The sequence below is a fragment of the Asparagus officinalis genome, chromosome 3 (genome assembly GCF_001876935.1).
Source record: "Asparagus officinalis chromosome 3, Aspof.V1, whole genome shotgun sequence".
Taxonomy (NCBI): domain Eukaryota; kingdom Viridiplantae; phylum Streptophyta; class Magnoliopsida; order Asparagales; family Asparagaceae; genus Asparagus; species Asparagus officinalis.
The window spans coordinates 15634977-15703396 of record NC_033796.1 but is presented as its reverse complement, the minus strand read 5'-3'; the positions used below and the strand labels follow the sequence as shown (position 1 = coordinate 15703396).

Sequence of the window (68420 nt, the reverse complement as noted above, 5' to 3'; positions counted from 1 at the left end):
AAACATTAGCGACGGTTTTGTAGTCGCTAAATATCCATATAGCAACGGAAAACATGCACGAAAAAAAACCGATTTAAATTTTTTTATAAATATTCCGTTCCGTCGCTAAAAGTTTTATATTATTTTATTAAAAAATAATACCGACGACTTGGTCGTCGCTAATATTCCGTCGCTAAAATTTAGCGACGGAAATTCCGTCGCTAAAACCTCAATTAGGGACCCTGAATGTAGCGTCGATATTTTAGCGACGGAATTTGTTTTATTCCGTCGCTAAAACCTTTAGCGACGGAAAATGGACTTTTAGCGACGGAAAATTCCGTCGCTAAAAGTTGAAAATCCAGCAGTGGGAAATGGGATAAATAGAGCAAATTAATTAATGCCTTTTTTTATTTTGTGATATGGGCAATATATAATTACATCGATAAACCAGAAAATGAGGAAAATTAATCTTTTTTTAGTTTTCACCTTCTTTTTATATTTCTATAGCAAGAGGTATAGGTAAATGGCAAATAAAACTGTGGGGAAGAGTTAAGTCGATGGATAATTTTGGGCCGAACGAGGAACACCCCATGAATTTTTCTGTTTATATATATGCTTGTTTTTAGGGCTTTTTTAAAAGCCGAATTACACTAAACTCCCAAGAACTTCCAGTGTATTGGAATAAACCTCAAATAACTTTCAAAATGGCACTAAATCTCCAATAACTTATGTAGAAAACTCCCAATATCAGTTTTGGGTAAAATACACTAAATCCCCAATAACGTTCAATATGCATTTTCTGTTGTTTTGCAGCCAAATAACTTATGTAGAAACCAGCCGATATCAGTTGGGTAAATTACACTAAATCCAGATAACTTTCAATATGTCTTTTATGTTGTTTTGCAGCCGATAATGTATGGGGTTATCTGCAGAATGTGGACTATTAATAATGGGATTTCTGCAAATGCCAAAAGTTTTGGAGGTTTAACGCAAATTTGAAAAGTAATGGGACATTGCTGCAAACGATGAAACTTGTTTTGGCGTTTGATGTAACTTACCCTTTTTAAAATTTCCATAAATAACATAGAGATTTTTTGGCCATGGCAAACAATATCCTTAAGTGATGTTGTCGGCTCATGTACGTCTTTTCAAGGAAATTTCATAAACACAAAATTCTATACTGAAGAATATGTTTCAATTTTTAATGAATATATTTGATATTTAAACGAGTCAATAAAAGCATTAACCGGCGGGAAGTAAGACAAACTGGATAATTCATTAAAAGAGGTGCAAAAACATCAAAATAATCAATTACCCTATCTTCAAGATAATTAAAGGATTGTTAACTAGGAGCATTGGCTAAAAAGATCCTTGAATCTATTCCTCTATAATAATGGATAATAATACAAGAATTACTATTCATACCACAGTAAAATACTACAACAGTTTATTATATCATTATTACTGTAGCATTTCCAAAGAAAAATTACTATAGCATAGACGAGATACTATAGCATTATTAAAAATTTTATTTTAAAATATATGACTATAATAGAGATGGAATACTGTAACATTTTAAAAAATATTAATATAATATTTAAAAATATTACTATAGCATTTAAAAAATATAATACAGCAATTAAAAACACAATTGTTGTGACAATTAAAAAAATGGAAGGCGCACACTAGTTAAATGGAATATCAACATTGTTGGGAAAGAAAGTGGGACCCAACAGACGAGTAAAGCCAGGAAAACGAAAGCATGGTCCACGCCAACCAGAGACAATAAAAGCTGGCTCGTGGGGCCCAGACAACCGACGGCACCGAGAAGGGGCCGAAATAAATGCCACCTCGCCTCCATTAATGGGCCTTAACTCGATTGCTTGAGTTAATTTCGCTCGTCTGTTACTTTATTGCACGGGTACTGATTGAGCGGGGCCCACTCTAATCTGCATGTCTCAGCTTGGAAAGTTTGTAGGGACGACTGGGTCTTGGGGTGCGGTTTCATTTTCAGGTGAAGTAGCAAAGGGGTACTACGAAGAGATTGGGGTTGCTGTTATGACGAAATTAGCCCTATTGTTATGCAACATTTTCACTAGTACCAAAATGGCCTACTCGTATGAACTGTCATTTTTTTACAATTTATTTTACGTTCCTGTTTGGTCACATCCATAATGTCAACACGTAGAGGAAATAATGAAGATATATTATTTTGAATATTTAGTTAGATTCAGAATTTTTTTTGTATTTAAGAGTTTGTTTATATTTCTTAATGAATGAGAAAGAACACAATATTGGATAAATATTCTATTATCTAAGTTACATATACATTTTTTAAAAGACAAAGAGTATGACTAAACGATGCTCAACAATAAACATTAAGTTAAAAACCATTAGTTCCAATCCAAATAAATAAAAATTATACCTAGAAAATTTATGTCCATCCCTAGTCTTTACCAGAAACATAAAAAAGTCACTAAGATTCATTTGAGGAAGTAATTATAATTAGTTATGGGAAAAACCTAACTGCATTATAATATCTAAAAATTTTGCAGTTTTTAACTTTAAAACCCATATGTTCAGATTTGCACAAATACCCTAAAATTTGACTAATTTTAAGTTTATGCCTTGTGTTATAGCATATTAAAAATTCTGTTTAAACTTTGATGTTTTCCTTAAAAATAACTTAAAATAGGGTTAATATACAAAAACCACATTTTATTTTCAACATATACGTAAATCACCTTCAAAGTACGCTTTGTTTTGATTAATACTTTCCAGTCAAATTTTTACTAAAAATTTTAAAAGCAAATTTTAAAAATGCACGTTTAAGATACACGACTTGTGTCCTAACAAGACCTAAATATTTACAAAGTGAGTTATATTACTTAAATGTGAGTTTTTAAGGGTATTATTGAATTTTTAGCATAAATCTTAACTGGGAGTTGATTGATTAGAACAAAAGTCCACTTTAAAGACAATTTATGTATAAGTAAAAGGGAAAAATGTTTCAAGGCCCCAAAACCAAAAATCGGATGTGGGCAGCCCCCCTGTATTTTTTTTTTTGTGTGACAAACCCCCCAAAACCCAAATTAATACTGAATCAGCCCTTTTTTCATTTCCAAGACAACTTTAAGAGAAAAGTTCAGGCGTTCAGACCAAAATACCCTTTTGTACCCGTTCCCCCCTTCAGCCTGGCCGCCTTCTCTCTCTCTCTCTCTCTTCTCTCTCTCTGTATCTTCTTCACCGCAAACCTCCATTAGCTTTCGAACCCATTTTCAAAACCCTAGTTTCACTCAAGCGGCTAGGAAATCTAATTGGAAAATGCCCCAAAGAAATTTAAGTAAAATGGCGAAGAACCGTAAGCGTAGCAAGTCTGAAGTGGACAACAAACAAACGGAACAGGACGTTCGTCACCGGCGTCGGTCGGCACGATTGGCGCAGCAGGAAATTCCAAAGTTATCCGCCTCCGCCTCTGCCTTGATATCGCCCGCCGGCAATTCTGCTCCGACATCCTCTGAGGATGAGGAGAGTAACGAGGCGACGGAAACCCTATTGAGCATGAAAAGTCTGGATATTCGCGAAAGCAAGAGGAGACGCTCGCTGGAGGATGTGTCCATCTCAAAGAAGAAGTAAGTTCCCAAGCAATTGAGGGTTTTTGAATTTAATTAGTTTAAATGAGTGATTTTGATTTTAATTGAGGTTTATGGGATCTTTTTTTGAATAAAATGGTGGTGAGAGACTGGTTATTGTAGTGTAGAACCAGTTTCGTAATTTTGGAGTAAGATCTGAACAATACGAAGTGTTATCAGTTTGGAACAAATGCATGTAAATAATTCTCATTTGTTGATAGCTAGTTGCAATGCATGTCAATAAATCTTGGTTGTTGTTAACGTTTATGCATAAGTGTCAAGTATTAGCTATTCATGTTAATAAAACGAAATTTTGACTCAGATAATGCCTTTACGGTTAATTGTTACCTACTTTGGAGTTGAACGACTTGTTAAGAGTAAATAGTTGTTTATGCAGGAAAGCTACAGCCGAAGGTGATATACGGCCTAGTGCCTGTCTTGGATCATATTGTACTTTCATGCAAAGACTTCAACCAAAACTGAAGCAGTGGCATTGGGATGCCTACAAGGGCAGTAACTTTGAGCACTATGTATTCTTCGGACCTCCAGCACGTGATCGACGGGCACTAGAGCATGTGCTCAGCCATTATGTTGGCGAAACTGATGAATTCTCTTTTTCTGATCCCATAAGCGGGACTATATTTTCAGTCCAATTTGATGAAGAGTGGGTGCAAACTCACACGGGCTTCCCTATTGATGGGGAATTGATCTACGGGAATAGACACCCGCACAACCGGCTTTGGAGGGAATATTTTGAAGAGAAGAAAGAAATGCTAAAGGCAAAGTCAAAGGAGAAGGCCAAGGACACACAAGAAGCTGGTAGCATGAGGAGATATGTTGAGGAGTTACTGGAAACACTGGTTGAGTCTTCTGAAAATAAGGACATTGAGGATTTTGTGCTGCTTCAGATCTTGTACCAGTGTGCAATGATTTGGTGCCCCAACAGCTCACAAGGCATTCCAAGACAGTTGTTTCAATATGTAGATAGTATTGAGAGAGTGAAGAACATTGCGTGGGGTAAAATTATTTTTGATGAGACGAAGAGAGGCATTCAAATTGCCGTTGAAGGGTTGAGGAAGCCAGGGGTTACATACGTACCTGGATGCATGCCGCTCATCCCTGTAAGTTGCATGACCAACTGGTCTGACATTTGTTTTAGTTAACATTAGTCTTGGTAACAGGCATTAGAAAACATGTACAATATTAAATGTTTACAGAATATGGTTAAAATTAACATGTTAACATGAACTTTAACATATAAAAATTAAAGTTAACATCAATAGGTGAAAGTTAACATGTTATCATGAACTTTAACATATAATTATTAAAGTTAACATTAATAGGTGAAAGTTAACATGTACCCATTAATGTTAACATGTTTTGGTGAAAGGTAGCTATTTAGAGTGTAGTTGAAGAATGAGTTCTGAAAGTTAACTATTTTGATATTCGTTCCTTCGATTCTGACAGCTATGGTACTATGAGATGACTGGCATTAAAAAACCAGCCCTAAACTTGAGATGGAAGCCTCCGATGACCAATTGGGTAAGGATTGGAGGGACTGCTGGATCGTTGAGGATGGAGACAATTGTCTCTAAGGCCAAGAAAGCAAGCATTAAAATCATGGAGAGACCAATTACGACCAGCATTGAATGGGGTGAAAAATACCCTCAAGGTGAAAAATACCCTCAACGGGAGCCTAGCAGGAAGAAGATTGAAATCGCTCGCTTTGGGAAAAAAAGAAGCCCAATTGTCTCATATAGGAGTAAGGTTATGGAGCAAACTAGGGTGAGAAAGAAGAATGAGGAAGAAAAGGTAAAGGATGGGAAGCAAGATAAGGTGAAGGGCAGGACAAGGAGCTCATCCGTAGGTTACGTAAGCATCAATGACTCTTTACACATTCTTGCATATTACCAATTGAGTTAAATTTTCTATCTTTATCATTAGTTAATTTTCCATGTACTCATTGTTTCATGTTAACATGTTTTGGGTAAGAAAATTACATTGTGGATTATCATAACTATTTTTTTAATATTGTGGATACATATGGGTAATGGGTATATGGTTTACTTTTCAGATTTTGGCCCAGCATATTAGAGATGCTTTTGAGAGTGAAGATGAAATAGAGAAGTTGACAACCGAAGATCAAATTCAGTTTTGGCGGAATACGGCCAAAATTAATTGGAAACTGCTCCACACTGTCAAGCGTAGTAAGCGCCTTCAATGGGAGGAATGCTCTAAGGAGATACATAGGCTGAACAAGAAATTGGAGGGTTATGAAGGGACCGCTGACTTGATTGACCCCGAAGACCTGAAGAAGAATGTGAAGGGGATTATGTCACAGAAAGAGGGGCATACAGGGTCTGCACAAAAGAAAATAAGGAGGAGTATTGATTCTGAGGACAGGGGTGATGATGGAATTTGCTTCGATTATGACGAGGTAACCAATATTGGCAAGGAAGCAGAGAAGGAGTTAGAGAAAGGTGAATGGCAAGAGATGGAGGATGATAATTTGGAGAAAGCTGTAGAGAGTGAGGAGGATAAGAAAGAGGAAGCGACTGTGGATGAGAAGAAAGAGGAAGAGCGAGAGCAGGAGAAGAATGAGGAAGAGGAAGAGGAAGAGGAGAAAGTGGAAGAGGAAAAACATCAGAAGAAAGATGAAGAAATAGTGGTGGAGAACAGAGAGGGAGAATGTGCTGAGGAGAAGAAAGATGAAGAAAGGATGGAAGAGGAAGAGGAAAAAGGAAAGAAGAAAGATGAAGAAAAAGTGGAGGAGAACAGAGAGGGAGAATGTGCTGAGGAGAAGAAAGATGAAGAAAGGATGGGAGAGGAAGAGGAAAAAGGAGGATGAGAAGAAAGAGGAAGAGCGAGAGCAGGAGAAGAATGAGGAAGAGGAAGAGGAAGAGGAAGAGGAGGAGGAGAAAGTGGAAGAGGAAAAAGGAAAGAAGAAAGATGAAGAAAAAGTGGTGGAAAACAGAGAGGGAGAATGTGCTGAGGAGAAGAAAGATGAAGAAAGGATGGAGGATGGAAAACAGGTGCAAGTTTATCAGAAGAGAATGAAGAGATTAGCGTCAAAGGGGACTAGGGGACCAAGTACCAGAAGGCGGACGCGCTCACAACTAGTCCGCACCCCTTTCACTCAAGAAAAGAAGAAGGAAGTTCATCAAGAGATAATTAACATATCACACCACAAGGAGGAAGAGAGGGAAAAAATCAGGTTCTATTGTAAGCCTGATGAATGCACTTGGGATTTTTTGGGGAAGAGGAAAATCAAGAAGAAGGAGGAGGCTCTTTTGAAGTTGCTGAACGAGGATATTCCTAACATTGATGATTTTAGCATACGTTTGATTGATAGTAAAGGAACCTTCGTTCACAACTTTAGAGTACCTCAACACGTATTATCAAAGCTCACACCAGATGAGAACAGAAGGATCTCTGAGTTTTGCAATCAAAAAGCCCATCAGTAAGTTTGTCATTCTGAATAACGTATGCTAGGACATGTTAGCTTTCATTGTTACGTGTTAACATTTCTAGGTTTATGTTAATTATTACCCATTTATGCTAACGTTTGCTATAAAATGTTAGCTTTCATCGTTACGTGTTAACGTTTCCATATTTATGTTAACTTATACCCATTTATGCTAACCTTTGCTAAATCATGTTAATATTTCCATATTTTTCTATAGTAAGTGGTTGAACGAGGTTTGGATCTTATTGTTATGTTTCAGGTCACACGTTATTGTTAACACATTCAACAGTAGTGTCGATTCATTGGAACTTCTTAATCTTCTACGTGGCGGCCGTATCGATGACCATGCAAGTTTGATATGTTAATCTCTTACGCATTTTATGAGATGACTGGGTGCTGGGTAATTTAATTTGTATCTGCTCCATGGTAAATTTACAGGTGATGGAAGCTCTTGTGGATAGGCTCGTCACATATCTAGAGAGGCCAGATGTGGAGTCCATGGGCAACCAATATGGGGTTGTATCGACTTTCTTCTGCGTAAGCACCCAATTCAATCTCCTACCATTTTTATCTCATGTTTACAATTGGCTTATCATAATTTTTTGGCAATACAGCATAGTCTTTATGCAGTCACCCCAGATTTTCCACATCTATACACCTCTTTCATACAAAAGCATGTTGCCGCAACTCACTCTGAGTTTATCAACTCGTCAAGAGTTATTTCAAAACTTGCCACGCAAGTTCTCCACAGCGTCAAATCGTGAGAAGATGACATCGTTCCAGTGAAGAAGGACGGTCGGATCGTCAACGGAGAGCAAGTTCGACGCGAGCATTCGAGGGAGGCATCTCATCGCCACCGTGAAGAACCCAGTTTTAAACAAAGGGGAAAACCAAATTCGTTTTCCTCTCTTTTGTAATCGGAATCCAAATTGTTATCGATTATTGAGAGAATACAAGTCAAATTTTCTTTCATTGTCTTTTTGCTACAAATTTCCAACAAACACGTATAACTGAGATAAATAATCACTTTCAGTAAACGATAACGTAAAAGTCTAACAATTAACCACTTTTAGTAGAAGTTAACGTATAACTCTGATACATCACCCCTTTCAGTTGGGAAATTAACATAAATGTCACTAAAATTGACTACTTTTAGTGAAAGTTGACACATAATATTTAACCACTTACAGCAAAAGCATAACAAACTGAAGTTCATAATATTTAACCACTTACAGCAAAAGCATAACAAACTGAAGTTTCTTCAGTTGATTTTCATCTTACAAATCACAATGTTGAAGAAAATTAGTACCATATAAAAACAACATAGGAAGAATGAGCAAAGTTTCCATTTTTCGACTTCACGGTTCGATTGCTTCAGTGCTTTCTTCAATTTCTTTGTTTTGGTCGCTATCTCATCTTCAACGGGGACTTCTGGACAAAATGGAATAATCTTACTGGACATTGCATTCTCTTGGTGAGCCCAAGCAAAAAACTTGCATTGCCTATTTGGGAAATTTGCACATCCCCAGAAGTATCTTCCTTTATTCTTCCCACTTTTGCACTGCCTCATGGGTGTTGGAATTTGACAGAAACAACATACCTCTTCTTGTGACTGAGATATCTCTGATGTTCTCATCTCACACTCTCAAACTGGTAACGTTTGGAAGATAGAACATACATTTAAATTTAGCTTTGCTTTGGGCACATTATATATTGCATAAGGAACAATAAACTAGCTGTTGTAATATAGCTGTTAGCACAATATGACTTTCAGTTAGCCGTTAGAACTGTGAATGAGATGTTGGACATTTGGCCAATTTAAACTCAAAATCTTTTATTAAAATCTAAGATGAACAAGCACAAATCTGAAAACATCTTTCAGCCTTGCTTTTAGATATTACTAGCATGAACAAAATGATTAGCCGATCATTATCACAGATTACAAAAGTCCACCACTATACACTTAACCACTTAAAAACAAGCTTTGCTGTCTTATACAAAAGTATTGATGTAAGAAGCAGAAACACACTAGTCAGCAGATGGGCTCGTTACAGGTTGCTCGATTGTAACCAACAACTTTGCACCGAGAACATTTGACTGGCCGTTTGTAAATGGTTCTGTTGTTTATGCGTCTTGTTTTATTTCTTCCCCTCCTCTTAGTGGTAATTGGTGGCAAAATCTGTATTTCATCCCTGGACACACTCCGCTTCTCATAATCTGGGATGGGATATAATATTTCGTCGTAGCTCTTCTTAAACGCTTCTACGGACATGAACCAATCACAATATTGATATACGTCTCTTTTCATATAAATAATGACTTCACAAGCATGCACACAAGGAATACGGGTTACGTCCCAAGCTCGGCAATTGCACGTCCTCTTCTCTAAATCAACGTGAGTAGTTCTATGTGACTGCACTTCGAATATATCATCTCTTGATTGTTTAATCTCTAAAGTACGTCATCTTTCCATATTTTCTCTAACAATCTGCTCAGCTTTAGGGCACAAATAGCTTGTCCACTTATCAGCCATAATCCGTCTATTGTTCAGGCGACTCATAATTTGTTTTCGGATATGCTCTACCATTTGCAGGATACATAACAATCGAGCTTCACGTATCCAGTTGTTAAAGGATTCTGCAACATTAGAGGTTACATGACCATATCTGCAAAGCACAAAATAATTAATAGTATGATGGGCATCCAATATGTAATAAAATTAACACGTAACAACAAAACTTAACCTTTACTGCTCAAAGTTAACATAAAAACATCAGTGTTAACATATATTGCTGAAAGTTAACATATATCAGACAAAGTAAACCTATAGAAAGAAAAATTCACATATATGTAGAATAGTTAACATCAACTGCAAAACGTCATAATCTAAGATGAATGCATTACCTGATGCCAGGGAAGAATGCATTCGCCCAATTCTCTGGCGAATAACAGAGTACAATCTCATATGCGACTGGAGCCATCTCATAAATTTCCTTCATGTAGTCGTTCCATTCCGCTATAGTGTATTTATAGCAAGCAGATTGGAGCAAACTCCCCAAAACTTGTGTGTCCTTTGCTTTCAATCCCAAATCCTTTAGCTTTGTTCTAAAATTTTCAACTAGGTGCAGAACACATCGTGAGTGGATTGCTTCAGGGAAATATTCTCTCACGGCTTCTCGAATCCCCTTGTCGGCATCAGAAATAATTACCAATTGGTGGGGAGGATTGTACGGGTCTAACCTTTCATACAGTATGGACCACAAGCCTTGAAGGAACCATCTCCAATTATCAACATTTTCCTGATCACATATACAATACGCAAGCGGAAATATCCCTTGGTCTCCGTCGTATGCTATGGCGCTCAGGAGCATGCCTTTGTATCTGTCTTTCAAAAAGGTCCCATCCAAAAATAATAGGGGTCTACACCCATTTAAGAAACCAACGATGCAAGCGGCATAACATATAAACAGTCTTTTGAACCTTCCTTCATTCTGGTCAATGCATATGTAGCTTCCTGGATTCGTTTCCTTCACCTTTTGCTCATACCTGTACAACAATGTAGCTTCTGCTCAAGCATATATAATACATTGGAACATTAGGATAATATATTAACATAAAAGCTCACAAGTTTTCATAAAACATAACATTCCACAATGACAGTTGGAACATATCAATGAAAACTAACATGAAACATCTAAGGATAAGATATTGCATGATAAATCAACAACTAACAATTGTACTATAAGCGGCTATGATAAAAATTTGTACACTTAATAAAATAACTGTAAAATTTACCATCTTAATTGATCATAAGCCTCATAACTATCACCATACATATCCTCCTGCGCTCTTTCTTTGCCCCACCATATCTTACTGTATTCAAGTCTCAATCCATATCGAGTGAGGAACTCCTTTTGCACATCAATTGGTCGGATTTGAGGTCGCGCCTTTAATACCGGTCGCAATTGGGCTGCTATGAATTTACGAGATGCCCGTGATTGCCCTGAATTGTTAGCATGTTGTCCACAACTGTGTTCATTCACAAACCTTTTGATTTCAATTCTTTTACCATACTTAACAGGAGATGCAAAGAGCATCCAAGGGCATCCATATGTCTCCTTATATCGACAACATACTCGGATACGTTTGGGTTCGTTCTTTACAAATTCATAGTCAAATTTTTTCGCCATGGAATAGTACTGCAAAGCTAGTCTCAATTCGTTTACAGTCTCAAATTGTTGCCCCTTTTCAGTTAATGTTGTGTGCCACCATTGAGGAATGCTGGAAGTGTTGTTGAGAATATCATCAGCTCTCATTACAACCTCACCAGACGGGAAATCATTTTGGATTCTCTCTGAATTGGATGCATTTCCTGGAGGAGGACGACTATATTCTACATTCAAAGAGGCATCACTACTGCATAAATTAATCAACCAGTGAGATATCATGCACAATATGTTATATTATCTTCTGATAATTTAAGTTAACAGCAGTAGGACCAAAGGTAACATAGTACAACAAAAGTTAACTAACTGGGTGTAAAATTAACCATTTTCCGTAAACCTTAACATAGTACAACAAAAGTTAACTAACTGGGTGTAAAATTAACCATGTTCCCACGACAATTAACATGTTCATGTAAATGTTAACATATCTCTTGGAAAATTAACCTATTAGATGAAGAGTTAACATCTAACCATCAGAGATGACAACTATTTTTTCCCAAGTTAGCATCGAAACCTGAAATCACAATTGGCTTATCATCACACATAGACCTGTTCCTGACAGAGTTCATTGTTTACTTACAAATCAATAATAACTTACATTGAGGGATTTGATGCCCATAAGGGATGGTTGAAAGTTGAAGAAAAAAATAACAATGTTTACATCACACAAAACCCAATGTTATAAAGAGTTCATTAATTACTTACATTTCCCTAATCTGATTTTTCCTTGAAGTGGAACACTCTACATTAACAGCAGCTTGCATGTGAATCTCCGTACAACCAATATTTCGATTGTGCTCCAACATGCACTTCAAATCATCATCGTTGTCAACTGAAAAACTGAGGTTGGGGTGCCTCTCAGATTTAAATATAAAGGATAAAGCTTCTTTAGGTACTTTCAATCTTTCAGACACATCAAATTGGAGTTCATAAAAGCTTGTTGTCGAACTAAGCTTCACGAATATGGCATTCTCGCCTAAAAACACCATGCAAATCAAGTCATTGGCGGCCATTAGGGGTGGTTGAAAGTTATGAGGACAGTTATGAAGGCAATTATGAGGAGTGGAGGAGTAATTGAGGGGATTTCAGGTGCAAAAGGGTTGTTGACAGTTGAAGAAAAGAACCCTAATTTCATTAATGAGAGAGTGAGAGATAGTTTACCAATTTATAACAAAGGATGAGAAGCAGACCTTAAAATGGCGGGAGCCCGCGCTTTTCCCCCGCTTTCCCCCGTCGCTTCGACATAAATGCGTTGGACGAGAGATCAGGGAAGAAGAGAACCCATTCAGCCGGTTTCCAGTGAGAGGGATGAGGGCATTTTAGGGAGGTAACAACAAAATACAGCCACTAAATGAATACGTATGGGCTTTTGGGTCTGGGCCACAATTTTCACATTTTTTTGGGGCTGAAGGCTAAGCCAGATAATTGGTGGGGCTGGGCCACATCCAATTTTTTTTGGGGGGGCCTTGAAACATTTTTTCCAATAAACAAATATTGTTATATATATATAATACTTCAGGATATTAAAGTAACCCTTTTTATTTAAAATTAGGATATTAATTTTTAATGTCTGTTACACGCACATTTATACTTGCAATAATGCTAATTTATAGAAACAAATCATAGTCATAGATACTATTAAAAGAGAATCGTGTATACCATAGATACTCTTAAAAGAGAATCGTGTATATATCTTTGTAATATGAGGTGTAGCTCAATATCAACCAAATTAATAAAAGAAAAACAGAAAAATCCTTGTAACAACGCTTGGCTAAGAGATCATACCACATTGTTTGTATACGAAGAAATCCTTTCATAAATATGCCCATTAACTTCATTTTGAAGTACAACTAAAAATCATTGTAGTTATACTACATGCAAAATTTTCGTAATCCCTCACATGTCTCATGCTATTTTTAGAAAAGAAATTTAAATTAGTCTATTAAATTGACTAGTTTTTGATAATGAACAAATTATTCCTAAATAATCGGTTTATTCATATTTATATTCATTTTAAATCTTTCAATTAAGTTAATAAATATAAAAATAAATAACATTCATATGGTTAATTCATATGGTTGGGATGTTCATTTTTCCATCTCCCCTCTCTTCTTTAGCTGCAAACCCCAAACCATGTGTTAAAAATATATTACCACTATCAATCTGTTAAAAACAGTTCCTTATAATTAAATGTAAGTAGGAACTACTTAGATTTGAAGCAAGTAGATTTTTTTTCCTTTTTCCTTCGCTGTGAAGATGAACATAATATTCATGAGAGGAAATAGCTTCAAATCCGTTACTCCCGCCAATCAACCAATAGAACCGAAGCAACACATAGTAAGTACTCCCTCCACATTTTTCCATCCGGGCTTGGGACCGGCATTGGCAGTGTTAAGCACAACTACTACATATTAGAACCCATATACATTTTACTACTTCAGAACAATCAAAAACATGGCATCAAACATATGTAACGACACTATCACAACATCGCTCTATGCTGGCAAAATTTCAACCACACGAGATAAAGTAATTACAACTTTAGAACAATATAAAACATTGACATCTAACATGAATGACGACCCTATCACAACATAGCTCTATGCTGGCAAAATTTCAACCACACGAGATGTAGTAATTACCAAAATGTTCCCAAAAAGTGCCCAAGCTTGGATCAGAACGCCTCGTACCTTGCGGGGCACTCAATATTCATATTCATACTTATCAAACATCCAATCCACCATAAGAGGAAATGAACACAAAAACTACCTTATGGCTTAGTAAAAGGAAAGTGATTCATATAGCCATAAAATAGCTTGTACAGACACAATGGCGAAAAACACTACCACATGCGCGAAGGAAAAAAACAATATCATTTCACTTATACATCTCATGAAGACCTATACAATCCACTATAAGAGGAAATGAACACAAAAGCTTCCTTATGGATATAGTAAAAGGAAAGTGATTCATACAGCCATATAACAGCTGTCGCGCCATCAAATAGCTCGTACATACACAATGGCAAAAAACACTGCCACATGCGCGAAGGAAAACATCAATATCATTTCACTTATACATAGACCTGTACATGGTGTGAGAATCTACGAGTGCATGTATTCCCACACTTTCGTCCAGATAGATGCATGCATGGAAACCCATAATCGCATTCAAATAGAACAACACAATAACTAACAAATACATCTACAACCGCGGGCAAAAAAACACACTGCCACATGGGCGATAAACGCACACTAATAGGATGCACGTAAAGTGAAACAATTAAGACAGGCAGATATTGCACGAGTAATAATAAGCAAAGGGGTGTGTGTGTGTCTTCTTTTTTTTTGTTTTGTCTTGTTTTGTTTTGTTTTAGGGTGTTTTCGCAGAGAGGGGGCGGAACATCCAATCCACCATAAGAGGAAATGAACACAAAAACTACCTTATGGCTTAGTAAAAGGAAAGTGATTCATATAGCCATAAAATAGCTTGTACAGACACAATGGCGAAAAACACTACCACATGCGCGAAGGAAAAAAACAATATCATTTCACTTATACATCTCATGAAGACCTATACAATCCACTATAAGAGGAAATGAACACAAAAGCTTCCTTATGGATATAGTAAAAGGAAAGTGATTCATACAGCCATATAACAGCTGTCGCGCCATCAAATAGCTCGTACATACACAATGGCAAAAAACACTGCCACATGCGCGAAGGAAAACATCAATATCATTTCACTTATACATAGACCTGTACATGGTGTGAGAATCTACGAGTGCATGTATTCCCACACTTTCGTCCAGATAGATGCATGCATGGAAACCCATAATCGCATTCAAATAGAACAACACAATAACTAACAAATACATCTACAACCGCGGGCAAAAAAACACACTGCCACATGGGCGATAAACGCACACTAATAGGATGCACGTAAAGTGAAACAATTAAGACAGGCAGATATTGCACGAGTAATAATAAGCAAAGGGGTGTGTGTGTGTCTTCTTTTTTTTTGTTTTGTCTTGTTTTGTTTTGTTTTAGGGTGTTTTCGCAGAGAGGGGGCGGCAAACAATTAGTACTTCATGATCTAGACAACACATTACATACAGTACATGAAGACAACCCGGTTTCACTAGTAGGATAAACAACCAAACATTTTCATCACAAAACCCCACAGTATCTGCCTATATCAATAACACAAGTTGCCACGATCGCAATCAAGTTCACAGCATAACACAAGTTGCCACGATCACAATCAAGTTCACAGCAAACTAACGTATATCATAACAGACATCTAAGACATGCTTAGACACACACACAACTACGTAAGACAAAGATGTGTACAGAAACTAAGATGCACAACCGAACAAGAAAAAGAGGCAACAAGTTGCTTGCTCTTTTGGACATATGAAAGAACCACACGTTTAGCCAAATAGAAAATATATCTAAAGAAATTGAGATATCCGAAGGCATGAAAGTAGTAAGCTAACCTAGAGGATAAGACACATACAACACACACACAGCTGAGTTCATACATCAGAATCAAAACAAACAAGATATAAATTTCCAGCTCTGAATGTACATCTCTCTCTAGTAATCAAGAGTTATAAGAAAATACTCCTACTAATCAACTACAAACAAAAATTGTGAAATAGCTCATAATAAATAAGCAGCAAAAAAGACTCTTCACATTAGTCAAACTATGGAGTAGCTTTTCCCGCTTATGAAAAACAATATGATTACTTCAAGGACAGGTAAAAATGGGCACAGAAAACACAAAAATGTAAAAACTTTAAAAACATACATATTTATAGTTGCTTTATGGAATAAAACAAACGTAATTCACAGAGAACTCAAGCACGGATAAAAACTTTCAAAACACACATTTATAGTTAACAAAATATACATGATTCATGGAAAACTTAAGACATCAGAATAGAAAATTTCATACACACACATTTATAGTTAACAAAATAAACATGATTCATGGAAAACTTATAGACAAAACAAAACAAAATAATTTAAAAAAAATCAAAGGCCAGGATACAACAAAATATTACATGCAACAAAAACAAATATGAAATGCAACAAAAACAAAATATGAAATGCAACAAAAACTTATAGACAAAACAAAACAAAATATACATGTTTATGTCGGATAGAAATGCCGTGCAGGTAACTATTACATGCAACAAAACAAATAATCAAAGGCCAGGATACAACAAAATAATTTAAAAAAATGCATTTCAAGTTTTTTTTCACTTAAAATGTAAAATTGTGACTTGCCATCAATGGCATATGAAGCATCCGTCTAGGCACGTTGCGCAACAAACCTCACAAAAATCATAACCCAAAAAACACAAGTATTGTATGTTTTAATTAAATATTGATATCTGACATGGCATACAATATCAATTAGTAATGAAGAAACCTACAAATAGATTGCTATCCGACATCTTCACCAAGACATCAGAATAGAAAATTTCACACACACATATTTATAGTTAACAAAATATACATCATTCATGGAAAACTTATAGACATCAGAATAGAAAATTTCAATAATTGCCATACGAACACAACCGCACTAATAACTCTAGAAATGTGGTGCAGGTAACTATTACATGTAATAAAATAAATAATCAAAGGCCAGGATACAACAAAATAATTAAAAAAAGCAAAATTAAATAATCAAAGGCCAGGATACAAGAAAATAATTTAAAAAAAAGCATTTCAATTTTTTTTCAATTAAATGTAAATTTGTGACTTGCCATCTATGGTATAGGAAGTATTCGTCTACGCAGATTACGAAACTAAACTCACAAAAATCATAACCCAAAAAAAAAAAATTTAAGTGTCATATGTTCTAATGAAATATTGATATCTGACATGGTATACCGTATCAATTAGTAATAAAGAAACCTACAAACAGATTACTATTCGACATCTTCACCACCTAGTCGATCTAATAAGGGCTTTCACATGCTATAAACTGAAATATTTCGGAACTGAAATATTACGGAAAAGTTCTTAAAATTAAATTTTCTTCAAGCTACGAGTGGAAGACGTTCCAAAATACTTATTAAGCATATTAAGCATACTATCAAAGAGTCGAAAGACACAATCTGAAATCAAAGGAAACGTATTAATTGAATAAGACACAAGACAAATAGATCATTTTCCATATATTCCCTTAAGGCTACTAAGAATTATATAATTTAAGCATGCGGCTCAAATAAGTATTTTGAGACAACACATGCAATCTCTATCCTTGTTATCGTAATCATAAAACCGAATTGAACAGATTCTAGTCACGATAATTATTGGGAAACAAAGACTATTTACAGTGCCTAACCCAAGATCACCAAATCTTCAGGAAGCCCAAATAACAACCATGTTAACAGAACAAGGGGGGAAAAAACAAGGCACATCTACAAAATAATGTGAATAAATAGAAACAGAAGAAGTTAGTCAATCCAAACATGGATGCTAAGATCATCACAGAAGAAAAACACTAAGCAAGCACGCAAAACAGGAAACTAGTAAAGATAAATTCTGCAGAAAACTGGGAAAAATAATTATAATCATAGAGACGACACCAATTAAAGCTAGGAATTAAGAAAAGTGGACTTGTAGCAACCATACTTTGGCACGTTGCATTAGAAAATGGACAGCAACCTTAACACAGGTACACCAAATCCACCTGCAAGTTGACATAAAATCAAGCCCTCTACACATAACAAGCAGATGACAGTCTCTTTGTTCTTCACCGTTAAATTGAACTTGTAAATAGAAATTTTAAAACAAGAATGTCATATGGACACATAAAACACGTATGACACATGAAACACAATAATACCTCCAGCAATTTTCGTCCAGCAAAATAATCAGGACAGAGACAAAAGAAAGAAAAAGAACTATGTTTCTATCGAACAGTAATTTTACTTGGTCCAACATCTTTATATAAATACAAAGAATAGGTGTTGCTTTCCAAGATCCTTTTTTTCCCTCACCATTTTATAATCTTCAGTGGAAGTTGCCTACTATACGCCGATTGCTTATCTTTTTTTAAGAGGGACAATAATTTCAAGCAGCCATCAATAAATTATGTTAATTAAAAGCACATACTTTAACGAGACAAGTCAAGGAAGGACATCATTTCAAGGGGACAAGTGAAGGAACCATTAAAGCATTTTTAAAAAAAGAATTATATCATAGCATGTTGTTCAAATAATGTGCAAACCTCCTACGATACTTCATCTAATGTCCTACATTTCTTCATCTATATAGGTTGTTCAACTAAATTAAATAAATTATGATGATTGACAATAATCAGGCAACAATAAACTTATAGTGCCTATAGCCCATTGTTGCTCTCTTAAAATACGTCAAGGCCTCCACAGACTGATTAAGCAATTTTCTACACGTCTACAGCAACGGGCAGATTAAAACCATAAAAAGAATTATTGGGCAACAAGAAACTCACAATGTAAGAGTGATCTGAATGATAGATCAAGTCAGCCCGATCAGACCTATAGAACAACTGCAAAACAGAAAACTGACATGATCAAATAATGTGCAGAATTTGCAGACTTCGTACGATACTTCATCTAGTTTCCTACATCTCTCCATCTATAAATCACAGAACTGAACTGAACAGAATACAGTAGGATAACTATTAACATTGGGCAACAAAAAACTCAGTCCCAGGCCCCTAGGGTTCTTCATAGATCCGAGTTGACGTCCTCTGGACATTTCAAAACTGAAACTACAAAATGATAGTTACAGCCATGCTATACAAACAGGCAGATCAAAAACATAGAAAAATATTGGGCGACAGAGTTCACAGTGCCTAATGCAACACTTTCTGAAGTCCTCAGAACTTTCTGAAACTGGAACTCCCAAAATGGTAATCAAGATATCTTTACCAACTGGCAGATCAAAATCATCACCCCAGGTTTTGCTCAACAAAGGATAACTTCTTAAGGCCAAAACTCCCAAATGCGAATAAAATTGTCAAAACCATAGAATAATTACTGGGCAGCGAAAAACATACAGTGCCATACCAATGATTCCTCCATAAAATAAAATAACCTCACGACTTTTTTGAAACCAAAATTCTCAAACCTCAAACAAGCTAGTCTTCACCATCTGGCACATCAAAACCATTAGTAGTAGGGTGAAACAAAAAAATTTGCAGTGTCAAATAATGCTTGAACGAACGCCCTATGATACATCATCTAGTAACCTGAATCCTTTTGTATCTATAAATCACATGCTACAGTATTGTTAATTATTGCCCAACAAAAAATTTACAGTGTCTAACATAAGGTAGCTCCATAAAAGATCAAGTTCCCAGGACCTCTTAAAACCGAAACTACCAAATGACAAGTAATTTATTCTGCAATATATATATATATATATATATATATATATATAGAGGATATACAATCATTTGAATGAGTGGAGGGGATTATGCCACCTCACTACCAAGCATAAATTTTTGTGCTTGGTACCAAGCATACCCATTTTTCTCATATATATATATATATATATATGAGAAAAATGGGTATGCTTGGTACCAAGCACAAAAATTTATGCTTGGTAGTAAGGTGGCATAATCCCCTCCACTCATTCAAATGGTTGTATATCCTCATGCACTCCTCAACCCATGTGAATGTGATCCCCCATTTAAATGAGTGGAGAGGATTGTGCCACATCACTACCAAGCACAAAATTTGTGCTTGGTACCAAGCATACCCATATTCTTAGAATGCCTAACCCAAGGTCATTCCATAATCTCAAGTCCTCACAACTTTTTGAAACCAGAACTCCCAAATGGTAAACAAGCTATTCTTCACCATCTGTTAGAATAAAACACACAAGTATTGGGCAACAAAATAATTTCAGTGCCACACCCATGGTTGCTCTATGGAAAATAACAGAAGTTATTCTGCAGAAAATGTAAGATCAAAACCATAGATCCAGCAACAAAAACTTACCAGTGCCCACCCGTTGTTGCTCCGTAAAAGATATCAAACCCTCCTAGCATTTTGAACTCCGAAATGACAAGCTAGTCTTCTCTATCTGGAAGATAAAAACCCAAATGGGAAGCAAAAATCTACAATGTCTGACCTAAGGTTGCTCCAGGAAAGGTCTCAAGTCCTATTAACCTTTTGAAACCAGAGCCCCAAGATAATAATGAAGCTATTCTTCACTATCTGGCAGAACCATCTGTAAATCACGGAACTAAACTAAACAAATGCAATATGATAATTATTGGGAAACAAGAAACTGGCAACTTGCAGAGCCTAACCCAAGGTATTAAGACCTCAAGATTTTTTGACAGAAACCCAAGGTTGCTTATAAAAAATATCAAGTCCTTGGGACTTCTCAAAACCAAAGCTCCCAAAAGGTAAACAACCTACTCTTCACCATCTGTTAGACTAAAACACGAGTACCATTAGGCAACAAAAGAATCTCAGTGTCAAATAATGAGCAAACAGTTTTTTCTCAAAAAGAAAAGAAAAGAATAATAGGCAAGAAAAGAATCTCAGTGTCAAATATTGAGCAAACAGTTTTTCTCAAAAAGAAAAGAAAATAATAATAAGCAAACTTCCAACAATACTCAATTACTCACTGTTTTACACCTTTATTTATAGTGAAGAAATATGACAGAACTGAATGGAACAAATTATGGTATGATTAGACAATGGATAATAAAAAGCTACGATAAAAGACTCCACCAAATGGCGGATAAAAGCCATAAAAGAACTATCAGGTAACAAAAACCCAAGGTTGCTCATAAAATATCAAGTCTTAAGTTCTTCTCTTTTTCCCCCTTTTTTCTTTTTTTCACATAAAAAATAACATGTCCTCAGTACTAATCAAAATCAAAGCTCCCAAACGATAAACAAGCCACGCCTCACCATCTGGCAGACTAAAACACACAACTATTGAGCAACAAAAACAAATTCAGTACGACATGTCAATTCAGCAAAAAGCTTACAGTTCCTACGACATGTCGTCCTTGGACTTTGAGACCGAATCATCAAAATGCTAATCAATTTCTACACCAACTAGCAGCTCAAAACCGTAGTAGCACCCATCGTTGTGCGATTCCCCGGACCCCCCTCGAACCGTCGTATAGTTTCTACGAACCAATTCACAGTACATTTGCGAATCGACTCCCTCTGATACACGGACCTTTTCGCAAAATTAGCGCACCACTTACAAGTATGCTAGATGTCAAGTCTCATTAGGTGCACTTGCACAATATGCAATGCAATATGCGCAATTAAGTGACAGGAGACATTATAGTTTATGAGCCGATGACTTTACTGTAATTAAACACGTATGCTAATCAAATATAAAACAAAACTATGATCCTAAAACAAGCTCTGTGAAGAAAAATAAAAAACTAACAAAGAAACAAACTCCATAAAAAAAATGTTCATTTCGTATGAAAAAAATATTAAAATTCATAATTAACTTTTCCAGTTTTCTACTATGAACTTTATAAAACTTCAAGCTTACCCTTAAAAAGTTTACAATGTACCACTAACCAAAATTGCACACCGAAGCAAGCTACCCCCTAACGAATTCAAATTTTCTAAGCGTCGAATTGCGTACCTAAATTCGTACTACGTCCTACTACATACCGTGTACTATGTAAATATAATAGAAACATTGGGCAACAAGAAACTTTACAATGCTTACAGCAATATTGCTCCCTAAAAGTGTCTTCCTGACTTTTTCAAACCAAAATGCAAAGTAACAATCAAACTATTCTTCACCATCTGCTAATCAAAATATACAAAAGAAGTATTGGACAACAAAGCGCTTATAGTGGCTAACACAAAGGCTCCACCGTCTTTTGGAAGATGAAACTCCCAAACAACAATCGAGCTATTATGCATCATCTGGTTGATTCAATCCATACACTTAAGGGCAACAAAAACCTTCCACCGCCTCACCAAAATTTTGCTCCGTGAAAGATCACAACTAAAAATCCAAGCTATTCTTCCAATCTCACAGCTCAAAATAATAGACGACGCATTAAAAAACGGAAAACTTACCCTAAGGTTACTCCTTGGACCATAAGTTCTAATGATTTATTGAAAAACGATAACTCCCAAATGACAAACAAGCTATTCTCCACCATCTAGCAGGTTTTGAAGTATAATGAACCAAAAATAACAGATTGTGACTAACCCAAGGTTATTCTATAAGCACTAGTGAAAAGAGGCACAGCCCCAATGGCTAGATCAAACCAAGATGTCGTATTCACTCATATATATTTATAATTTTGCCCTAAGCGACTAAATTTTCTAGATCCGCCCCCGCCCCCGCCCGCCCCCGCCCTTACCATGCATATATGTTTAGTTTTAATTTTGTTTTACATTATGATTGATTTTTTATATAATACATCACTAATGTTCCACAACTAGTATTCTAACATCTACATCCACCACTTATGTTCCACAGCTAGTAGCCAAAGTCGGGCCCCCTTACAAGTAAATTTTAATTTTAATTTTATTTTGCATTATGCTTGATTCTTTATATAATACACATAATAGCCACGACCGAGGATGATTTGTAAACCACCCCTACAATATACTATATGGACACCCGATGGGTTAGTATCATTTATTGTACTAATATCATATTGATTCATATTATTTTATCAAATAGTACTTGCATAATCTTCTTTTATTGTCTAGATAGAGGGGGTGCCTCTACATCCACATTAGCAGCTCGTCCTCTACACCTAAGAAATTACTGTCCTAATCGTGCTGCTAAACGGGCGGAGAAGCGTGCTAAGAAAGCCGAAGACATATTTGTATGCTTTTCATTAAGATACTAGCTAGAAATAAAACTGTCAATAGAACTTATGAAAACTGCATATTTTAGCATACCTATCAAATTTTGAACTCTATGCATGTTCTTTCTTGGATTGTCTTTCAATGAATTTCTAAAAGGAAGGTACATAACTGAGAAAATGTTTTAGGCCTTCATAAACATTCAGTCTCTTTCTCTCCGTCACAAACACACATGCACACGCTCTCTCATATACTCATGTTTTGTCAAGCTCTCTATCTATGTTCGCTTCTAATCTTTCATGTGACACTTCTTATGTTTGTAACTTCAGGCTCCGTTAGTGCACAAAGTGTTGAAATGTACTTCATTATATAGTTTGGGTCCAATCTTGTTATATATATATATATTTGATGCAGACCTGCCAAAACGTCTCAAGACTTGAGGGCCAAATAAAGCCCACTAAGGCCCGATCCTGAGAAAAACGAACTAGCATTCCCTTCGCATTTTGACGAGTACTCTAAAATATACTATTAGTGCTAGGCAGCAGCAATGATTTTAATTTGGAGAATAAAATATCCTACTAGTGTTAAGGCTACAATTTGGATTGGGTCTAATCTTGTTATATGTATTTTCGATGCAGGCTTGCCAGGGACATCTCAGAAGACTCGAGGGCCAAATAAAACCCATTAATTAAGGCCCGACTTGGGAAGAACGAACCAACAACCCCTTTGCATTTTGACGAGTATTTCTAAAATATACTATTAGTGCTAGTGCTACAATTTGGATTGGGTCCAATCTTGTTAATATATATATTAGATGCAGGTCTGCCAGGGACGTCTTAGAAAACTCGAGGGCCAAATAGAGCCTATTGATTGAGGCCCGATCCTGAGAAGAATGAACCAGCAATCGCTTTGCATTTTGACAAGTATTTCCACGTCACTGACCCCAGTGCCGAAAGATTTGGACAGTTAGCGGGGCGAGTTGTCAATTTAAAAACTATCCACTTCATAAGAACTTGAACATCAATGTCCATTGGTAAGTTCTTCCTCCAAGCTAAGCTTTAAATACATTATGAATTTGTAATATCAAATTAATTTAGTATCATTTGGTACCTATCTAGTTTAATACACTAATTTTGTTAATTATGCAAAAAGATAATGAGTTTCTGCCCGTAAATCCATATTGTCTTCTCAACCTTCCTACTATTTATCGATACATGAGATGAAGATGCAGGAGAGTTCAAGGCAATCGAAATCAGGTGGAGTGTTATAAACAATGGTTATAGACTCCTGATGAGAAGAGAAATGATTTTTTCCAAGTAAGAGGTGTTATCAAGGATTGATAAAATATGATGGGATAACCTATACACATTTTATTCTTCTAATAGCAAGCAGATATATGTGATCAAAATGGTTAAACAAACGATTCAATGTCTAAATCTTACATTATGGGTGCCTCAAGCAGCATAGTTCAGGCAAATTAGAGTGGTAAATTTAACTTTTTTAAAATGGTTAACAATTCAATGTTTAGTATGTACTTATTTTCATATCGCAATATAAATCTTACATTATGGGTGCCTCGAGGAGCATGGTTCGAGCAAACTAGAGTGATGAAATTAATTCTTACGAGTTCATTGGAAAAATGCATTTTTTATTTTATGATGTGATAAATTATTAAGTATATGTTTTGGTGAATTACAGAGAGATCAAATCAAAGAATCGGGTAGTACTTCTAGTGCATTGAAGGAGTATTTGGGTAACCACATGATGTTAGTCGATCCAGCAACTGATACATGTACATATCCTGAAACCCAAACCTAGCAATATCGTGTTAGTGTTAGTTCTTTAACTAATTGAAATAATCTTCTTGAGGACATCACGGTGATTATGAGAGAAGCTTAGGTCACGGTGGCACCGGATTTTATTTAAACTCCCTCCACCGCATCATTTGCTGCTACTACTCCTTATGTCCTTCATGAGATGGTTAAACTGATGTGCAAGATGGAACGAACTAGAAATACTAAACTTAGCTATGTACACATGGACACATTTCATACATGTACACATAATAGGAAAACCTTCTACAGGAGATACTAAACTTAGCTATGTACATATGGACACACATTTCATACATGTGCACAAATTAGGAAAATCTTCTAACAAATGCTCAATATTATCTTATCTTCTCACACACTCCCACTCATACGTACACCCGTACTACTTTACAAGTTGATTCTCCTACCGCTCCTCCACCTTCAGCCATTCCAGCTACTTCTACTCAACGGCTTTTGCTCATCCTTCTCCTGATGCTTAGGGTTCATTCTACGGTTGCTGCTCAGCATTCTTCTCAGGATATTTCAACACAAAATCCTCTTGCTAGTTGATTAGGGGGCTTGTTAAGGGGCTTGACGTAGTAGGGCTACGACGAGTCATAAGATTTTTGTCAACTTTCTTTGATTCAGTTAGCAGTGATTTGTACTTTTTAGATATTTGGGACATTGTACATTATGAATACTCTTTAAGTTTGTGACTTATAGTTGTTTAAAATTTACTATTCATAGTTTGATTTTAATAAATCTTTTGTTTTAGTTTATGACTGCGTATGGTATTATTTTGATTTTAATAAATCTTTTGTTTTAGTTTATAACTGCGTATGCTATTAGGATCTTCAATCCATTTTAAGACATTTATGATTTCAGTTGTATAATTGCATGGGAACATTATTAAGAACAGGTTGATTATATATTTCTTTAGGGTATGAATTGTATGTATCACAGGAAAAATGAAAAAAAGAATAAACAGCACCAATAGTTTCAACCATTGATGCTAAATCATTGGTGCCAAAACGCGCACCACCTGATTACCCGTAAAAAGAATAAACAGCACCAATAGTTTTAACCATTGATGCTAAATCATTGGTGCCAAAACGCGCACCACCTGATTACCCGTTGGTGCACGATATAGCACCAACATATTTAACCATTGGTGCAAGTCTTAGCACCAACAGTTATAACCGTTGTTGCTAATCCTCGCACCAACGATGCTAACCGTTGCTGTTGGATTTTATTAATTTTTTTAAATATAAAATAAATTAATTTCTTGGACCAACGGCTAAAAGCGTTGGTGTATCACACGTTTAGGCTGAATTAGCTCCAACGTGATTTTGCTCCAACGGTTATTTTGTTTTACCCCAACGATAATTGTTGGTGTAAGGATCAAACCTGACGGTCAAAACCATTGGGGCAAACCCCCTTTGTAGTAGTGAAGTGAGATTATGTTTACACAACGTTTTGATGAGACGCGGACATAATAATTAACTTCACCCTCTCGTGTATCAAAACCAAGGATTATTGGGCAACATGGAACTTATTGTACTTAACCCAAGGTTGGCCCGTAAGAGAAATTCTTCATGACTTTTATAACTGCAACTGACAAAGGAAAATCAAGATAAATCTGGCAAATTAAAACCACAGAAGTATTAGAGTGACAAAAATCTTACATTTTGAAAGTGCAACAAAAATATATAGAAACAAAAAACATTCAGTGCCAACTAGAGTCAAAACTTTCAATTATAGAAATCAAAACTCTAAAATGACAATAAAGCTATTTTTCATCAACAGTTGTAACTAAGATGGTTATTCGGTCAATATTAAAATTAGCACACCAAATAATAATTAGAATAGCTATAAGGTTAAATATGTTAGCTATGCCCTAAAAATTAGATAAAATTGATCTAAAATAGAGATCCAAATTCCACATCAGTGAATAACTATATTCAAGATTAAGATCCAAATTGCACAAGATAAACAAAGAAACTAGAACAATTACAAAACGTTAGCAACTTAACATACATTTACCTTAAATTTTGAGATCAAATTAGCCATTTTAAGGTAAATACATAGAAGTATAATAAAAAAGCTTACTCGTTCAAAAGCATAACAGAAATAATAGGAAAAAACAACTTCTAGTGTCAAACCCATAAATGAAAATCAATCTCGCTGATCACCTGAATAGAAAAAACTTGTAATAAAAAAAGTATAGAAAAAACATACAATTTAAAAGCCTAAAAGTAATATAGGGAAACAAATAACTTAGTGTCAACTAACAAGCAGAGTTTTTAATATTGAAGCAAACCTCCAAAATGACAATAAGAACTTAGTGTCAACTAACAAATAGAGTTTCTAATATTAACCTCCAATAAAGCTATTCTTCATCACCTAGCCAACCACAGAGGAAACATTGTGCAGTGTCTAAGCGAAGTTTGCTCTGTAAAATATCAAGGGAATATGGAGAAGTTTGCTCTTAAAGACTGCAAAGGCTACTAAAAAATTATATTATCCAGTATGTGCTTCAATTAGTGTGCGAACTCCCAATGATATAGCGTCAACAAATCACAGAAATGAATTGAACAAATCCCAATACGAAATTATTTGCCAACAAAACTATTTTCAGTTAAGATAACCAAAGAATTGCCCGACAAGCACCTTACGATGCCCAACTCAAGAATGCCCCAAAGAATATCTCAAGTACTCAAGACTCTCTGGAAACAAGACTCTCCATTCTTCAGTCTGGCAAATCAAAACTTTAGCACACAGCAACGAAGCCAGATGCCCCAAGAAAATTGATATCCAATCCGTTATCCTAAAGGTAAGATATCAACCAAAGGAACATAATAAGTCAGATCAAAGGAGCATGCAATAAGGAAAATGATTGGAATGAAAAATCCGAGCTCAAAACAATTAGAACAGTTAATAAGTTCAACGTTAGCACACCATGGAATTAGAAATGTTACAGTTACAATTAGAATGGTTATAAGGTCAATGTTAGCACACCAAGTAATTAGAAATGTTATACTTGCAAAGGTTATACGATCAATGTTAGCACATCAAAATAGATGAGAATCAGAACAGTTATAACTAGGAACGGTTATGAGGTCAGTGTTGGAACAGTTATAATTAGCACACGCAAGATAATAATTAAAATGCTTATAAAGTCAATGTTACAAGATCAAATACCCTAAAAATTAGGTAAATTAGATTTAAAATAGTGATCTAAATTCCATATTCCAAAATATCAGCACCTAACTAAATTCAAGATTAAGATTACAAGACAACAAAATTGGAACGATTATAAAGTCAGCATTAACAAACTTACATCTTTAAATTAGAGATTAAATTAACCAATTTAAGGTAAAAGTATAGGTAAACAAAAAAACTCATAATTCAAGAGAGTAAAAGAAAAATAGAGAAACAAAAAACTTGGCGGTTCCAAACTCAAAATGAATATCAAGATGACTCTGGCAGATGACATGGAAGTATAGCGACAAAAACTTTCAGTTCATAAGCGTAAAAGGAATGTAGGGTAACAAAAACTTTGTGCCAACTAACAAGCAGTGTCAAACTCACAATGAAAATCAAGATGATCTCAAGCTCTTAGGACTTACTGAACTCTCTCTACTAATCAGTCTGGCAAATAAAAACCATAGAACAAACCAACAAAGAATATAGAACTTAGGATACATAAACCAAAATTGTTTCATTATATCACTAACTTTCATTTACACTTGGAAACATAATGTTTGAGATCCATCCACACTTGCAAACATAATATCTGAGATCCTAAAAGAATCACAATAAATTATCAGTGCTATCGCGAGGATGATCTAATTAACCATCTGAAAAAAAATAAACAAGAAACCTAACGAGGCAGACATTAAAACAAAACATGATAAAATCCATCTCAAAACGGGACGCTCACCGTGTAACAATCAGTGCCCTAAAAATATTCAAGAACAACTAAATTGCACAAGATGAAACTAAACAGGTAGAATGATTATAAGGTCAGCACTAGCATACCAGAAACCAAAAAACTTGAGAATTAATCCCCGCTGTCGTAAGGTAAAATATCAACCAAAAAGATGTAGTAAGTCGGATCAACAGAGAATATAACGATAAAATCGGTCTAAAAGCGAAATCCTATTACACAATAATCAATGCCCTTGGTCTAATCAAAACAATTAGAGTGGATATAAGATCCATGTTAGCAACCCAGATAATCAAAACTATTATTATTAGAATAGTAATAAGATCAACGTCAGCAAAGAACGTAACCTAAAAATTAGATAGGAACCAGAACGGTTAGAACTACAAAGATTGTGAGGTCAATGCAAGAACGGTTATAACTATCACATCAGAAAATCATAATGACAACGGTTACAATGATTGTGAGGTCAATGCAAGAACGGTTATAACTATCACATCAGAAAATCATAATGACAACGGTTACAATGTCAATGTTTAGCATATCACATACCCTAAAAATTAGAGAAATCAATCTAAAATAGAGGTAAATTCCATCGTATCAATGTGTGTTTGGCAAATCCACTAAACTTGTTATAGTTGATACAACCTTGGTCAAATATCTTGTTTTTCAGTTTGGTAAAAATTGGGCCCATGTTGAACTAGTTTGCCAAAAATTAGGATGTTAATATGCATCTCAATTGAAAACACAACCAGACAACTTTTAAACTTTTTTTCTTTGTACATATACAAAATGCCTGAAACTATCTTCAGATACACTGAGATAGTCTACATGTTCAACTGACGTTGTAGCTAACATTTTCAGTGCTTTCACAATCATTGATCACAACCAATAGATCAAATTTAAAATTACTAAGCACTTAGCACTTCATACAGCCTCTTTTGTAGAGCACAGTTCTATAATTTCTGGATAACCTACTTCAAGATCACACGGCCGAAAATATTTGAGACCAACAAAGTTGAAATCTTTGTCAATGATATTTATGGCTCTTCTTTTGACATAATCTGTACGATTTCTGTATTTAATGTTTCTCAAGAAAAACAAAAGGTCTTTTGACACCCTCTTTTACCCCACCTTATATTATTCATTCATATAAATGTGGTTTGTGTGAATTTAAATTATTTTATTCAAGAAGAGAGGTCGTCGAAAGTTTAAGTTGAAGTCTTAAAACATATTATATATTAGCAATGACAAAATGTCCCCTTGTTCCTAAAGTTCTGATTTTGTAATAATTTCTTCATGTAATGCGTTAGATACATTATATATAAATTTAGAATGTTTATAATGATTTTAATAATATATCATATTTTGTATTGAATTTGAGATATACGTATCTCAATTTTAATTGTGGCAATTAAGTGGAGGGAGGAAGGGAGAGAGAACAAATAAGAAGTAAAACAAAAGGACTTTTGACACCCTCTTTTACCCCCACCTTATATAAGCATGTGGCTCAAACAGAGTCTTGTGAGGGCAAGCTTCCTACGACACTTGTTGAGGTCATTAATATTGGGAAACAAAAACTACTTATGATAATGATAAATATAGAACTAAATTAAACAAATTCCAGTGTTGATAATTATAGGGGTTAAACTACTTACAGTGCCTAACCGAAGATCGATTTGTACAACACCTCCAAGTCCTCAGAAATCTTGGGAGCCTAAATAATTTTAACCTGTGTGGATCGCAACCATAGAACAGACCAACAAAGAACATATTATATATAAGAACAAAGCTAGCTTTTTTACCATCTAGGGTGCCAAGTCTATACAATCTGCAACCAGCCACCATCTGTACTTGTGAAATAAATATAGAGATCCTAAATATTATAAGTATATTTTTTGGGCTTATAGAAAATTTCATTCAATAATACAAAAAAATATTCTGATAACTTAAAAATAAATTAATATAAGCCTCCAGTTTACCAACCAAGAAGTCTTGGCCTACAAAGAGAAAGAAATCATGTTCCAGTAGTTGTGGCCTGAAATTACAGAAGTCAAAAAGTCATTTCATGTAGATAGAAAGCGACAAAGTTGAGACAGTACAAAGAGTGTGACAACCGAGAAAGAAACACAAGACAGGGAAAAGTTGAAACTGAGACAAGCTGACATGCAACTCCTGTGCATAAACTATAAATTGAAAAATTCCTTGGGGACCCCAAATCATGGGACCCAAGGGGGGACATGTGAGGTGTCAACCCTTGGGTGCATGATCTATTATTCATGAACAGTAGATCATGCACCCAGGGGTTGACACCTCACCTGTATAAATTAGTCTGCTCACAGAGCAACTCAGCCGGTAAAAGGTAAGGATTCGAAAAACATGTATAGAATATAAAACAGAAGACAGAAAAGATAGCAACTTGCATAAACCAAAATTTTAGCCCATTCAGAGAGCAACAAAAGCTGTACGTGAAGTTCTCTTAAATGTCGTTAGAAGTCAAATTTTCACAAGTACTATTTTGTCCAATCATTTTCTACAGAGAACTACAACGGACCTTAGTTTCTCCAACCTGCAAGTTATCATGATTTGCAATTTGACAGTTATCTAGGCCCCAGTCCATAAACCCATGAACCACATTAAAGAAATACCTGCCAGTACTCTCAATCCGATGAATTGGGCTTAAGTGCAATTTATCTACTGGTTACCTGTATGCACATGTGCACGTGCAAAGAAAATCAATAGGAGTATATGCTTGCATACAAAATGATGTCCTCTAATCTAAGTTGCATGGGTACAGGTATGGGTATAGGACACGACAAATTCGTTAAAGTTAAGGACGCGAACACGACTATATACATGTATGTTATGTATATATTTGTATTAAAATTAATAATTTACATAAGATCAATGTTCTTTTTTCATTTACATAAGATTAACATATAAAAAAATAGACGTGAAGTGTGGGTCCACTAGTGTGAACACCGTGCAAAGCATGGCATATTTTTCCCCACTATAGTAATCCCGGTTCATTTTTGAATTTTTAATTGCAACAGTATCCTGCCTCCGCTACACATGCGCTACAGTAATATTTTTTTCAAAAATGGTGTCCAGTTTTTCATTTTGCTACAGTGGTATTTCCTGTAGCATGAATAGTGAATCTTCTCCCATGTGTATATAGAGGAATAGATTTCAAATTAAACATGTATTATATAATCGAGCATACGCCTAAATAAATGTATGCATATATTCAAGAATATACGCCCAACAAGTGGTATTTCAATTAAAACATATGTTATATAATCGAGCATACGTCTGAATAAATGTGAATAAATTTATGTATATATTCAAGAAGTGTCCAAGAAGTTTCAGTATGATTACAGGTACGTGTTGGTAGAAGTACCCAAGTAACATAGCCTCTAGTACTACAAGAAAAATAATACTAGCAAACAATAAATTTAATGTAGAGTAGTGCTTCCTTTTTCGTCTTCCATTACAAGAACTATCACTAACCCTGTGCCGTTTATTTTGATAATTCATAAATATTAACATACATATCAGTACAACGAAAATCAATCTCAGGCCAGGGATGCTCAAAAACTATGATAATTTATGAAGCTATTGCTAGAACCGATCTACAACCACTGTACTATCAATGAAAGAAACTACAATCATTAGCACCATTGAGGCAAGGATCATATTTGTATGGATAAACTGATCATGGAATTAACTTACATCTAAAGTTAAACCAAAATTCCACAATGCATAGCTTCAATGTTTTCCAGAGCAAGTTCCTTTCGGGCTTAAAAACTAAAACTGCACAAGATGACTCTTAAGATCAGGTTAAACATACCCCACTATAGAGAAAAAGAGACACCTGGGAGGGAAGTGTTTGACAAGTATTTTAAGTTTAAAAAAATATCGCATAATTGAGTATATGTTTGAAAAAATGTGATACGTGTCGGGTACAGGTACGGCTTCCTGATAGGAGAACCCGAGTAACATAGCGGCAGATGATTTCTTAAAAAGATGACACCACAACTCGTAACAAAAATTCATGTTAATTATTTTCTAAAAGTTGTTACAAATTATAGCCACAATCATAGGACATATGGTTTCTGAAAAAGATGATACCACAACCTGTAACAAAAATTCATGTTTATCAATTATTTTCTAAGAGTTGTTACAAGTTGTTATGGCCACAATTATATATTTTTACAAAAACTCATGTTTATCAATTATTTTCTAAAAGTTGTTACAAGTTATGGCCACAATTATATGTTTTTTCATTCATAGTTTATATGGCCACAATAATATATTTTTACAAAAACTCATGCTAATCAATTATTTTCTAAGAGTTGTTACAAGTTATGGCCACAATTATATGTTTTATCATTCATAGTTTATATGAAAGTAACAGAATGTCATATTGAAAAATCATGACATAGCACTATAAACTTCGGACCTGATACACAGTTAACATGAAATGTAGCCACAATCATAGGTCATATGGTTTCTGAAAAAGATGATACCAGAACTTGTAACAAAAATTCATGTTTATCAATTATTTTCTAAGAGTTGTTACAAGTTATGGCCACAATTATATGTTTTATCATTCATAGTTTATATGAAAGTAACAGAATGTCATATTGAAAAATCATGACATAGCACTATAAACTTCGGACCTGATACACAGTTAACATGAAATGTAGCCACAATCATAGGTCATATGGTTTCTGAAAAAAATGATACCAGAACTTGTAACAAAAATTCATGTTTATCAATTATTTTCTAAGAGTTGTTACAAGTTATGGCCACAATTATATATTTTTTCATTCATAGTTTATATGAAAGTAACAGAATGTCATATTGAAAAATCATGACATAACACTATCAACTTCTGACCTGATACACAGTTAACATGAAATGTAGTTTTTTAACCTAATACAAGTATCAATACATGCTCTGATTTTAATGACATTTAGAAAAGGATTTTACTGAAAAATCATGAAATAACACTATCAATTTCTTACCTGATACAAAGTTAACATGAAATGTAGTTTTTTTTACCTAAATACAAGTATCAATACATGCTCTGATTTTAATGACACTTAGAAAAGGAGTTTACTGAAAAATCATGACATAACACTATCAATTTCTGACCTGATACACAGTTAACATGAAATGTAGTTTTTTTACCTAAATACAAGTATCAATACATGCTCTGATTTTAATGACATTTAGAAAGTATGGAACTTAAGACGTTCAAACACAAAAGAATATTAATAGCAAGAAGTCGCCTTAAATTGCTGTGATCCAAAGGAGGAATCCTTGAGAAATTATTAGAACTGGTAATAGTTTCTGCAAAGATAATCCATCTCACCTATTGAAGTACTACTACAAATTCACATAAACAGAAGAAACTACATATAAACAGAACAAAACCTAATCAACAAAACTCCAAACAGAACAAGAAAGAACAAGGCACAGCTACAAAGATAATGTAATAATAGAAATGGCAAAAATGTAAGTGTGGATAGTAAAACTAGCATAGAAGAGAAACGCCAAGAAATGAAGGCAAAACAGGAAACTAGAAAAAGTGAACTCTGCAGAAAACAAGGGAAAATACAAAGATAATGCCAAATAACCCATGAATGTTGAATGAAAAATAGACTTTCACAATCATATGTTTAAATGTTGCATTACAAATGGACAGCAACCTGATGCCAAGTCTACATAAAAGTTCACAAAAAACTCACTGAAGTGACCACATAATGTCGCTACATGGGAAAACTTAACATGTAGAATCTTGACACCCTCAACTGAATGGTCCACCTGGACTACTGCTGTACATGATGATTTTAATTCTTCATGTAGAAACTTGACACCCTCAATTGAATGGTCCACCTGGACTACTGCTGTACATGATGATTTTAATTCTTCATGTAGAAACTTGACACCCTCAATTGAATGGTCCACCTGGACTACTGCTGTACATGATGATTTTAATTCTTCATGTAGAAACTTGACACCCTCAATTGAATGGTCCACCTGGACTACTGCTGTACATGATGATTTTAATTCTTCTGATTTCTAATTCCACAACTCAAGGATATAACCCTAGTAGCTGTCTCCCAGAATGGATTTCCTGTGTTGCTAAACTAGGACAGTGGTCCACCTGAACTACTTCTGTTGTACATGATGATTTTAGTTCTTCCACAACTCAAGGATATAACCCTAGTAGCTGTCTACCAGAACGGATTTCCCATGCTGCTAAACTATGACAGTCTCCATGCTCTTCACCCTTCTAAATTTCTCCCTTTAGTAAGGCATATGCTTCTGTAAGCACAAGATAAGAGAATAATTTCTAATTGATTCTTGTCCAACTTAATCATGAATTGTCTTATAGAAGCACAAGAGAATAATTTCGAACGGAATCTTGTGCAACTTAATCATGAATGTCTTTATGCCCTTCGACCACATAAATTTGTTTTTCCATTTATTAAAAATTAAGAGGGGCGTGACCTTAATATACCAGAATGAACTTCCAATGGCTGTCTAACCCCAGTTGACATAATAATGGCTGTCGAACCCCGTTGACATAATAAGATACCACCCTCAACATAGACCAGACCAAGCAAGTGATACATCCCTCAGATATTAGCAGAATAGAAGGTTCGACAGTACCAAAGCACCTCTCCCAAACCGAAAGTCCAACACTAACCAATAGTAGTAGTAGATATCATATCAGCTTCAAGCCCTTTAGCGGGGACATGATTCTCGAATACAGAACCGACAGTGCAAAAATCAGATATGAAAAGAACGCTGATCTCACATATCAAACAGTAGAATATCAACCACCGAACTCTTAACCACAGAAAAAGGTAGCCACTGTGATTTCAAAATCTATCTCATGCAAACAAAGCTCCAGACCACAGAATATAGAAAATCAAACCTGAAAAATTAGTTGAAAGGTCACAAAACAAACATACCGAGAAGATCCGCAAAAATGCCCATGCCAAACTGGCATGATTTAGGTGAGGAAAGCAGAGATCTCAGTGATCAATTAGGCTGCCTAATCCGGGTCATCAACTGGATAATCTTCTGATAACAAGAAAGTAAATCAACATCTTCCTACCACCGGAGCTGCTATTCATTGCATTCTTAATCTCCACATGAACAGACGACCCCACCCCAGAGAGTTCTCTGTATCAATTAACAGCACAATTAACAGCACAATCTAAAGTTCTATTTCATTATTGCTTCAACCTAACTTCTTAACTATCACTTTTCTGAACTCATTCCATTTCATTCTTCGTTTCAGCTGAAACAATTATCTTGTCCAACTAACAATGACCATAAAGCTTTTATTGGATTTGGTCTGATTGAACCCAGACCATCATATCTTCCTACATTAGTTTAGTGTGTCTCTGCATTTAAACCAAGTAGTTGATTCTGAATCCTGATTGTCACTCATCTGCACTTATCCTCTAGGTTGCATAGGTATGGGTACGGGTACGGACACGGGTACGGGTACGGGACACGGCAAATTTGTAAAAAGTAGGGTACGGGGACACGGCTCATATATATATATATATATATATATATATATATATATATATATATTTCCATATGCATTAGAATAAAATCATACAAAATTTGAAGCTAATTTAGAGGTTTCTTAAATCCAAGAAATTACTGCTACAAAGAATGACTATATGTATTACTAAAAAGATATAGTAAGAGATCATTTTATAGGGCTCTTATTTAAATCCTGCTCTTAATATCCGATTCTCAATTCATATCTACATTTATTTTTAAGATTTCTATAATCAAATCAATGTAAGAAACTCTCTAATAATATACAAGGGATAGCATAGCAGATATGAGATGCCACCTCATTTTAGCTAAATGAGCCATCAAGAGACGATGAGCTTGAGCTTGACATATGGAGGAACCAATACATGATAACATCATTTACAAAAATAACCCAACTTTGGCCTTATCTATCAATGGTGAACTTAAATGAGAGAAACTACACATCATTAAATAGATTTTGTCCACAATTCTTGCTAAACCTAATGCAGCGACCGCAAAAGATCGAGACTTTACCGCCCAATTGACTCTCTAATAACCGTAACGACAGAAATACAACCCAACCCCTCGGAAAAATGGACAAAACCCAGAATCAGACTAAGAGAAACAAGAACAAGGGAGAATTAGGGCATACCCATGAGAGCAGAGATCTTGCGGATTGCCTGAGGAGATGCGGAGGCGGCGGAGGAGGAGGTGAAGGTCCTCCTGCAGAGCTCGTATAGAGCTTGTACTGAGGACCCCTTCGCCATTGCTCCTCGCAGAGCTTAGAGGGCTTGCTTGCTGTGATTTCAACCTGAAGGGTTAGAATGAGTGAAGGAAGAGATTGATGGTTCTGTTTTGGGAGAATGGGGGTTTGGAGAAGGAGATAAAGGCTAGATCAGTTGCCGCTGTTTGCAGTTGGGTTTTTTTTTTTTTTTCACTTCCCAAATGGCAAAGCCTGGTTCCCTGGATGGAGAGATGAAGATACGGCATCAATCCATCTTAGAACCTGGTTTTTTTCCGCCCCTTGGTAAATATCAGAAAACCCCTCTTCACTTTGGATGATCGTAGGTAAACCCTTGTTAGCTTTCCAAACATCAGAAAAACTCCCCCTTAAGTACGGGGATTATCACAACAAGCCCCATTTAACTTTCAAATTTTATTAGAAAACCCCTAAATGTGAGGGGGGTTTTCTAATATTTTGAAAGTTAAGGGGGTTTCTGCTAATTATCTAAAGTTAAGAGGTTTTATGATATTTAGCCCCTTTTTTGAATAAATTACACTAAGGGGGTGTTTGGCAATCTGAAAGTAAATTTAAAATATGTAAGTTACTTTTTTTTGCAAATGACTTTTACATCCATGTCAGCACGCAAGTGAAATACAGTGTTTGTTTGAAAAATTAAATTATTATCGAAAGTGCAATGTGATGATGACGTGGCAAAATAAGATTAATTAGAAAATATAATTAAAATTATTTAATTAAATTAGTTACCTTTTTGTCACTTTCATGTGACTTCACCACTTTTTTAGGGGAAGTCAAAATTGCATTAAATCTTATGTGGCAACTTTCTTACATCTCACTTTCATAACCACTTACATGAAAACAAACACTTTAATTGTTAAATGAAAGTAACTTCCTCACTTTCATCTTTCACTTGCATGCAAACAAACACCCCCTAAACCACAGTCGTTCCGTAAAAGATTTACCAAGTCCTCAGCTCTCTTTGAAACTAAAAACTCCCAAATGACAATTAATCTTCACCATCTGACAGATTAGAAACATACAAGAATTATAAGCCGTAAGATATTCTTATGCAGATCAAATCACAGCAGATCAAATCACAGAAGATCATCCGCGAAATATCTCAAGTCCACCGAACTTAGGCAGATCAAAACCATAGAAGAGGTACAAGAAAACAAGAAGCTTACAATGCTTCCCCCAAGGTTGTTCAATAAAACATGTCAAGTCCTCAAGAATATTTGGACTCTCAGACCAAAACTCTCAAAAGATAATTAACTCCAGGCAGATCAGCCCCATAGAATTATTAGGCAACAAGAAACTTGACAGTGCCTCACACATTGCGCTCCACAAGAGATATCGAGCCCTCTAAACATTTTGACACCAGAACTCCCAAATGACAAGCTACCAAGTCTTCACCATCTGGTGAATCAAAACACTAGAAGATTTATTGGGCAATCAAAACCATATCAAAGAATTATTGCTCAATGAAAGATCTCTAAACATCAGAACTTTTTGAAGCCAAAGCTCCATCATGATAATCAAGCTATTCTTCACATCCTGGTAGAGCAAAACAATCAAAGAGGTAGGTACAAGAAGATTACAGTGCCTAACAAAAGGCTGCTCCATAAGAAGTGTAGAACCTTTTGCAACCAAAGCTCATAGATTATAATCAAGCTATTCTTCACTATCTAGCAGAACCATCGAAGAGGTATAAGGAAACAAAAGCTTACAGACAAGACGCTTACAATGCCGAACCCAAGGTCACTCCATATCGTCCTCAGAATTTTTTGAAACAGAGAACGCAAGAAGGTTGTTCTTCACCATCTGTCATACCAAACCATAAATAATGGTTCTGTAACAAGAGACTTACAGCGCATGGCCCCTGCCTGACATTAAATTTATCAAGAATTTTTTGAAACAGAGAACACAATTAGGTTGTTATTCACCATCTGTCAGACCGAACCATAAATAATGGCTCGTAACAAGAGACTTACAGCGTATGTCCCCTGGCCCTGGCTGACATTAAATTTATCAAGAGCTCAAGACTTCATGAAACTGAAACCGCTAATGTCTAACAAGGTGGTCTGCACCATCTGCCAGATAAAAAGGAGGTACAGCAAACACAGACTTACATCGTCAAGTATTGTGGACAATTTACATTGCCGAATAATGTGCAAGCTTCCTATGATACTTCATCTACTGTCCAAGATCTCATAACTACAGCTCACAGAGCTGAACTACACAAATACATAGGATATTGTTGAGCAACAAAACACTTACTGTCCAAGATCGCAAAACTACGGATCACAGAACTGAGCTAAACCGATACATAGGATATTATTGAGCAAAAGAAAACTTACAAAGTTAAGCCCAAGGTTGCCCCGTAAGAGATCGAGTCGTGACCGAAAGTTCCGATAATGATAAAACTACATTACCAAGTCACAGATCAAAGCTACAGAAAAATTATCAGGCAACAAAAACTTACAGTGCCTAAAAGATATGAGCTGCCTAAAAGATATGAGCTTGGGACCATCTAAAACCAAAGCCTCCGAACAATGAACAAGCCACTCCTCACCATCTGGCAGATCAAAACCACAGAAATTATGCAAAAACAAAGACTAACAGTCTCAAATAATGAGCAAACTTTTTACGATGTTCTTGATGTCCTTTACTTCTGTGAGTGTGTGTGCCAACAAATATCACAGTACCGAACTAAACAAATTAAGCCATGATAACTATTGGGTAATAAATAGCCTTACAGTTCCTAGCGCAAGGTCGCTCTGTAGGGCAGTTAAATCCCTGGACTTTGAAAAAGGAACTCCCAAATTATAGTCCATTCTCAAACTGGCAGATCAGAACTATGAAAAGAATCATTGGGCAACAAGAAACTTACAACGCCTAACGCAGACACCACTCTGTAAAAGAGTCCTTGTCCCCAGGGTTTTTTCCAAACCAGAACTCCTATAAAGCTCTTCTTCAATATCTTACTGCTGCTTAAAGTGCCAAACACAAGATTTCAGTGATGTTTTGAAGCTAGAACTCTGAAATAACAATCAATCTACTCTTCCACCATTTGATTGATTAAAGCCAATGAAATTGGTGGCAACAAAATGCAGCCACCATTTGATTGATTAAAGCCATAGGAATTGGTGGCAACAAAATGCAGCGATAGAATTCCACACGAAGGGGGGGAAGGGCAGGAGGGTGATTCTTATGGTGCATAACAAAAGGATAGCAGCGTGTGCTGACAATATTGCAGACTATATTGCAGAACTGAATGCAACAGATTATGGTACAATACGTATCCAGAAAATAAGAAGCTTACAGTGCCAAAACCAAGGTTGCTCCGTAAGAATTACATGTCAAGTCCATGGGATCTGAACTGAAGCACCCAAATGATAATCAGTTCTGGGCAACTGGCAAATCAAAACCATAAATGAATTTTTTGGCAACAAGAAGCTCACAATGCCTACCGCTACGTTGCTCCATATAAGAGCCCCATTACTTTGTCAAACCAAAGCTCCAAAATGACAATCAAGATAATCTTTGTCATCTGGCCAATCAAAATATATAGAAGAACTACTGGGCACCAAAGGGTTTACAGTGCCTAACACAAGGCTGCCTTTGGTAGACACTCCCAACCAACAACCAAGCTATTCTTATCAAAGCCATAGAATTACCGGGCAACAAAAAGCTTCTGGCGCCTAATGAAAGGTTCCTCTGTGAAATCCCAACTGACAATCCAAGCTATTCTTCACAATCTGGCAGATCAAAACTATAGAAGAGGACGGAAACACAAAATCCTAGTGCCTAGCCCAAGGTTCCACAAGTCCACAGGAAACCGAAACTTCCAAACAACCAAGCTGTTCTTCATCATCTAGCAGGTCGAAACCACAGAAGAAGTATAATGAACCAAAAACAACTGACCGCACAAAAATCCAAGATAATTCTATAAATGATAATAAATAATTCTATACATGTTAATATGTCTCAGGGCTTTTTGATATCAAGGCTCAGAAATAATAATTTAGCTATTCGTCACCATCTGCCGGATCAAAACCAAGGATTATCGGACAACAGAGAACTTACAGTACCTAATGAATTGTTCCTTAAGAAGTGTGAAATCCCTCAAGATGACCAAGCTATTCTTCACCATCTGGCTGATGTGGATAATCAAAACCACAGGAGACTGAGAAAATTTACTGGGCAACAGAGAACTTACAGTACCTAACACAGGATTGAGTAAAAGATATTCTTCATGACTTTTGGAACTGGAACTCGCAAATGATAATCACGATGAATCTGCCAGATTAAAAGCACAGAAGCATATAGAACATAAGCCAAAATCAGTGCATTATCATATAGCGCCACCCTTCATCCATTTAATAAGACACTGTCAAAGATCCCAAATAAATCACGATAAATGAACAAGAAACCTAGCGAGGCAGGAAATAAAACAAATAACAAATAATGATAAATGATGAACAATTTATTGTTTCGATCTTGTTGATTAAACCAGAACTACTACCTGATCCATACTACTCTACAATCTGGCAGCTCAAAACCATAGACGAAGTAGTCCAAACAAAAAAGAACTGGTAGTGCATAACCTAAGTTTGCTTTGTTAATGATGAAGTCCTCAGAGCATTATGAAACCCACTCCTAAAAATTAACGAGATAATCTGCTGAATCAAAACCATGCCAGGATTACTGGGCAACAGAGAACTAACATCGTCTTATGGAAGGTTGTTCCTTAAAATATTTGAGCCCTGACCGTAACTTGCAAATATTATTCTTCAAAGAAGATGAACTCATGAATCACAATGAATCTGACGGCTCGAAAGCATAGAACTACAGAGAAACAAAAACATACATTTTAGAAACACAAAAGAAATTTAGAGAAACGAAAGACTTACAGCGCAAACTTTCTATTATTGAAAGCAAAACCCCAAAATGACAATATCATTGTTCGTCATCAACTGGCCGATCAAAACCGTAGAAGTATTGTGCAACAAAAGACAAACAGTGCCAAAGCAAAGTCTTCTCTCTAAAAAACATCATGTCCTCAAAATATAAACTAGTTTTTGCGAATTAAGGAAAATTTTGGAAACAACTGTCTGTACGCGAAATCAAGGTGGATTAATTCACACAAACAAATTAAAGGAATATGCAGAAGCTAGCTTTGAAAATCCGCGAAGACAAAAAAATCAAGGGAATCTGCAGAAACCAGCTTTAAAATACTGCAAAGACCAATAAAGAAACTATGATCTGCAGAAGCTAGCTTTAAAATACTGCAAAGACCACTAAAGGAACTGGCATCTAGTATGTGCTTCAAATAATATGGACTCACCATAATTTAGTGTCAACCAAATCAGAGAACTGAACTAAACAGATCCCAGTATGAAAACTATTTCCCAATAGAACAACTTACAGTTAAGAAAACCAAAGTTTCTATGGTCCTCAACCTTCTTGAAACGGAAACTTCCAAACTGAAAATCAAGCTATTCTTTCACCTGATAAGTTTAAAGCGATAAAAGCAGAAATGCAAAACAAAACCCTTACAGTGCCCAACTCCAGATTGCTCCATAAATAATCTCCAGTCCTCAAGACCATCTGGATTGCTCTCTACTCCACAGTCTGCCAAATCAGAGCCATACAACGAACCAATAGAACAAACCAATGGAATATAGAACATAAGCCAAAATCAGTGCATTATGCCACCCTTCATCCATCTAATAAGATATAATGTCATAGATCCCAAAAAGAATCACGATAAATGAACAAGAAACCTAGTGAGGCAGGAAATAAAACAAATAATGATAAAAGACGAACAATTTATTGTTACGATCTTGTTGATTAAACCAGAACTCCAGAACTCCTACCTGATGCAAACTATTCTACAATCTGGCAGCTCAAAACCATAGACGAAGTAGTCCAAACAGAAAAGAACTGGTAGTGCATAACCTAAGTTTGCTTTGTTAACGATGAAGTCCTCAGAGCATTTTGAAACCAATTCCTAAAAATTAACGAGATAATCTGCTGAATCAAAACCATGCTAGGTTAACTCGGCAACAGAGAACTTACATCGCCATATGGAAGGTTGTTCCTTAAAAGATTTGAGCCCTGACCATAACTTGCAAATATTATTCGTCAAAATCAAAGACGACGATAAAAAAAATTATTGGGCAACAGAAAACAGAGCATCTAGCCCAAGCTTGCCCCATAAAAGATATTCTTCACGATTTCTGAAATGAGAACCTCACTAATGAAAAAAAGTTGTTCTTCACCATCTAACAGATTAGAAGTATTGAGGTAAAGAGAAACAAACTTGCGATGTAAACGCGTAAAGCATAGACAAACAAAAAAACATGCAGTGTCAGTCAACTAATGCCCCAAACTTTCTATCATTTAACTTGCGATGTGAAAGCGTAAAGCATATGGAAACAAAAAGCTAGCAGTGCCACTTAACATCCGAACTTCCTATTATTGAAAACAGAAGTCCAAAATGATGATAAAGATATTCTTCTTCGTCTGGCTGATCAAAACCAGAACTTACACTGCCTAAGCCAAGGTTGCTCTCTAAAAAAATATCAAGTCCTCAAGACATAAACTAATCTTCTGAGAATAAGGAAGAAGAAAATTGAAACGACTCTGTACATAAACTTGTGCATTGCTTCAGGCAGACTAATCAAAGGACTAGAGAATTAGCTTAAAATACCGTTATCAATCACAGAACTGAACTGAACTGAACTGACCAACTTACAGTTAAGCTAACCAAAGGTATGTACCAGATACTGTCCACGGCCACTCTTCGAACCGAAGCTTCCAAATTGAAAAGAAACCTATTCCTTGCCATCTACCAGATCAAAATTCATAAAAGAAGAATTGGACAGAAAAAATCATACAGTGCCTAAGTTGGACACCAAAAATCTTACAGTACATATCTCAAGACTGCTCAGGAAATGATCTTCAATCTGGTATATCAAAATCATAGAACACCTATCAGAATCAACGGCAGCACTACTACCAGGACTAATCCCATTAACCATCTGAAAATATCAACAGCGAGCAATGCCCTAAGCATGTCCAAGAACGACCAAATCACATAAGGTCAGCGTTAACATACCAGATACCCCAAGAATTGTGTGTTTGGGATCCAATTAAGGTACAACCAAAAGAAGTCAGATCAGCAGAGCACAGAATGATAAAACTGATCTAAAGACAGATCTAACTCCAGCACAGTCAGAACCCTATAGTACAATCAAAACAATTAGACGGTTATAAGTTCAACGATAGCATACCAAATAATTATAACAGTTATGAATTAGGGCCACGACAAATAGAATGGTTATAAGAATGTTAGCACATTTATATTTAACACGCCAGGCACCCCAAAAAAAAGAAAAAAAGAAAAAAAGATGAAATTGATCTAAAATAGAGATCCAAATTGCACAAGAACAAACAAAATAAGTAGAAAGATTGTGAAGTTAGCATTAGAACACATGTTTATCCAATAATCAACGATCAAGTTAACCAATTTATGGTAAAATACTAAGCCAATTTATGGTAAAATATTAACGAAAAGGATCGGTTAATTCGATGAACAACAATCTAACATAGATATCCAACATACATTCGGCATCCAGATCCAAACTGCACAAGACAAATCAAAATAAGTAAAAAGAATATAAGGTCAGCGTAAGCAAAACTAGAGTCCTAACTCCATAATAATCAGTACCTTACATATATTAAAGATCCAAATAACACGAGATGAATCAAAACAAGAAGAAGATAAGGTCAGCGCTGGCAAATCATAGGCAAAACCTGATAGGCCAGAGACATAGACAACGGTAAAATCAATATAAAAGAGAATAATCATGATCGAGATCTAAATCGGACATCATAAAACAAAATAAGGAGATCGATAAAAATTAAAGAGCCAATAACCCGTCAGAGGTTAGAATCAACCCAAAAAAACCTAATAAATCGTTTGATCTAAGATCAACAGAAGATTCAGTGATCAGAAGTTACCAGAAAACTAAAGATCCAAATCTAATCTTTAAAATATCAACCAAAAAACCAAAAAAGGTCAGATTAATAGAATAGAAAACGATAAAATCGATCCAAAATTGAGATCCTACCTCAATAACGATCAGTGCCCTAAAATTATTCAAGATCGAGATCCAAATCGCCCTAACGTATCATCCAAATCGCCCTAACATATCATGGATCAATAATTCCAGAATAATTAGTGGATACATGATCGAGATCGAAATCGCACGACGAAACGAAAAAAAGAACACAGAGCTGGCCTCAAATCGAAAGCTACCAGAGAACGACCGAAAAAAAAAAAGGAAAGGACGAGAAACAATGTGGAGATGTTCTGTACATTAAATAGAAGATTTAAGTCGGTTGAGGGGATGGTCGGTTTGTGGTCGGCGAGGTAAGTGGAACGCGGTTTCTATAAAACACACGAGTTTCCAGCGGCCCGGGTAGCATGAGGAGGTCAAAGTTGAGAAGTTTCCAGTAATTATTCTGTTGGGATTCCTTGTGCGCTGCCGAGGCCCGAGTAGGATAAGGTCAAAGATGAGAAGTTTCCAGCGGAGCTCACGGAATACACTACTTTACGAGGCAGTTTGGCTGAGGGGTCTTATAAAAGAGGAATGCTACATGGACCTAAACCATGGGACAGGGGAAGGGACATGTGAGGCTTCTCCTCCCTATTTTTCATGCACTGTTCATAAACAGTGCATGGAGCAATGGGGAGGGGACAAGTGTCCCCTCCCCTGTCCCATGGTTTGGATCCTTAGGGAATTTCCCTTTATAAAAAACTTTATAGAAAATGGCTGATAGTGATAGTTTTATAAATAAAATTTTTTCAGAGATTTTTATAAATTGTATTTCGTTCAAAAAAAATTACATAAAAGTTTTTTATAAAGTACAGAAAAGCACATCATTTTATAAAAATCAATTTTCGCTTAAAATGGACGAAAATCAGTTAGAAATCTAACGCATATAATTTCCGCTTAAAATGGACGAAAATCACTTAGAAATCTAACACATATATTAAAAAATAATTAAGTACATCAATACATTTCCCATGTGATTTCTCATGGGCATTGTTATTAAGTTATTTTCTATAAAGTGACATCCAACCAAACAAAAGAAAAAGAAAACGCCATCTTTTTTTCTAGCTCGAGAACTAGACAATATATTGATGCGAGAAGAGCTTAATTATGATGTTGATTTGCTTAAACAACAATATTCTAATATTTTTCTTAAGTTAAATGAAGAATAGGGGATCATTTATGATTGCATTATTTATACAATAAAAGCAACATGGTTTATTTTTTATGTATGGAGGTGGTGGAACAGGCAAATTATTTTTATGGCAAACTATAACTGCTAAATTAAGATCAAAAAGCAATATTGTTTTAGCAATTGCTTCCTCCGAAGTAGCTTCTCTTTTATTACCTGGTGGTCGTATAGCTCATTCTAGATTTAAAATACCTCTTACTATGGATGAAACTTCTTTTTATTAAATAAAAAAAAGAACATAGCTCTGTATACTTATTGAATCTTCAGTTTTGATCATATGGGATGAAGCTCCCATGAGTGGTAATTAAGAGATGTCTAATATACCATTTGGTGGAAAACCTATCATTTTAGGTGGTGATTTCAGACAAGTGCTTCCGGTTAAATCGCAAGGATCCAAAGAAGCCATTATTAGTTCCTCAATTACTTTTTCATACCTTTGGTCATACTATCATATTTTTATTTTACATAAAAACATGAGACTATTTAACCCTACATTAAATTTAATCGAGAGAGAATTTGTTTCATCTTTTTAACATTGGATTTTGTGTATTGGAGATGGAACCATAGAGGTTTGATGAAGATGATTGTGATAGCAAATGGATCAATATTCCAAGCCAATTTTTATTGCCTGCTAACAAAAATCCATTACATACCATTATTTCTGAAATTTATGACAATTTGCAAACTTCTTTTTTTAATATTGATTATCTTAAAGAGATTAAGAGGAATTGTTACTCCAAAGAATTGTAATGTGGATGAAATAAATGATTTTATTTTGGATCTTATTTTTGGTAAATCTACAACCTATTTTAGTTGTGATTCAATTCGTTCAACTAGTGGAAACATAGACGAATTAGAGTCGTATTATCCACTAGAATTTTTGGGCACATTAAGCTTTAATGGAATTCCACATCATGAATTGAATTTAAAAATTGGCATTCTGGTGATGTTAATGAGAAATTTAAATCAAGGAATATGTCTTTGTAACGGAACAAGATTGCTAATAACACAATTAGGATTTAAAATAGTGGAAGGAAACGTTATGAGTGGACCCAACCAATGAAATAAAGTATACATCCCACGCATAGTTATTTCTGCCCGTGATACCAAGTGGCCATTCATTCTTAATAGACGTCGATTTCAAAGCATTCTTATTCTATGACAATCAATAAAAGTGAACGACGGTCGCTAAAAAAGGTTGATCTTTATTTGCCAAAACCTATTTTCGGCCATGAAAAACTATATTTTGCTTTATCTCGAGTTACTTCTCCTAGAGGCCTTAAAATTTTGATTAGCCTTACATCTAACTTGACGCCTTCAATGACGAAAAATATTGTTTTTAAAGAAGTTTTGCCTTCTTTTACATAAGGTTTGTTCTTTTTGCTCTCTAAATTGTATAAATAATTTTATCCTTCGTATATAAAATTACTAATCATCATCTTTACTTATCTTTTAGTAATCATCTTTAATTGTAGTCGTAATTTCCAAAAAAATTCAAATATTTCTCATAATTTTATTCTACATTTGTAAGAAAATGACAGACATTGTACCATTGTGTGCTTTGCACCTAAACAATCAGATGGTGGCTAAAGAGTGAGGATATCTCGCATCTGGAAGAATGTTAACACTAAAACAGGAGAAATAAGAAGTTTAGATTGTTTGATTGTTGATGAACAAGTAAGTTATTATTAACATTTGTTATTTAATCACATTATCAACATACTTTTGTAGTTTTTTTGTGCATTTCTTTCTTCATATTGCTTTGTCACACATATAAGATGATATAGAAGCTGTTATCAGATCCGGTGATGCTAACCACTTTTTATAAATGTGGAAATAGTGAGCACAACGACAAGGCCAGTAGGAAATGACGAAAGAACAGGTTTGGGTGTTGTGCGGTCGACCGCGTGTGGCACGGCGGTCGACCGTAAACGTGCACGAGGCTGAGTTCTGTTCTGTATTAGGTCGTGGTCGACCGTGCGTGGCGCGACGTGTTGACCCTATAGTTTTGATGATGATTTGTCAAACAATTTATAGCTAATATATTCTCTAGTTTTGTGTTTATATTTCTCTTTACAGGTATTTCAACACACGTCAATCATGCGGTAAAGATTCAAGTTTATATGTGTGGATTTACCTAGGTATAAGTTTAGTTTACTTACATATATTGTATGATTAGATCTAAGCTCAATATATGTATACTTAACACGATTTTTGACGTTTTCTATCATATAAATGTTTTTTCATCAAACGTTGTTACAATATCTTATATCTCATATTTACAGCTCTTTCATAATTCATTATAAACATATAATACATGCATAATATATACATACATATTTACAAGCCTTATGTTAATTTTTATGTTCACGAAAAACAGGTTTTCTGAACACTTTTCAAAAACAGGGAGTTTTCACAAACGAAAATTGATTTTCCAAAAATTCCTTTTCAAACATGTTTATTTCATCATTTAGAAACTTTCTCCAAAGTTTCACTATTTTTGTAATTGATTTGATATTTTAAATAAATATTCAAAATAGCCCAAAAACCTGTCATATGAGATATATCAGTTTTTGGTCGACCGGCGCAGTCGACCGCCAATGGTATATTTCCTTGGTACGGCCTTTTTTTGTGCTCGCGGTCGACCATGGCGGTCGATTGTGAAAACATCCAAAGACTTTCGCGGTCGACTGCCAGCCTTATTTTCTCATACCCTGTGTTTTTGAGCTTCGCGGTCGACCGCACCGATCGACTGCCGAACTGTCAGTTCACTTCTAACGGCTAGTTTTTACAGCTGTTTTCAAATTGGTTTTTTAGTCTTTTACTTATGCTTTTGCTGATGTATTGGGGTGCTATAAATACCCCATTGCTGCTCTTCTTCTATAGAGCCAAGAAATCCAAGTTTTGTGTTTAACAAAATCTTAAGTGTGTTTAAGAGTTGTTTAAAGTTGATTTCATCAATCTGTTTTCAATAGAAGTTTTTCTACAACAAGAAATGGCCTTCAAATCCTATTGGGATCATCATCTACTGTTCTTCTTGTTTGATAAGTCTTCTAAACTCTTATATAGCTTGTTATTTCATTTTTATTTCATTTAGCTATATTTATTGAGTTTCATTCACTGTTATCACACACACTTATTGAGCTTAATATTTTCATACCATATAGTGTGGGTTGTGGGGTGTGATTGAGTGAGTGTGAGCTTCATTATATTCTCACTTGTTATTTGAGAACAAATCATTGTATTTAACTTTTATTTGTGAAAATCACTTGTAATACACTTGTACACCGAGAGAAGTGTGAGGCGAGACACGGGGTCAAATCCAATAGGAGTGGCGTCGGTTGACGAACCTAGGGAGAGGTTGTAACCGAGCACTTGAGGAGGAGGACACGGGGTAGGTTCCTACACTTAGTGTGTAAGGTGTAATTACATAGTGTCTGTGTAGTGTAAGAGTTTTCGGTGATCTTGTAAACTGAGTGTGTAGAAGTTCCGGCTTCCAAACCGGATTGTGATAGTGGATATCTCCTCGAGGTGAGGAGCGGGGACGTAGGTCGTGGTGACCGAACCTCGTAAACATATCGTGTGTTTGTGTTTTGCCTAGCGTATAGTCTTATTTGTGCTTTTTCTTATTGCTCTTATTGTTCTTATTCATATCTATCTCTTGCAAGAATAAATTGATCTACATATTTTTTTAATTGGCAATTAATTGAGATTAGATTAGTATAAGACCCTAATCACCCCCCCCCCTCTAGGGTCTAACACGACGGTCGACCACCAAAAGTCCAGAGACTCTGGAAAGTTTCTGTCGTTTTCACGATCGCTCGACCGCGAGTCGAGTCTGCAGTTGGCTTTAGGTTTTTGACCCGTTTTGTTTGTTGTTTGTATAGTACCCTAAACATGATTAATTAGGGTTAAAAAGACACGTTTTGAGCAGTAATTTGAGAGAGATTGTAGCATTCAATTGTAGGAGATTTGTAAGAGATCTAGAGAGCTTTGTTTGAGGGGTTTTGGTAAGATTTGTAACATTATTTGTATTCTCTTGATTTCTAATAATAAGAACTCTCCCCTCCTTGCCCCATGGACGTAGGCAACTTGCTAAACCACGTAAATTCATTTGTCTTGCTGTGGTGATTGTGTTTGGCTTGTGTAGTTGTGATTTATCTCATTCTTGTTCGTGTGACTCAAGCCTTGTTGTGCACAATAAGTGGTATCAGAGCTTTGGGTTTGGCTTGAGGCTTGTTCGAAGGATTCGTTGAAGGATTCCTATTTGAAGAGTTAGATCGACAACATAGGAGAAGCAAGCACATCAGGTTCGTCTCTTACGAAGGCGATACAGAGTCTGAGCATCAATAATACGAAGATTGATGTTCCGAAGTTCGATGGTAAGATTAATTTCGGTTTGTGGAGGTGCCAGGTGATGGACGCGTTGGATGCACAGAATTTGGAGGAGACTCTTGAGTTACAAGAAAAACCTGCTGATATGGAGGACAAGGTTTGGAAGAAGATGAACAATAAGGCTTGTGGAGTTATTCGGTCATGCTTGATATCGGATCTTATTTATGATGTGATGAATGAGACATCAGCGAAGAAATTATGAGAAATGCTCAATGAGAAGTATCTTACGAAGAGCATTGAGAATCGGTTTCACTTGAAGAAGAGGTTTTACCAATTCAAGATGAAGAGGGGAGTTTTCATTAAGGAGCATATCAACAATTTCACGAAGCTACTTTCAGATATGGCCAATGTGGATATCATGATTAAGGATGAAGACAAGGCGATGTTACTTTTGTGATCGTTGCCTGAGAATGATTATGGTATGTTTGTTCTTACTATGATCAATGGAAGAACTATTGTTAGCTATAAGGAGGTGACCTCAGCTTTGATGAATTATGAGTTGAGGATGAGTGATGGTGAACCCTCCGAGAGGCATTGGGGGATGCATTAGCAGTTTGAAGCCGTAATCCAAACCGCCGCCAAGTTAACCGCTCAAAATCGAAAAACAGAGGTGTCTATAAGAGTGTTGGTAGAAATCAATGTCGTTATTTTAAAGAAGAGGGACATTGAAAGATTGACTGTCCAAAGTGGAAGGACAAAACCGGGAAGAATAAGGGAAAAGTTGTACAAGCTTCAAAAGTGAATGTTACAAAAGTTATTGACGAACATTCAGATTCAGATTCTTTGGGCTATTCGTATCATGCACTACCGTCGGTTTGCTATGCTGACTCTACGGAGTGGATGTTGGATTCAGGAGTCACATGTCACACTTGGCCTAGGAGGGATTGGTTCTTTAGCTTTGATGAGTTAGAAAGATGGGATGTCATGCTTATGGGAAATGACCATGTATGCCCTATTAGTGGTATTGGTTCAGTTCGGATCAGGATGCATGACGGTGTGATTAGAAAGTTGAAAGAAGTGAGGTTCGTGCCGCAGTTGAAGAAGAACATTATTTTTTTGGTACTTTGGAGGCAACAAATTATCGGATGATCTTAGAGGATGCTACAGCGAAGGTCACAAAGGGTTCTATGATGGTGATGCAAGGTGTCAGGGAAAACAACCTATACTACTTGAAGAGTAAGACAATTACAGGGGGTCTGACGGTTTCTATCACTACAGAGGAGGACACTACCACCCTATAGCACATGCGATTAGGACACACATGTGATAAGTCCCTGTAGTCATTTGTAAAATAGGGGCTATTGAAAGGTGCTAAGACCTGCAAGATGGAGCTGTGTGAACATTATGTATTTGGGAAGAAGGCTAGAGTGAAGTTTAGCACCGCTATTCACAACACCTAATGTATATTGGATTATATTCACACAGATGTTTAGGGCCCTTACAAGAACACATCACTTGGTGGGGTCTACTATTTTGTTACTTTTATTGATAACTATTCCAGGAGGAATTGGGTATACCTATGAAGCATAAACATGAGGTCCTGAATATTTTTGTGGAGTGGAAAAAGAAAGTGAAGCTACAGACAGGTAGAATGGTGAAGACTCTTCGTTCAGATAACGGTGGAGACTATAAGAGTGATATGTTTCTATAGTTTTGCCGGGATCATGGTATTAGACGACACCTCACAGTTTGAGAGACACCACAACAGAATGGGGCGGCTGAGAGATTGAACCGTACCTTGCTGGAGAAGGTACGATGTATGATGATGAAGAATAGATTGCCTAGATCTTTTTGGGCCAAGACGTTGGTTTATACGAGCCATCTCGTGAATAGGTAGAATGGTGAAGACTCTTCGTTCAGATAACGGTGGAGAGTATAAGAGTGATCTGTTTCTATAGTTTTGCCGGGATCACGGTATTAGACGACACCTCATAGTTTGAGAGACACCACAACAGAATAGGGTGGCTGAGAGATTGAGACAGGTAGAATGATGAAGACTCTTCGTTCAGATAACGGTGGTGAGTATAAGAGTGATCTGTTTCTATAGTTTTGCCGGGATCACGGCATTAGACGACACCTCACAGTTTGAGAGACACCACAATAGAATAGGGTGGCTGAGAGATTGAACTGTACCTTGTTGGAGAAGGTACGATGTATGATGATGCAGAATAGATTGCCTAGATCTTTTTGGGCCAAGACATTGGTTTATACTAGCCATCTCGTGAATAGGTTGTCGTGCACTACGATACAGAGGAAGACTTCTTTGGAGCATTAGTCTGGTTCGGTAGCTAGTGACTATGAGTCGCTTTGGATATTTGGGTGTCCTGCTTATTACCATGTTAGTGATGGTAAATTGAATCCGATGGTGAGGAAAGTAGTCTTTGTGAGATTTAGAGAATGAGTTAAAGGCTTCAAGTTATGGGATTCACAGGACAAGAAGATAGTTATTAGCAGATATGTCTGTAGACGGTAAAAAAATACCTCCATAAGCTTGCGGGAAATTCGCCTACAAGGAGAAGTCGCCCAAGCCATGGAAATTCACCTTTTATCACAACTCGCCTGACCGAGTCTGTAGTCGAATTCGCCAGCAAACCTCAAGGCCGCTAGTATAGCTAGGTATCTGCTACCCCACGTGCTGAGACGGGCTTTCCCACCCCTCTCGACCTGAAGGGAGAGGGCACAGTACTCCAAGACCGTCAAGTGGCCGCTCACAGAAAAGCTGGATCCGCCAGTATTCGGTGAACTGTCCAAGTCCACTCGAGTACCGGGAACCCGCTTTCCCGCCTCTCTCGACCTGAAGAGAGAAGACACGGTACTCCATGCCCGCCGAATGGCCGCTCACAGTACGAGTGATCGGACAAATGCCAAATCAACCTGCACCCTCATAAATGCAACTTACCTCACCTGTCCAAGCGAGGGGCGGGAGCCGCCGGCACTCAGTGAGTTGGTCAGATCCACTCGAGTACCTGACAACCGTTGTCACACATACGAGGAGGGGCTTTCCCACTCCTACGTGACGTGATGCAAAACACGGCTCCTCGAATGACCGCTCATGGTACGGATGAACAGCAGGATGTCTCTGAATAATGTATGGTCACATCCCATAATTCAAGGAACAGCCAAACTGTCTCTCTTTCATCTAAGAGCCTCTTCCAACAACCTTTAAAAGAGGTCGAAAAACTTTGGAAAAGGGATCGAGACCAAGCTCTCTGCATAACTTTGGCATTGCAGCATCACTTCCTAGTTCTGAGCCCCGATCACCGGCGAACTAGAAGACCCGAACTCTATCAAACCGAGCTTCTACTGCGTACTGAAGCTCTCCAGCAACCTTGGTCAAACGGTCCAAGGGAAGCAGACTCGACACGAGCATCGAGCGAAGCATCCTGTATCTACCAAAAGTCCCCACACTAAACAAAGAGGGCATTCCCTCTGCTTCTGTTGTAATTTCGATTTATTAGTTTGTAATAAGCCTTCTTATCAATACAAACGAAGTTCCCTATTTTCGGGAGATCCAAATTTACACCTACAATGTCATATTTGATGAGGTGTACATGATAAAGCCTCAAGTTTCTCAGCAGGTGGAGGAAGACCAGATTCGAGAGATATCGTAGCAGGTGGAGGATAATGTGACTCCACCCACTCTAGATAGCATTGTATCCATTGAGACTCCTACAGAGGTAACACTAGGAGAAGATGAGATGATAGTCGGGTAGATAGAGGATACAGTGGATTATGAGACTCAGGAGTAGGGTCAGTTTCAGAAGTCTATTGTAGCAAATAGACCTAGAAGGGTGATTCATTAGCCAATTAGGTATAATGATGTCATGATCACATATATATTATCAGTGAAGGTCGTTGATGATATGGTTCCATCCACATTCAGGGAGCCAGAGTCTAGTCTCGATTCGATCAGGTGGAGGGAAGCTATGAATGAGGAGATACGGTCTCTTCAGAAGAACAATACTTGGGAACTTGCAAGGCTACCTAAGGGGAAGAAAACTATTAGTTATAAGTGGGTATATGCGAAGAAAGAGGGATCTTCTATTGGGGACATTAGGTACAAAGCCAGATTGGTTTCCAAGGGATATGCACAGCTTGAGGGCGTTGATTACAACAAGGTATTTTTACCCGTTGTGAAGCATTCGTCGATTCAGATTTTATTAGTATTGGTAGCATAGCTAGATTTAGATTTGGTTCAGATGGATGTGAAGACAGTCTTTCTACACGGAGATTTAGATGAGGAGATCTACACGATGTAATCCTTGGGATTCAAAGCTGCAGGAAAAGAAGATTTGATGTACAAGCTGAAGAAGGTCTCTTTATGGATTGAAACAATCGCCGCGGCAGTGGTACAATAGATTCAACAGCTTCATGATTAGTCATGGGTACACAAGGAGCCCATAAGACCCATGTGTTTACATGCACAACCTACAGGATAGTGAGAACATATATTTGCTTTTATATGTTGAAAATATGCTTATTGCTTTCAGGAATTCTTCGGCTATTCGAAAGTTGAAAGAAGAGCTGTCATCCGAGTTTAAGATGAAGGATCTTGGAGAAGCAAAGAAGATATTAGGTATGAAGATCGAGAGAGACAGAGTGAAGTGTAGATTGAAGCTTACACAAAGGAGTTATTTGCAGAAGATGTTAAAGAAATTCAGTTTTGATGGTAATACAAAAGCAGTTAGCACTCCATTGGTTTCCTACTTCAAGCTTTCAGCTAATATGTCACCTGTTTCAGTTGAGAATAGAGATTACATGTCGAAGGTTTCATATGCCAGTGCAGTGGGTAGCTTGATGTATGTGATGGTGTGTATGAGACCAGATTTATCACATGCCATGAGCATGGTATCGCAGTACATGCATAACCCCGGGAAGGGTCATTGGGAGGCTATGAAGTAGATTCTACGGTATGTTAAAGGCACCATGGATGTTGGATTGATTTTCCAAAAGAGTGAGAAGAATGGGCAGGATTGTATTGGTTACATGGATTCAGACTATACGGGGCATCTTGACAAGCGTCGGTCTACTTCAGGATATATGTTTATATTGGCAGAAGCACCAGTTTGTTGGAGATGTATACTTCAGTCTACAGTAGCTTTCTCTACTACAGAGACAACGTATATAGCGGTGACTGAAGCTGTTAAGGAGGCTTTGTGGTTGTGTGGATTGTTAGAGGACTTGGGGATTACACAGGAGACCCTTCGGGTATATTGTGATAGCATGCCGGCTATCTATTTGGTGAAGAACTAGGTTTATCATGCACGCACAAAGCATATAGATGTCAGATTCCACTTTGTTCTTGACATATTGGATGATGGAGACGTCATATAGGAGAAGGTCCACACGAATGATAACCTGCAGATATATTGACGAAAGTTATTTCAGGTGTAAAATTTGGTTACTGTTTGAAGCTATTGAGCCTTCTTTAGAGTTGAGGCCCTTTGGAAGCCATTTGGGTGAACTACGTTTGGCTTGATTCCTTGGGCAAGAGGATACGTAGGCAGTCATGTTTGATGCAGTAGGTTGAATTTGTTGATTTCGATGGGGGAGATTGTTTGAGCTCTCATTTTGGGTTCCCGATTTGTTGTGGATTGAGTCCGTTGTCGTGGGTCGTTACCACTTCGTACTGGACACAACAAGTGGGACATGTGGATGATTTGATGTCGGTTTAGTTTTGGAAGAAACGTTCACCGAGATGGAGAATAGTAAAAATGGTGAGCACAACGACAAAGACCGCAGTAAATGACGAAAAAAAAGATTTAGGTGTTGTGCGGTCGACCGCGTGTGGTGCGGCGATCGACCGCAAATGTGCACGAGGCTGAGTTCTATTCTGTATCAGGTTACGGTCGACCGCACGTGGCGTGACGGTCAACCGCCAAAAGTCCAGAGACTCTGAAAAGTTTATGTCGTTTTCGGGGTCGACCGCGCCTGGCACGGTGGTCGACCGTGAGTCGGGTCTGCAGTTAGCTTTGGTTTTTTGACCTGTTTCATTTGTTGTTTGTATAATATCCTAAACATGATTAATTAGGGTTAAAAAGACATGTTTTGAGTAGTAATTTGAGAGAGATTGTAGCATCCAATTGTAAGAGATTTGTGAGAGATCTAGAGAGCTTTGTTTGAGGGGTTTTGATAAGATTTGTAACCCTATTTGCATTCTCTTGATTTCTAATAGTAAGAACTCTCTCCCCTCCTTGCCCCATGGACGTAGGCAACTTGCTAAACCACGTAAATTCATTTGTCTTGCTGTGGTGATTGTGTTTGGCTTGTTATTGGAAATGAAAGTTTTGAAAATGAAAGTTTTGTTTGTGAAAACTCATTGTTTTTGAAAAGTGTTCAGAAAACCTATTTTTCTTAAACATGAAAATTAAACTATGACTTGTAAACTTGTATATATATATCATGCATGTAAGCAAACTACTCTTATACCTAGATGAATGCACACACATGAACTTGAATCTTTAACTCTTGATTGTCATGTGTTGAATTCCTGTAAAGAGAAAAACAAACCACAAAAACTAGAAAACATATTAGCTATAAATTGTTTGACAAATCATCATCAAAACCATAGGGCCAACAATCTCCTCCTTTTTTATGATGGCAAACAATTTATTTCTTGATATGAAATTCATATGAATAAACCAAATAAATCATGTAGTTATATATGAATAAACCACATATGAATAAACCACATAACTAAACAACAATATGTAGTTTTTCTCCCCCTTTGACAACATCAAAAAGGGGGGGGGGGGGAAAAATAGGAGCAACGCTCCCCCTGTATTCATGCATAGATTATAAACAACTATATGGCCAATACTCCCCCTGTTAATTTGCATAAATGACATAAAAAGAACATATATGGGAGCTACACATTCATAAACATCCATAAACATCCATAACCATTTTAACAAGCTACTAAAATCATAAACATATGAATCAAAAGCAAAACCAAATTTTTAACACAAATAGCATCCTTATAAACATATGAATCAAAAGCAAAACCAAATTTTTAACACAAATAGCATCCTTAACAGTCTGTTTTCACAATACATTGTTCAGAGGATCTAAAATCCAAATTTTTAACACAAATAGCATCCTTAACAGTCTGTTTTCACAATACATTGTTCAGAGGATCTAAAATCCATAAAAAGATAGTCATAAGCTATCATAACTACAATAAACAGAAATAGTTCCACAAGACACAAAGTTTTCAACCACAAATCATAAAGTTATTACAACTTCAAAACAAAATTTAAATATCCAGTTTCAGTTCTACAAAACATAAATCCATAAACTCAAGTATAAGTCACCACCATCATTAGATTCAGATGCAGAGCCAGATCCCGAACCAGAAGCAGATCCTTCTTCAGAGCCCTCTTCAGAACCAGTGTCAGAGCTGGAAGAGGGATCATGAATCCCAAGAGACTGACGCTGATAGCTAAGGAGAGTCCTAACATCCTTCTGAATGCTCGAGACTTGAGTCTCAAGACGATCCAGATGGTCAAAGACCTCAGAAGTTGACATAGTAGAAGCTCTAGAATGAGACCAGGAAGATGATGGTTTTGTAAGATCAGATAAAGAGTCTGAGAGTTGCATTCGAGAGAGGAAAACTCTATCAAAATATTCCTTACTAGGATCAACTTTGGGTTCATGAGACAGAGCAACACCGAAGTGTTGAAGAATAAGAGTGATGAAGCAACCAAAGGGTAGAAACTTGAAATGCTTACTTGCCATGTTCTTAAGAAAAACGTTTGCCCAATTCACTTTTATCTTGGCAAAAATAGCATACACAGCATTGACTTTGTCAGGAGCAAAGTGATCAAAGCTACCGGTCTTGGGAATGAGGTTCTGAGCAATAACACGTGCGATGATTTTGGCAGTGGGATTAAGTGTTTTGTTGTTCATAGGATAGGAGCAACCGGGCTTAAACATAATATCGTTCACATCCTGATCGGTGTGCTCAATAGACATGAGCTCAACGTCACTTGACGGAATCTTAAGGATTCCCGCAAGCTCGTCAGCAGAAAATGATATAAGAACATTCTTACCAGATGTATTGATGGTTTGAAGACCATCAGCTGAAGATGAAACAGATAGGTTTGTATAAAATAGACAAACAAGAAATGAGTAATAGGGAACCTTACGTTCCACATCTAACAAGTTATGCAACCCAATAGCAGATAGAATTTCATGAATATTGTAAATAGCTAATTCTTCATACTTGATGTACCTATTAGATAGAATTTTCAACTTGCAAAGTTCCCTATATTGTACCTATTAGATAGAATTTTCAACTTGCAAAGTTCCCTATATTTCTTAACTAGGGATTTGAACAGTAGAAAATCCTCATAGGTTCCCTATATTTCTTAACTAGGGATTTGAACAGTAGAAAATCCTCATAGTTAGAGGCAATAGATGATGTAGAACCAGTATCTTGCTTAGATTTCTTTCTGGGAGGCATTATAACAAGATAGGATCAATGATAGGATTTGACATATAAGATTTAAATAGAAACCCTAGAATTGATAACTGAAACCCTAGAACAGAAATAGAACACAAGAGTGAGAGAGGAGAGATTACCCAACAAATTTCCCAACTGAGAATGATGAACAAGTGATCCGCGGTCGATCGACGAAGAGCGACGGGTGACCGTGGGAGAAATCGACGATTTGGGGAAATTTTCGAAATGAGGGGAATAGGAAAGGATCGGATCTTAGAGAAGAGGAATCAACGGCCTGGATCAGCTCACATATGAAATCAAGGGTGATAGATAATTCGGGTTTAGAAAATTTATCCAACAGAAACCAAAACCCGATAAGGAAAAAGAAATAAAACTGAAAAATTCCCTCACGGTCAACCATGGCGGTCGGGCGCGAAAATCACAGAGCCTCAGCTCTGAGGCAGAAACTATGACGGTCGACCGTGGCGGGCGGCCTCGGGCGCGAAAATCACAGAGCCTCAGCTCTGAGGCAGAAACTATGACGGTCGACCGTGGCGGTCGACCATGAGAAAAATATCAGCAAAAATATTGTAAAATCTAGATTTTGAGAAAAGTTTGATTTGGATCATTAAATAATTTTGTTTTATAAAAATTACATCTATATATATAAAGCTTTTACTTAGTAATCCATGAAAAACATTTTATTTTGTCTTAACATCAAAGAAAATCAACATTTAAGCTTAAAAACCAATTATTTAAAAAACAAAAACAAAAATGTGAAAATAAAGCTCATTTTGGTACCCAAATCATTTTGGTACCAATAACATTTAGGACATAACCCCTATCATGTAAATCCAAGGCCCTAGGGTTATGAACTCGTTTGGGCGTATTTTGTGCACCGATATGGTCAAAACAAAAATCGTAAACATAACTCATACGATTGTAATTTGTGCAATGTAGGGGTTTGAATGGTTTGCGTTGACCGAAATGATGTGCACGTGGTTCATTTGCAAAAATAGATTTTTTTTAATTATTTTGCAAACGAGAATTTCTTTTCAAATCAAAATAAAACATGGCCAAATGACCAAAACGACCATAATAATCACATTTGTACACATGAGCATGTTTATGATTTACACTATGTGTGTGTACATGTGTATGTGATAAAGAAGCTTGATGGGATGCACAATCATGAATAGGCTTGTCAATCTTTTGTGCATTATGATAAAATTGAGCTACATGGCCTTTAAGACCGCAAATAGAATATTTGTGAATTTTGTCATACATGTGTGCATAGTGAATAGGTTTCTTAGAAGAATTATCATTGAACTTTGCACACAAATCCATAAGCTTTTTGTTATTAGCAATACAAGTGTTTAGTGTTGAATCTAAGATAGATATGCGTTTTCTCATTTGATTCAACTCATCATTGTGCATACAAGCATTGCTACTAGAAGTAGGATAAACATGATTATTTATCATAGATTTTAATTTATCTACTTCTAATGTGGCATCACATTTTTCATGAAGCAAACTAGCATTTTTTTCTAATCTCAAATTTTTATTGCACTCTTTAAGAATTATATTTTCATTTGCAATGAAATCAAACTTAGTGGCTAGTGTTTCATGAATGGATTTCATATTAACATACTTACTTTTTATATCAATATAGCAATTGTATAGTTTTTCAAACTCAAGAGCAAGCTCATCAAAAGTAATAACATCATCGTTGTTAAGCTCGCATACCTCACTAGGGTTATCACCTAGTGGTAGTGTACATGGAGATGAGGTCTCTTTAGAACTCGAAACGGAATTTTCCAACGCTTATTGAATAGCCTTCAAGTCCCCTTGATGTGCTTCAATAAATTTCCATAAGGTATAAGCACTATCAAAATGAGCAAATTTGTTAGAAAAAGATGAGTGAAAGACACTAAGCAAATATTCTAACAAAAGCTTGTTCATATTAAACATTCTTTTATCATCTTTATTCCACTTGGATTTTTCCGAAGTGGGAACAATATAAGCATCCTCAATAATTTCCCATAAATCGAATTGTTTAGATTGAACAAAGTTTGAATCTAACACACCATTGAGCATAGGAAAAGATATCCAAATGAGGAGCAATATTAATAGCATAACCTAGACTAGATGCATCATACATATCCATAATGATTATATGCAAGAAGAAAAATATAATTGTTTGTGGGAAAATTTGCAGTAAAAAGACAGTGAAAAAAAATTAACTTGTATTCTCTCAAAATCGATTACAATTTGGATTTCCTGATTACAAAAGAGATGAGAATGATTTTGATTCTCCCCTTTGTTTAATTCTGGGTTCTTCACGGTGACGATGGAGTGCCTCCCTCGAATGCTCGCGTCGAGTTTGCTCCCTGTTGACGATCCGAACGTCTTGATTCACTGGAACGTGGTCTTCTCCTCACGATTTAACATTGTGGAGAACTTGCAAAGCAAGTTTTAGAACTCTTGATGAGTTGATTGATCTTAACCGTAATTGTTTAGACAAGCCAAGGATCTCTTCTTTGCTGCCCCAGAGCCGGATCCAAAAGCCCCAGGTCCCGGATCTGAACTAAGTTGATTTCTTAGTTATTTATAGGGGATTAAGGGGTGTAACCGCCCCTTTAATTCGCTCCTTTGTAGGACTAATGAGATGTAACCGCCCCCTTAATCCGCTCTTAAGCGGGGGCGGAAATCCCTCAGATCATGGGGAGAAAACGGTTTCTGGAACCGTTCAACTCGTGTTTAAATGAGTCAAACACAAAATCCGCGTTCTGGCGTGAATTCTGCATTCAAACGCAGTATCTGGAAGCTTGAACGCAGCATCTGGAAGCTCGGACGTAGTGTCTGGAAGCTCGGGCGTATCGTTTGGAAGCTCATTTGCATTAATTTGGAAGCTGCGTTGGCAGCGTTGGAAGCTGCGTTTGAGCTGCGTTTGCAGCGATTTGGAAGCTGCGTTGGCAGCGTTGGGAGCTGTGTCTGAGTTACGTTTGCAGCGATTTGGAAGCTGCGTTGGCAGCGTTGGAAGCTGCATCTGAGTTGCGTTCGTGGTTATGAACGCGGTGCGTCTTGATGCTGGTACGCGGGGAGGACTTCCACGTCTTGGTTTGAAGAGACCGTCGATTTGTAGTCTCTTTCTGTCAGAGCATTGCAAAGATCGTTGTTTTGTAATCTTTGCTTTAGCTCTTTGATATGTGAGAGTCGTTAGATTGTAACTCCCGATGTGAAGGTTGTTGATTAGAGCTTTCATCAGTTGTTGTGAAGGTCGTCAGATTGTAACCTTCATCGATCTACGTGAAAGTCTTTAAATTATAGCCTTCTGGAAGTCGTCAGATTGTAACTTCCATCATCGGTGTTTGATGGAGAATCAGCTATCTATTGTGATTTTTAGACAGCCTACAATAATCAAAACTAGATTAGCACAAAAACGATAACTTGGATCTTTAACTCAAGGCGATTAGACCTTAAATCAAAGAGCACCAAGCTCTGATACCAATTATTAGACCCTAGAGGGGGGTGATTAGGGTCTTATGCTAATCTAATCCCAATTAAATGACAATTAAAATTATATTGATTAATTTGTTCTTGCACGAAATATATGAAATAGATATGAACAAGAATGATATGAATAAGCACAAATAAAATATACGCTAAGCAAAACACAAACACACGATATGTTTACGAGGTTCGGTCACCATGACCTACTTCCCCGCTCCTCACCTCGAGGAGATCTCCACTATCACAATCCGATTTGGAAGCCGGAACTTCTATACACTCGGTTTACAAGTTTACCGAAAACTCTCACACAACAAACACTATGCAATCACACTTTACACACTAAATATAGGAACCTAGCCCGTGTCCTCCTGTCACGCCCCGCTTCCCAAAAATACCCGAGAATCGGAACGTGAACAAGTCCCCGCGACGTATTAGATCAAGGAGAATAAATAAAAATAAATGTTTCTCCTCAACCTAATACGCTAAGTGTCTGGAAATAAGTACAATGCGAAGTCACAGGTCCTCGATCACAATCAACAAGAATATAATGAACAACACAGAATAAAAATAATACATATCACAATGAATATTCATCCCAGACATAATAATCGGGTCAACATGCCCTTATACAAAACTAACTGAATGAAATACTGGAGAATATAAAAATATCATCGAACAACAAGAGGGAATAACTAAACTTCGGCTTCTTCTTCTGCTTCATCTACAAGGCACTCCTGCTGAGAATCTTCTGGCTCCTGTTGAACCTGTTCTTCTCCTAAGTCTGACGTACACCAGAGAAAACAGGTGTACGTCAGGTGCATGACGCACGGCAAGACCCGACCCCACAAAGAAATAGAATGATCAAAAACACAAGCGGAAAACGATACGAAAACCGAAATAACAAAAGAACGTGCAACTGGTAATCTAACAAAATCAACATGCAATCCACATGATAATCATAAGAATCCGTAAATCAATCGGGTAATGAAAACATGCAACTAGCGATCAGAACAATCATCCAAGCAACAAGGTTATACAATAGATGGAATTAATACTTAAAAATCTACAACAAGAGACGTAGTACGTCGAGCGAAATAATCCAAATAAGGAAACCCTCTTGTATATACCATATGTCTCAAATTGTAGATAATTAAAATATTAATCACGATCTATGTATGAAAAGATAATACAACTGATCCGTATCTCACAAAAAGTCATACCTAGCCTAGAAACGAGGTCAAGTAACTAGCCATCCTATAACAGGTCACTGGTCCACATTCTTAGCCAAGAAACGAATCATGTAACTAGCCATCCTATAACAGGTCACTGGTTCACATCTCACACAGAGTCAAAGTTCACATTATCGGATATCTGGTTAACAACCACATCTCACTAGTACCTCAGACCCACCTCAGTGCGAAACGATTCACTGGTGCGTGCCTGGAAATAATCAATAATCACAATATCACCGCTCCTCAGACCCACCCCAGTGCGAAACGATTCACTAGTGCGAGCCTGGAAATAAACAATACACATCCGATCACTGCTCCTCAGACCCACCCCAGTGCGAAACGATTCACTGGTGCGAGCCTGGAAATAAACAATAAACATATCTGATCACTGCTCCTCAGACCCACCCCAGTGCGAAACGATTCACTGGTGTGAGCCTGGAAATAAATAATAAACATATCTGATAACTGCTCCTCAGACCCACCCCAGTGCGAAACGATTCACTGGTGCGAGCCTGGAAATAAACAACAATATATCTGATAACATGAACATGGACTTCCCCATCCCAACTCATCTTGCTTTTCTAAGTCAACAATCATAATCTCTATTAACTCGGGTTCACCACCTAAACTCAATCAACACACTCACACATGTCACTAAGTCTGTTCATGACGCACAAGGTCACTAAGTCATGAACTGCTAGGGGTTCTCAAATACAATAGCAAATAATAAGTACAACCAATCATGTACAACGATATCATGGCATATCACATAATTAAAACGAAAATCACACATTCAAAAATAATCCTTTAAATTAATAATAAATTTATTTACCTCAAAATGATTTCCTTATCCGAAATAAATCTTTTATTTCTTGATATAATTTTCCAAAAATAATTCCATTTTCCAAAATAACTCCTTTTAAATAATTCTAAAAACATTCTTTTTAATATTTCCTCTTACAAAATAATTTCTTTTCTAATTAAAATTAATCTAAAATAATTTCCTTTTCAAAATAAATTTCATTAATTTATTTATAATTATTCTAAAAATATACTTCTTCTAAGATAATTTCTTTTAAATTATTATAATTATCTAAAATGATTCTGTTCTCAAAATAAATTCTTTTTAAATTAGCATAATCATCTCAAAATAATTCTGATACCGAAATAACTTCTTTAAAGATTATAATCATTCTGAAAATGTTATTTATCAGACTATCATGATTTATCTAATGTTATTTCACCAAACAACCCACGCAGATAATTATTTCACAATTCAAAATATGCAGATAATTCATAACAATCTAAAATGTAAAGAATGACAACTGAGCAATGGGATCTTGCCGCGGTGCGTCGAACAAATCGACGTCGGCGGCACGGGTCAGATTCGACGCAGGGCACGGCGTCGAGAAGAGCTACGGCGAAGGGCTACGACGACGGGAGGTGGCTGGAGGTGGCTCGGCTCGTCGGCAGCGGGGTTCGACGGAGCACGGCTGTTGCGGCTTGGGTTCGTCGGACGTCGGAGTAGGCGGTCAGAGAAAAACAGAGGCGGCGGCGTTGTTTGAGAAGAAAGAGAGGAGAGAGAGAAGTAGGAAAATGAAATAATATGTATATATATATTATGATATTAGGGTTAGGGTTAGTTATTTAAAACTAAAATAATTATAATAAATAATTTCGGGTACTTAAAAATTAAACTAATTACATAATAATTATCTACAAATAAAAACGTACATGTTGTGCTAATACAATAGTTGATACGAAATAGTCGAAATATACACATATTGTATAATTAAATGAGAATAAATAATAATAATAATATATTTACTTATATCCGGGTAGTCTTCATGTGTAGCTAGCACCTCTGTTGTACTTGTGGATATGATCCACTGCCGAGTTCTTAAGTTGGGCCCTAGAGTCACACCAGACGCGTACTTGAATCCTATGAAACACAATTTATAGAGTGATGCGTATGATTGATACGCATATATGATTTTACCGGATACACATAAACAGTTATGTATATCGATAAAATCGGAATGCTATGTGCTTAGAAAATGAATTCTAGTATTTTTTTCTATAGAGTTAACTTTTAGTCAACTAGTTGACTTTTTGGTCAACAGTTGACTTTTGGTCAACTCATTGACTTTTTGGTCATATGATGACTTATTAATCAATGATTGGAAAATTACAAAATATCGTATTTATGAAATACAATATAGATTTGGTATTCTCATTTATGAAATACACATACCATATATAATGATGTTAGACCCTAGAGGGGGGGTGATTAGGGTCTTATGCTAATCTAATCCGATTATATGTCAATTAAAATTAATTAATAAGTTATCCTAGCAAGTATGAAATACAACAATGTATATGAGCTAGGATAAGCAATATGAACAACAAGATATATCCTAACAAAGAGATATAGGCAATGTATGTGCAAGGATATATAAACTAACACAAGGGTAAACAATATGAAAACTCAAGGGTAAACAATCTAAACTAGATAGTGGGCAATATAATTAACAAGCAATATACAGAGGCGATATAAGATATGAACATAAAAGAAAGTGCGCCAATGCAATCACAAACAAACAATATAATTACGGAGTTCGGTCCCCACGACCTACGTCTCCGCTCCTCACCTCGAGGAGATCTCCACTATCACAACCGGGTTTTCTACGTTCACCCGAACAACGTTTACACCTCACAATACAATCACTATGTAATCACACCTCACACACTAAGTGTTGGTCCTAGCCCGTGTCCTCCTCCTCAAGTGCTCGGTTACAACCTCTCCCTAGGCACGTCAACCGACGCCACTCCTCTTGGATTCGACCTCGTCTCTCACCACACACTTCTCTCGGTGTACAAGTGTATTACAAGTGAATTCTCACAAATAGGCTCAATACAAAGTGTTTGTTCTCTATAATGAATGAGAACGAATTATAAGCTCACTCTCTAAGTTACACAATCCCACAACCCAATTATACTATGAATGTAAATACAATAAGCTCAATGGTTGTGTGTGTACAAAGAGGATATAAATCAAAACTAAACTCAATGTAGTTCTAGCTTAATAACAATGATAATCAAACATATAAAAGAGCTAGAAATAGAGTTTAGAAAACCTCTCAATAGATCAAGAGATCGAGGGAGAATAGTTGGATGTTCAAACACCAATAGATGATCTCCTCAAGCTCTTGTAGAATTGAATCACAAAAACAAACTCTCAATTTGCTTAAAAGCTTTTTAAACACACTTAAACCAAACTAAAACCCTTGTTAAAAACTTTATTAAACTTGATTAAAAACTCTCTTAGTTAGGTGGAGAGCTGAAGGCAATGGGGTATTTATACCCTCTCAAAACTCAGCCAAAAACCCAAACAAAAAGACAAAAATAGCCCAAAGCAACGGTAATAAAAAGAGCCGTTGGAAGCAGAAAAAGTTACTATCGGTCGACCGGAAATTTCATCGGTCGACCGGAAAATTTCATCGGTCGACCGGACCGGTCGACCGACAGAGAAAAGCAACGGATCTATTGTCGGTCGACCGGAAATTCTGTCGGTCGACCGATTTGAGCTCTCGGTCGACCGGACCGGTCGACCGATGACTCTCTGGAAAAATACTGATGAATGGTCAATTGACCGGTCGACCGTACCGGTCGACCGAAAACTGACATTTCAGGCTGATTTGCTGATTTTAAAACGCTGTTTAAAAATATCAAATAAATTCCAAAAAATGTAAAACTTTGGGGAATGATTGTAGACATGATAATAAACATGCTACAATGACTGGTTTCGAAAAAGGACTTCCCAAATGAAAAATATCATCATTTTACAAAATAGTCCAAAACATGAAAATATGAGATACTTGAATTTTGATGTTTTGACATAAACCAACTTTTGAAACTTTGTGAAATGTTTTTATAGACTTAGTAAAACATGTATAAACTGATATTGAAGTCTATAAACTAAGAATACAATATTTTCACAGAATTGCATATTCTATGCAATGTTTTCAAAAACACAATAGAAAATATGAAATATATAATTTCATATATATAATCATAAAAACTCAAAACACATGTATGTATATATAACTATATATATATGCATAGAAACCAAAACTTATGTATATATATATATATATGAAGAAACCAATAAATGTGTGTGTATAGTTATTGAGCTTAACGTACTTAACACACATAATATAAATCCTAAACTAAATTACCCAAGCTTGATCTTGATCTTCATTGAGCTCAACTTGGTACACGTTATGGATGAAGCTTGAACTTGATCTTTAACTTG

General features: G+C 36.4%; 1 protein-coding gene and 2 long non-coding RNA genes across 35 annotated transcripts; all 3 read right to left on the bottom strand.

The window, feature by feature from the left end:
* LOC109834683 lies at positions 10172 to 12316 on the bottom strand. The gene is made up of 4 exons (XM_020402713.1): positions 12009 to 12316; positions 10873 to 11493; positions 10248 to 10623; positions 10172 to 10195 (listed from the first exon to the last, which is right to left on the bottom strand). Exons 1-4 carry the CDS (start codon positions 12314 to 12316, stop codon positions 10172 to 10174), a joined length of 1329 nt encoding a protein of 442 aa, XP_020258302.1.
* LOC109833154 lies at positions 27423 to 31097 on the bottom strand. The gene is made up of 3 exons (XR_002245141.1): positions 30877 to 31097; positions 30549 to 30622; positions 27423 to 27771 (listed from the first exon to the last, which is right to left on the bottom strand). It is a non-coding gene; the product is annotated as an uncharacterized LOC109833154 (long non-coding RNA).
* On the bottom strand, positions 34522 to 45811 carry LOC109833152. 33 transcript variants are annotated; one of them, XR_002245123.1, is made up of 6 exons: positions 41733 to 45339; positions 40098 to 41597; positions 39964 to 40008; positions 39690 to 39782; positions 35880 to 36093; positions 34522 to 35226 (listed from the first exon to the last, which is right to left on the bottom strand). It is a non-coding gene; the product is annotated as an uncharacterized LOC109833152 (long non-coding RNA). The 33 variants fall into 33 exon arrangements; XR_002245122.1 differs by having other exon boundaries at positions 39964 to 40003; XR_002245137.1 differs by having other exon boundaries at positions 39690 to 41081; positions 41299 to 41364; positions 41432 to 41597.

Excerpts from the sequence above, each read along its gene's own strand:
- LOC109834683 (XM_020402713.1), bottom strand. The coding sequence starts at position 12,316 with ATGGCCGCCAATGACTTGATTTGCATGGTGTTTTTAGGCGAGAATGCC. Across the intron at positions 11,494-12,008 it reads AAAAATCAGATTAGGGAAAT|TAGTGATGCCTCTTTGAATG; the intron begins GTAAGTAATTAA and ends TAATTTATGCAG. Across the intron at positions 10,196-10,247 it reads ACAAGGGGATTCGAGAAGCC|TTGAAAATTTTAGAACAAAG; the intron begins GTGAGAGAATAT and ends TTCTGCACCTAG.